The sequence below is a fragment of the Glycine max genome, chromosome 10 (genome assembly GCF_000004515.6).
Source record: "Glycine max cultivar Williams 82 chromosome 10, Glycine_max_v4.0, whole genome shotgun sequence".
Lineage (NCBI taxonomy): Eukaryota > Viridiplantae > Streptophyta > Magnoliopsida > Fabales > Fabaceae > Glycine > Glycine max.
Window position 1 is genome coordinate 29,258,556 of NC_038246.2, and position 72,089 is coordinate 29,330,644.

Below are 72,089 nucleotides of genomic sequence, written 5' to 3' on the forward strand. Positions count from 1 at the left end.
TCTTAAATTTTGTAGCTTAATGTCAAATTTGGTTATTCAAAAATAAACTTATTATCAAATTGATCATTAAACCTTATAACAAATTTAACGATAGAATTAATTTGTCATAATTTTTATATTCAATGACTAAATTTAAATTTTTCATCTTTTAAAGCAGTCGATTTGTTATTGTCTCACACTTTCAAGAACCAAAATGAATATTTACTCTTAAAAAAAACTTAATATGAATTTTTCTTTTCTTTTATTTTATATAGGATGTGAGTTGTGGTGTGTGTTTTACACCATGAGTGACAAATGAATTATGATGGTAATAAAACATTAATAAAAAATGTGTACACAATTAATAATATTAATTAACAATTCAAACGGGTTGATGCTAACCTCAAAAGGCTAATAGGACCCGACCCGACCCGACCCTGTAGAATAAAAAGCATTTGGTTTTAGAAAAGTAATATTTGAATGGCAACTGTATTTGGCGGGTGAAGAGAAAAGATCCACCATTTTTCTCTTTGCCCGTTATCCCTCACCATATTCTTTTACTCTTGTTCTTCTTGGGAGCAATTTTAGTAATAATAAAAAAAATGTGGAATCTGGAACATGATTGGTACTCTCCCAAGAGTCTCCTCAGCACTCCCACCCATTACGATTTTCCAGTACATACATTATGATTCTTCATTACTCTATCTTATTTCAATTTTGCATTTTTTTTTTTTGTTTTATCTATTTGTTTATTTGTTAATTTTTGTGAAGGGTGATAGGTTCATTCCGAATAGGAGTTTGATGGATCTTGATCAAGCCCATAGTTTGCTCACAAACAGAACCAGGAAAATTCAGAATAAAGAATTCAATGTATTTTCAGTATTCATTCCTTAATGCTTTCACTCATTTTATGTATCTGTATCTTCTTTTCTTTTCTTCTATTTTTTATGTTCAAGAAACATAACTTTTGAACCTTTTGATTTTGATGGTTCTTTGGATTGAAAAGTTCTTCATTGTTTCTAAAGTTGTCAACTTTATTCTCAAGACTCAAGGAAAGCCATTCTTGTTGAAATTCTTGAACGTGTGTATTTTACTTTTTCTATGGTTGGTTGTTTCTTTTTTGCCACTTTTACAAAATAGTACATTTTCGTCTGGCCTCTGGAATATTTGGTGCATCAGATTTTGAATTTTTTTCATTTATTTATATATTTTCATTCTTGAAGTGGTGTTATCAGAGAAGTTATGTGTACTGAGGCTTTAACTTTTGTGTGTGCTTTTCGCTATATTTCGTTAGCAGGATCTGTACAGACAGATAGTGGATGAGAAACTAAATTTGGATTCAGAAGGAAATCCATTTAAGATGTTGGTTTTTAGGGGAAGTCCAAAATCAAGCCGAAAATCCATTCTTCATATCGATGAGATGCGAGAGGAAGAAGCAGCGGCATTGCAAAACACTAGCAATCAACATTACTATCGTAGAAGACTGCCTAAGGTTCTGTTCATATCAATGCGTTTTAGTCCAATTTCTTTCATTTTTTATATAATCATTTTATATTCTGCTTTGTAGATACAGCGATCAATTTTATCCATTTGTTAAAACCTGTTGTGATCTGTCTATACAAAATGCAACTTCAATATTTGTCTTTGGTGTGACTTTGTTCTAAGTGTTATCAGTAGCAACCATTTCAACAGCAGGAGAATTTCAAAATGCTTACATTTGCCATTGTTGGCTAAAAGGTTCTTAAGTTGCTCTTAACAAAGGCAGGACAATAGATAGATATATACAATACTATATACTAATTGGAGCCAACAATAGGTAACCAAGTTTAGTAAATATGAGGTTAAATGTGATGTTTTTTTAATTTATCTGATTGAAGAAGAAGAACTGTATTTAATCAAATTAATTAATATTATAATAAAATGACTGCCAGCCTTTGCAAAACTATTAAATTCATCATCACTATATGAACAATTCATGTTTGGATAGGGGTAGAGAAATCATAACAGTTTAATATGTCACAGTATTACGTCATAAATGAAGATGAAGACATTATAGCATTGGGTAAGGAGTTGATGTTAAAGAAGGCTGAATTTTTGGTGCCTTGTGATTCTAGTTTTCTTGTTTTTTGTTTGAGATAACTTAATGTTTCTGATAGACCCTATTAGTATTATCATGTTACAAGTAAATCTTAATATGACTTAGGTTTTATAAACTTGTAATAAGTGATAACAGGAATAATTGCGGATAGTGATAGTAAACTACATATATAAAAGGGAGAAAAATGGCTAACTAGTGTATTTTCCTCAAATTAGCTACAATATCCGATATACTTATATTCAAATCCATGATCTCATGCTGTACTCTGATTAACAAAGTGAATAACTACACTTGCAGAAAGAATCAAGGATATTGGATGCACCAAATATTAGAAATGATTTCTACTCAAACATCATGGATTGGGGGAACAACAACATTCTCGCTATTGCTTTGGACTCAGACATGTACCTTTGGAACTCAGAGAATAAGAATGTATTTAAGTTGTTTAAGGCCACTAACAACGATTTTCCTACTAGTGTTTCCTGGTCAGAGGATACCAAATACTTGGCAATAGGATTTATGAACTCAAAACTTCAACTCTGGGATGCAGAAACTTCCAAACCAGTATGCATCTTTCTATTTATCTGGCTTCTCTTACGATCAGCAAGTAGTTCGTTATACACCATAACCAGGTGCACTTAATTCATTGTTTTTAACTTTCAGATAAGGATCCTGCAAGGTCATGGTCATAGGATAGCAACCATTGCATGGAATGGTCAAATTTTAACTTCTGGAAGCCATGACAAATATATAATCAATCATGATGGTACTTGTTCCTTTTAACCCTTTAGATGTATTGAGAGTAAAGAAAGATACTGATGTTGAAATGTAATAGTATAACATCTTGATGTTTCGTGTTCTTGTAAGCAGTTAGAGCGAGAAATAATGTGATTTCTCAGGTAAAAGCACACAAAGCAGAAGTTTGTGGTTTGAAATGGACAAGAAGGAGCAACATGTTGGCAAGTGGTGGAAATGAAAATCATATTTATGTATGGGACTTGGTTAAAATGAGTTCATCCAATTTCTTGCACTGTTTTAAGGACCATTGTGCCGCAGTCAAGGCCCTTGCCTGGTGCCCTTATGATTCAAGTGTACTTGCTTCTGGAGGTGGCACTGAAGATAGTTGTATCAAGTTATGGAATGTAAAAAAGGGATCCAGCATTTGCAGCATAGATACAAAAGCTCAGGCAAGATAGATATTTTGTTTCAGTAACTCTCTTATCTGTTACATTAGTTTGTTAAGAACTAAGCATTGTCATTATCCAAAATGAATTAATCATCATTTTCATTATTGCTTAATATTTAGTCCTTTCTTAAGATATGAAATGTTAAAAAGGGAACTTGCATTTGCAGCATAGACACCAAAGCTCAGGCAAGATATATATTTTGTTTCAGTAACTCTCTTATCTGTTACATTAGTTTGTTAAGAATTAATCATTTTCATTATCCAAAATATAATCATTTTCATTATTGCTTAATGTTTAGTCCTTTATTAAGATATGAAATGTAAAAAAGGGAACTTGCATTTGCAGCATAGACACCAAACCTCAGGCAAGATAGTTATTTTCTTTCCTTGTTTCAGTAACTCTCTTATCTGTTACATTAGTTTGTTAAGAATTAAGCATTGTCATTATCCAAAAGAATTCATCACCATTTTCTTAATTGCATAGTCTTTATTATTTAGTCCTTCGGACTGATGCATCATTTTTTTTCCTAGCTGAATGATAAATCCACCTAATTATCTGCAGTAAGTAATCTGGTATTCTATGCAGGTTTGTGGATTAGAATGGAATAGACATCACAAGGAGCTTTTAAGTGGTCATGGATTTAGTACAAGTGCACATCACAACCAACTTTGTATGTGGAAGTATCCATCCATGACTAAAGTGGGAGGTTTGGACCGTCACGCTTCCAGAGTCCTCCATCTATGCCAGGTATGCTGCAAGTCATAATTTGAAATCTAGCACTAATAATGTATCATGGTCCAATGTGAACTTCTTTAGCTTGTAATGTAAGGCATGCAATTAGCAGCAGCATTTGATGCTAGTGTTTGGATTTTGTTTCTACACAATTAGCAATAGCAATGTAAGGCATGAAATTAGCAATATCAATAACATTATGTTGATGGCTCCTCCAACTTTGGTCAACATATAAACATGGATGAAACAATTTAAACTTTTTTCTGGTAATTATTTCTTCAAAATTACACAATTTTTCTTATGTTTTGCAGAGTCCAGATGGGTTAACAGTGGTGTCAGCTGGGGCAGATGAAAGTCTTCGCTTTTGGGATGTGTTTGGGCCACCTGTCAATAATACTTCTGAGATCTCAGACCTTGATAACCTTTTGTCTCTCAAGGTGTCCCCAATAAGATGATGGAAACAAGACAATTTTGTTCACTCATGATTATATTCTTTTGTGTGAATAGTGTAATTTTGACATAGCCACATTGATCTTAATATAGCAGTGGTTATTTAACATTGTATGAGATTTACTAAGAGAAAGAAAAGTACATACTATGTTGGTGAAGAAAGATTTCTGAATTTGTCACTTGACAAAAGAATAGTGAAATGGTGAAATTGAAACAGTTCACTCCAACTAGCTCACAATATTGTTTGATGGATGAGAGAGGAATATTGTGGTTGAATATCTAGGTAGGTGTTGATTAATTAGGACAAAATTTGACATGAAAATTAGATGTTACAACCTGAAGTCAAACTCGTGTGTGTGTGTAATGGTTGCATGAGGCAATGATTCTTCTTTTTCGACTTTCCAAAATGTTTCAGAGTATAAAAATATTTATATTGATGATATATCCATGTTAAACTTTATTTATAAATGCCTCAAACTTACATTGGGCATTATGGGCCAAAAAAATTCATAAAAAGTTAAATTTATATTTTTTAGTAATATGAAATTACGTATTTTTAAAATTTATTTAAAAACTTTTTTATTTAAAATTAACTCATTTGAATAATTATGCTTAAAAATAATTTATTAATTGAAAAATATTGAAATCCTTAAAACAAAAATTACTTAAAGAAACGCTAATAGCCTAAAACACTATTTTAAACACAAATTAACCGTTACTATTTTAAACACAAATTAGCAGTTACATGTGCATACGCATGGGTTGTTCCGCTTCGTTCCATTAAAATTAAAAAGTAAAATACTTTAAAAAAATATAAAAATTATAACAAAAACTATAAAAAGTCATTTCTATTTTTTTTTTGTCAAACATGAACAAAAGGAATTGGATCCTCTCCATTACTAAAATAAAAAATAGACATCCCATTTGTATTCTCTTTCCCATAACACATGACACTACAAATGAAAGACTAAGATCCTTCCATCACCTCCTGGTTGCTATGCGTCCATTTCGATATATAAAAAATAATCGATTTGAAAATGTCGTAAACAATGAAATTTCAAAAAAAAAAATTCATACATGTCAAAGTGATGGAAAAAAAAGAATATATTTTATTTATCCACCAAATTTATCAATTTTTCATAAAATGGTGGAAACCCAATTTTATCTCTTTACAAAAGATAAAATTTTCTATAATGAATTGTCTGATTATTGGAGTTATACTAATGAAGAAAAAAGAAATAAATTGAGCAATGAATTTGTAAATAGGACAAAAGTAATAGATAAAGAATTAATTTCTCTGGATATATTAAAAAATCAAATTCGATTGTCTAATGATAAAACTAAAACAAAACATGCCGTATGCCCAATCTCATGTATTTCTTTTTTTTTTTCTTTCCAGTTTTTATATTTAATAGTAATTTTTTTCAAAATTCCCATTTTGCCCCTATGTAAATGATGTGTCAAAAATATAAAATGTCTATTTAAGACTTTTCACCAGCCTCTCTCTCTCTCTCTCTCTCTCTGTATATATATATATATATATATATATATTCTCTCTTCACCTAGTAGATTGCGGGACACGTGATCTTTGGTCTTGTAAAAAAAGATAGTGTTGGATTTGGACATTGGTACAAGCCAGCCAATAGGCCTCTTACACCCATGAAGGTTGCTCCTCTGTTTACTGTGCCTTTATTGATAATTCAATTAATAAAATAAAAATTATTTTTGTTTTAAATATTTTTTGAAAAATAAATCTTTTCTATTTTATTAATTGAAAAAATATATTTTAAACACAATCATTCAAAACTCTTACTTTATGGATATACTAGATTTTTTATCCCATGCTGGGATATCTTTATTTAGATTTTTTAATTTAAATATGAAAATAGATATAAACGTCTGTGAAAAAATATGACAATTTTAATTTGATTATTTAATATTTAACTGAGGTCAAAATTTTATTTTAATGTATTTACTTTTTTATAATAAAATTGAACAATTAAATAATATTTACTAAAAAAATATTTAAAATATGAAAAATCATAATAAAATCAATACATTAAATATAATATTTAACCTGTATATAAATATACACAGACAATAAAATTGAACTGCATATTTAACTTGTGTTGTTTTCTCACGGTGATTAGCTCACGTGTGAAAACAAGCAACACTCAAATTCAATCCTTGACCAACACTTAATAATAATTAAGAGATTCTATTATACTATTTTGAGAGTGTGGGGTCGGACACATCTATTATTAGTAATTGGTTATTTGGCATAATTACTATTGACTATTGTCATCTTCATCTTTTCTCACTTTCAAACGTTAACTCTTAATAATTATGATATCATTTTAAATTACTCAGTTTCCTGGTTATGAATATTTTTGTTCAATCATTAATTATGAAAATCATGATAATTATAATAAATTAATAATAATTTATAGTAATTATGATATCATTAATAATAATTTTTCAAATCAATCATTAATCTTGAAAATAATTATGATAATAATTGATTCCTATATTCTGATTATCTCTAAAATTATTATTAATTAAAACTTTTTTTTATTTAATTATAAATAGGAAATATAAAATATAAAATTTTACACATAATTTTTATTTAGTTAATATTTATAAGATAATGTTACCTATCGTAATACGATATTATAGGATTAATAAAATTATAAGATAATCTATACAATATCATGTGAGTAATTTTTTATTTTTACAATTAAACGTTAAAATTTAGTTAAAAAAATATTTGTTAAATATAAAATTATTATTTATTTAACTATACAACAGAAATTTAAAATATAAAAATATAACGTTTTATATAATATATTTAATTAATTAATTATAAATTGGAAATGCAAAATATAAAAGTATAACATTTTCTATAAATAATTTTGGTATCAAAAGAGACTTTTGCAATTAATCATCTATCCTAAAAAATAGCACGAAAGTTAAAAGTATTTTTAGCCCTAAAAGTACTTTTACTTTTATATATGTAATGATCAAGATTGTAAATAAAGTTATACTAGAGTTTTGTGCGTGCGGACGTCCGGGTTGATACTCCTATTTAAATATCACCAACATGTGTTTATTATCAGATTTGAGGTTTCTTAATTGTTAAATATTAATAATCTATAAAAAAAATGTATAAAAAAATAATTTAAATATTCAAACAGATAATACAGGCTAAAAATGCTGCTAATGTAACAAGATGTAACATTGTCTGAAAAGACTGCTAATGTAATTACAATTCAAAGTACAATGTCAAACACACATAACATATGAGGTTCCATCTTCAATTAGCGTCTCTGATTCCAAATAATAAGTCTCGACAACTTTAATCAGTAGAGAGGAAAGCACTACGGAGTGTTAGTGTTGAATCAATGGTCTGCAACAGTAAATATATACAATAAGTAAATAAAAATCAATCACAAAGTAGACAAAGAAAGATAACTTACATGTACTTCAAGCATATGAAGCTCTACATTTCATTGTCCCTTGGTTCTGCAAAGGAAAACAACCACCTTCACTAAAGTGCAGGCTTTTTTCGAAAGCCCAAGTGATATTATTTGGAAACAACCAACATTGAATATAACAGAATAATATTTGTAGTGTTGCTAGCAATGTTTAAACAGAAACAAAAGTAAAAAAAAAAATTGTTCGTTACCTGAGGGTAATTAAGTTACAGACAAAATATATCAAAATAAAACAAAGATAAGTAATTAAATAGTTCTTCAAGGGGATTCAGCTTCATCCTCTTCGTCATCCCATTTAACTTGCTTCCTATAGAGGACCTCCCATAAATGTTGATCAACGTTGTAGAAGAAGATGACATCATCTCCAGGCTTCAAATGACAGTCACCTAAATAATGGATCCACGCGTCAGCAACACATGATAGACCATTATTCATGGTAATCATCCATTTGTGATGCCTACCACTACCACGATCTACAATCATATATTTTTTTGATGCAGTTAAATAAATTGAAGCCTCTAGTGGCAGAACCTAGGTTAGAAGGAACACGGTGATTAAAGATAAGAAGTCAACAATAAATAATATAAAGGATTATGATTATATTAACAAAGACCTACCAATTGATAATTGTGTTGTATCATATCTTCAGAGACATCAATGGTAAAAACACGGTGCCTTATGGTTGTGGCTGCCCTTTGGTGTAGAGGTCCCACAACGTCCACATTGAAAGTAGTATTTTTGTCCCTTCCAACAAAAGGCATGAGAACACTTTCGTGAATGTCATGGGTTCTCCTAAGTTCCTTCAGTCCATCGCCAAAAAAAAATCGGTTACCATATTTATGAAGCTTTATAAAGTGTTTGTCTCCTTCGTAGTCGAATAACACATAACTTGGATAATTTGGGGACCATTGTCTATGATAAGCAAAAGGAACCTCAATGACATTCTGCACATTAACATTTGAAGCATATTATTTATTTGATATTAACATAAATAAGCAAATGTTTAGGGGTGAAAATCGTGACCTGCTCAAGATGGAATGACTCGTTAAATCGGTGCACAATTCTCGGTACATGTAAATTTGATGGGCCCTAGATGAGAAACGTTTATGTAATGAGTAAGTGAACAAAAATGTACCCATTGAAAGGAGAAGATAAATATGCGCAATATCAAACATGTACTATGAACAAAAAGAGCAAGCATAGAAGGATAAAGGATGCATGATGAAGCAAACTCGAACATATACTTATAAGAAGGTAAACATAAAGGATGGAAAAGTTAAACTTACAACATCAGACACATTCGATGATGATGTATTCATATTGTTTTGTGTTTGGAGAATTTCTTCGACAAATGGGTGAAGATTTGGTGATACTGGGTGGTTATAAATATATATAATACTGTGTTTTAATTATGGGAGGAGGAGGGTGAACAGTTATCAAGAACAGTTAACAATGTACAAAGTAACCGATAACCTTTTACACTTCCTGTGCTAGTTTATTATGGTTATTGTTGTTGTGTTTTTATTGTGAGGCTATTACACTTCCCGTGTTAGTTTATCATGACTACTGGTGTATAATTAAATAGTAATAAATAATTACATACAAAGGTTCAATTTTAAAAAATAATAACAGTAACTCTTTATCAAAAACAATAATTATGTGTATATGGAAAAGATGATGTTTTTTACTTCCCGGTGTATGAATAGACACGTAGTGTTTTGGCATTGGGAAATTGCACCTCAACAAACATCTAGTAGTGTATTAATTGCACGGGAAATTACACGTCAGGAAACATCTGGTAGTGTACTCTAATAATTATGATGGATGTGACATTCCATTTCAAAGATTGAAATCAGAATATTGACTGTCACTACACAAAGACTCTTAATATGATACATGCTGATATTCATAGGATAAAGTGTTAGTAGTCATTAGTACCTGTATAAACACAAATTCCAAAAAATCTACTGACGGGATTTTGTAGGCGTCTATATGTTACCTTGATAAGACAAAAGAAAGAAACACAAAAAGTCAATATTCAACAAACATGTACTTGAAATGTCAAACATTATTATTCGTGTAGTTTGTTGGTCTCGGTCAAAATTAAAAACCAATGTCAGTTAGGATATACCAAACTATAAACAAAATTAACTAAACAATAGAATACAAATGGTGCAACTTAATTTTTCAAATACGAAAGTTGCAATTTAATTTTTCAAAATGAATACAAATTCAAGCCAGTGGCATCAATCATTATAAAGTGTTGATGAACATAAATAGAACTCATGGAATGACATAGAAAGGTTAGGTAAAATCAAACGAATAAGGGGGAAAACTACAATAGAAACAACCTAATATAATACACAGGATCACAAATCACAACAACAAACCAATTCATAACACTACAGCTATGACAACAACATTAACAAATTCACAAAGGCATACAATAGAATGAAAGAAAGAAGGTACCAGTAAAGGCTATGCAGAGGATGCAAGAACACAGGTTTGGATGACAGTGTTGTCTTGCCTTGTGAAGGGTTGCCTCAACATGTTAGATTTCTCCAAATATTGCAACATGTGAGATTTCTCCAAATACCCTCCCAAATATAACACACAGGAAAGGTAAAGTCTAAAGAAAAAAGAATCATAGACATGCACCAAAGAATGTATAAATTAATTTTGCAAATACAAAAGGTGCAACTTAATTTTTCAACTACAAAAGGTGGAATTTTATTTTCCAATATTAATACAAATTGAACCCAATGCCATGAATCATTTTAAAGTAGTGTTGAACATTGGGAAACATCTACAGGAAAAAATCATAACCAACATATGCTAAAGATAACAAAGTAACCAAAGATTAGAGTTGACATAGACAACTTAGGTAAAAAACCAGAATAATATTGTTAAGGCTAAGTTAATATATACTTTAAGTTGCGAAGGCCAACATGTTTCAGAGCATAACCCACCAATCAATTAATAATCATAGACATGCACGAAAAAAGTCATTCACAGCCGAGGCAGAACACAAATAAGTAATCTACTCAGCATTAATGGATACAAAAGGTGCAATTTAATATTTGAAACAACATAATACACACACAAATAATAAGTAGGTGTTTCAAAATGTACCACTACTACAAAAGCAAACAAATTATTATCTACAAATGACATTGGTAAACACTCATAGAAAAAAATCATAACCAACAAATGCTAAAGACACTAAAGCAACCAAATATTAGGGCTGACACTGTAAATTGCAAACAAAGACCAAACTCAATTCATGACAATAAAGATTGCAAACAATATTAAAATTTCAACAAACTTGTACTTGAAATGCCAGACACTATTATTCGTGTAGTTTGTTGGTCTCGGTCAAAATTAAAAACCAATGTCAATTAAGATATACGAAAATATAAACAAAATTAACTAAACAACAGAATACAAATGGTGCAAATGGTTGCAATTTAATTTTTCAAAATGAATACAAATTCAAGCCAGTGGCATCAATCATTATAAAGTGTTGATGAACATAGAAAGCTTAGGTAAAATCAAACGAATAAGGGGAAAAACAGCAATGGAAACAACCTAATATAATACACAGGAAAGGTAGAAGCAAAAAATGGAAAAAAGTGAATCATAGACATGCAAGAAAAAAAGTCATTAACAACTGAGGTAGAACACAAATAAGCAATTTACACAACAACATTGGATACAAAAGGTCCAACCAAATATAATACACACGAACTATCACATTGTAGAATCTGAAACAGAACAAAAAAAAAAGGATGACAAATCACAAAAACTAACCAATTCATAACACTACAGCTATGACAACAACATTAACAAATTCACAAAGGCATACAATAGAATGAAAGAAAGAAGGTACCGCTAAAGGCTATGCAGAGGATGCAAGAAGACAGGTTTGAATGAAAGGGTTCTCTTGCCTTGTGAAGGGTTGCGTCAACATGTTAGATTTCTCCAAATACCCTCCCAATATTTTAAGGTAACCATCCTGATAAAAGAATCACATGCCAAAGCACAGGAAAAACAAAAGACCAAAATACAAAAGAATGACAATACCCTCACAGCTTTAGAAGAAACATGAAAATGCAGTGAAAAATAAAAAACCGAAATAAAAGAATCACATGCCAAAGCACAGGAACCACAAAAAACCGAAATACAAAAGAATCACAATACCCTCACAGCTTTAGAAGAAACATGAACATGCAGTGAAAAACAAAAAACTGAAATAAAAGAACCACATGCCAAAGCATAGGAAAAACAAAAAACCGAAATACAAAAGAATCACAATACCCTCACAGCTTTAGAAGAAACATGAACATGCAGTGAAAAACAATAAATCGAAATTTCAAAATCATATGCCAAAGCACAGGAAAAACAAAAAACCCAAATACAAAAGAATTACAGTACCCTCACACATTTAGAAGAAACAATGAAGATGTAGTGAAAAACAAAAAAAACCGAAATAAAAAAATGCATACAAATGAAAAAAGAGGTAAAAAGAAAACGCAGATCTGAACCCAACATGCAAGAAAACCAAGAGAAAGCAAGGGCGGAGAAGGCTGAGGAACACAAAAAAATTGAAACTTTGAGAGAGAAAGCAACAAAATGAACCTGTGTTGAGGCAAAAATCGAAGCTTTTTTCAGAAAACGAAGCACATGAAAACCACATCAACAGGGATAGAGGCAAAAATCAAAGCTTTTTTTAGAAAAAAAAAATGAAAATGGGGGGGGGGGGGGGAACCCCCACAAAGAAAGCCCCGGAACCCCAAAAAATTTTAGCTTTGATAAAAAAAGCAAAAAAACGAACCCGTGTACCTGGGGTTTGGAGATAAAAATCCAAAATGGGGGGGGAAGCCCCTCGGAAAAGGCTCCGGAACCCCAAAAAATTGAAGCTTGGACAGACAAAGCAAGAAAACCAACCTGTGTACATAGAGTTTGGAGATAAAAATCAAAGCTTTCTGACATAAAAATCAGAGCTTTAGAAGAAACAATGAACATCCAGTGAAAAAACAAAAAACCGAAATAAAAAAACGCATGCAAATGCAAATAGAGGTAAAAAAAGAAAAAAATAGAAGACGGGGAGGGAAAACGAAGCAAGAAAACAAACCTGTATTCACTTTGACAGACAAAGCAAGAAAATGAACCTGTGTACATGGAGTTTGGAGATAAAAATCGAAGCTTTCTGAGATAAAAAATCACAACTTTAGAAGAAATAACAAATGTGCATTGAAAAAACAAAAAACCGAAATAGAAAAACGTATGCAAATGCAAATAGAGGTAAAAAAAGAAAACATAGAAGAATCGGATGAGGGAAAACGAACCTGTATCCATGGAGTTTGGAGATAAAAATAAAAAATGGCGAGGGAAGCACGTCGGAGAAGGTTCGGGAACACAACGGGGAGAGAGAACAGGGGAGAGGAATGCGAAAAAGGGACAAAAATAAAAGCGTAAAATTAAAAAACGTAAAAAAAGAGGAGAGAGAAAAGCATTTTTTATTCACGGGGCCACTGTAGTAAGATGTGACGTTTTTAGGCGAAAAACAGGGCCACGAACGCTTGACACGTGGCCACTCAGGGTCTTGTTTGTATAATGATAGATGGTATAATGATAGATGATGAATATGGAAAGTTGTGATGAATGGCAAATGTAGTGTTGCATTAATAGTTAACAGATTTTAAAAATAATGTATATGGGTGTGTATAAAGAATTTTATAGTTTGGTATACAACAATGGCAATTAAGATCGAACCTACTTAATTAATATTTGAGAGACTACTTATAAGGTTTTTCTTCTCTTTCAGTAATGCCAACAATAAAAATCAAATCTAAATCTCCATGCATATATCTCAACTCCCACTACTATATCGACCCTTATTTTTATTTTCATCTTTATTAGTTTGAGACTCACTTAAGAAAGATGCTCCTTGAAACTTAAAAAGACGAAAGTGATAGTTTATTCTCAAAATTCATTTCTGTTAAATGTCTAGTTTGTCCTTAGAGAATATAAATGACATAACATAGTATGAAGTTTTTCGTAAAAGACTAATTACTTCTACAATAAGAGTCTGTCAACAAATGATCATATCATTTTACTACAAGGAAAGAGGGGCAATGAAATACAATAGGCATGAGAGATACCGCTATCAATGCCCAACTAAGATTTTCTTTTTCAGACATCAAAATCGAACTGTTTTTTGCAAAACAATCCATAAAATCAGACTTTATGCAATCAATATGAACTTTTTTTTTTTTGAATAACCCATCAATATGAACTATGAAGCACTAAATTACAACATTTATCATAGAACAAAATTTGCAGCTTGAAGTGATTAAGCCTCTATACCACACCTAGCTAGTGCAAAGGATACATAATTCTAATTACATCTTATGAATATATTTTTACTCATTCGACATCCAAGTCAGCGTCACTATCAGAAAATATCTCAGGAGTGGCTTCACTGCTTGTCGGTTTCTCTTCATCTCTTCTTTTCCTCTCAGCCTCTCTCTCCCTCTCCTCGATTAGAGCCTTGGCTTGCTCAAGTCTTGAGCTGACTGCATCCCAAGACACAAGCTTATCCATGAACACCGATATATAATCACGGCGCTGATTCTACAAAGATAACAAAACAGTCATAGATATATTTATCTATTGAACAGAACTGTCAAAAATACTAGTCACTATATAATGATCTGAACTACATCTCACCTGAAAGTCAATGAAGTAAGCATGCTGTATAAAAGTGAAACATAATTACAAAGTCAGCGAATTTATTATCAATGAAATGAAATAATAGTTTTAACAGTCTCAAATCCACTATAACACAAAGTAAACTTGATTAGTACCTCCCAGACATCAATGGTAAGGAGTGGCTGCAAGAGATAAAAATGAAATCTCGTCAGACATTTTAACCATGATGCTTCAGCCTTATCCTAGCATTCATGTTTCAAAACATAAAATGAATTATGGATATTATGTAATCCTTACTACTTACATAATAGTAGTTCCAAACAAGGGGGTTCACAGCATTGGGAGTCTTCACCACAACTAGCTTCTTGTCCTCATCAGATTGAAGAGGATTCAGAACATTTCCCACGTCAAGTCTGCTTTCTTTATCTATAAATGAAAAAGGAAAAACAAGGGTAAAGGCCACTTGTTAGGTTAGGTATACCAAGAAAAATAAAAAATGAATGCAAGAAAATTAGAGTATGGTCAAAAGGGTATTTACTCACATGCAAGCCATGCCCATCCTGAACCAAATTGTGCTGAAGCAGCAGTCTTAAACTCATCAAGGAATTTTTTTAATGAACCAAAGTCTCTTTCAATCAGCTTTAGAAGCTCCCCAGATGGCCTTCCACCACCACCAGGTTTCATGGACTCCCAGAAGAAGTCATGGTTCCATGCCTGCAATAAGTTGAACAAGATTGCTAAGCATTGGTTTAGAAACCTCAATAAGACTTTATGATTACAAGCATGCATGCCTGCGCTGCATTGTTGAAGGCTGGAAGAATGTCACCCTTATTGTACAAAATAACCATAGTGTCCTCAAGTGAATTCCCATCTAGATCTGTTCCATCAATTTGCCTGTTCAGATTATCTACATAAGTCCTGTGATGCTTCCCCCAATGGTATTCGATTGTCTCCTCACTCATAATTGGCTCCAAAGAATTCTGAGAATTTTCATTATGGCAGTATTGATAAAATATATATTATTAGTCCAGCATAAACATAAAATCTCCACAAGTACAAGACAGATAGCAGGTCATTACAAAAACTACATGAAACTTGGTAGCATTGTTTAATCAGTTCGATGTAATTGATATGCTGCACGGAAAGAAATTAAATGGCCAGTTGTAATAAACTGAAATCTGCCCAAGAAATTAAGGTAAACCAGGGAAAGCTTAATTAGCTAGTCATCTGGCTCAAGCAATGGAAATCCAAGTCTTCCTAATCCTGTCATACAGTTCACTGATTCAATGCAATATTAACTTAAAGAAAGAACCAAAGTACATAAGAAGAAATGGCAGCAGCAGCATACGAAAAAAGTTAAAAAAAATGAAAAATAAAAAAGAAAGAAAAAACACTAATCACTATTGAACAACACCAGTAAACATTCTAGCAGGGAATTATACTGAAAAAATATTAGAGAAAGAAAAGAAATGGAAATAAATAACTAACATATCATAGTGGCAAAAGCAAAACCTCCAATGAGGCATTTAAGTTCGTAATAATTATAAACCTCTGCATAGCTACTCAGACCAAGATGTACGGTACTAGTGTAAAATAAAAAATGGGGAAGCAATTACATTTAACACGGGATCAGAAAAATCCTAGAGGTGGTCACTGCTCAATACTAACCTCACCAAGGATACTAATACACAGTGATGAGAGAGAGAGAGAGAGGTGAGAGTGGTGAGAGAGAGAGAGAGAGAGGGTGAGAGAGAGAAACGTCTATCCGAGAGTGAGGGAGATAGACAGTGTGAGAGAGAGAGTGGGTAGACCGAGAGAGAGAGTTGACTCGAAGAGAGTAGCTGATGGTGACAGGAATGACTACCACCGAAGGGGACTTCGGAGCAAAACACGGAGCTGCTGGCGGTCCGATGACGACTACATGCGACGACAACGAGGATCATCCTCCTGGATTGCCTATGAAGACACGTATCAGTCCGATCGCAAGACAAATCACGGAGATTGGGTTCAAGTGACACGCAAGAAGAAATCGAACATGGTGACTAATAGAGGCAGACCGGAATATAATAGCCATCATAGAACAGAAAGGAAGGTGACCTGGAGAGATAAGGCCGGCGTCACGACGTTCTATTTCTCTAGATTCCCTGAAGGAATGATGGAGAAAGACATGTGGCGGATTTTTCAAATTGGGGTAAGGTGTGGAAAGTCTTCATTCCCAGAACCAAAAACAAGCTAGGCCATCGTTTTGGCTTCGTTAGGTTCAAAGAAGTGATGGATGTGCAGAGGCTAGAGAGGCAACTTGATAACAATATCTTCCTTGGTGGGGTGAAACTGTTTGTTAACAGACCCAAGTTTGATAGGGGGAAGGTGGTTGGATTACGGGTGAAAGGGTTATCTAGTTATGGTAAGGGGGATAACCAACAGGAGTTCAAAGCTGGCCATGTGGTTAATGGAGCCCAAAAGGAAAACAAAGCCAGTGACGAACCTCGATCCTATGCTGAGGTGGTGAAGAAACCCGTTCATGGTCATTCGAACTCTACGTATTTGCGGGTATCTAGGCCGGGGGTTGGAAAGGTGAACCACAGCCCGGTCATCCTGCACTCAAGCGAGGCGACCTCTGAATGGCTTTCTAAGGCATGGGTAGCAAGACTGAAGAATAGAGGAATGTTTGAGAGGGTGGAGGAGGAACTGAAATGGGTGGTTGAAGATGATAACAGTCCATGTTATTGGGTCGATGACTGGGTTATTTTTCCTTACATGGATGAATCCAAAGTTGCTCGACTTATACATCAAGAGAAGGTGAATGGGGCTACTCCTATATCGGAGCTCCAGAAATGGTCTCCGGAGTTAAGGCCGACATATAGGCTCACTTGGGTTCTCATATGGGGTCTTCCCCCGTCAGTATGGGAAGAGGAGTCCATGGTGAAGGTGTTGGCGGAAGTTGGTGAGGTGGTGGAAGTAGACGCGTACGTGGAGGCCAAGCAGCGGTTGGACGTGGCGCGAGTTCTAGTTCGGACGCAGATGCCACCTCCATTTCAGGCGACGATTCCGGCCACCATTGACGGAGCTGATTATGTCCTTCATGTTGCAGAGGATACGATGAGTCTGGGTGTATCAAAGAAGACTCAATGCAACCCGGCGTGGTTCCCCCCGTCACCTTTTTCGACTCAGCCAAACACCCCTGTAACAGGGGGTGTACTCCACCCAGGGGCGTTTTCCGGCGACGACGTCTCTAATGGAGCTTCCGACGACCCCATCGGCGGTTATCTTGAAGACTGGACATCGTCCCTGCATCTACCTCTCGCAGGGACCAGTGGGTAAGGACCCTTTCCCGAAGATGTAGTGACCGGTTCGACTCTCTCACTGACGTGGACCCAGTTCAGAGAGACAACGGTCAATTTTCTCAGGCCAGGGAGGAAGAGGTGGTGCTGACACTCCCCAATGACAAACTTCCCCGAAATGGGGAAAGTTTAAATGAGGTTGAAGAAAGTGATGTGCAGGATATCACGCATTTTGGAAAGCTCTCTGTCAAGGGCAGGCCTATAGACCAGGCCCCTTTGACTTACACTATGGAGGATTTTCAAACTAGGCCAGATAAAAGCTGCGTAGGGGATAAAGGGGTTGTTCTGCCTCACGATTTAAAGGTCATGGATAAGGACAATGCTGCAAGTAGTCAACAGCATTCAAAGGTGGTAAATGACGAAATGGGCCTTATACCTGGCCCAATCTCCTCAGTAACTAAGGTGTATGTGAGAAGAAAAGAGGTGTTGACAAGTAAATCTACGGCTCAGCAGGTGAAGGACCCAATGGTGGATTGCTATACAGATCCTAATGTTTCTTCCTTACCTCGGTTACAAGAGAAGTCAGAAATAAGACCAGCCTCTACAGATGATTTTTTGACTCCTACATCAAAGGACTCCATACAGAGGCAATATGTCCTTTTAAAGGAAATGGGCTTATCCGGTGGGGAAGATGATAATAAGATTAAAGGGAGGTTAGTTTGCATGGAGAACAGGGATGCTATGATGGCAGCAGCAGAGAAGGGAGCTAAAAAACCACAATCATGAACATTCTTTCCTATAATTCTAGAGGTCTGGGGAGGGGGGTTAAGTGGACTGCTATAAGAAGACTTATTTCAAAACACAAGGTGGACATAGTGTGCATTCAAGAGACTAAAAGGGAGAATGTTAGTAAGATCGTTTGTCATGCCATATGGGGGGATTCAACTGTTCAGTGGGATTTTATCCCTTCTGTGCAAGCTGCAGGTGGCCTTTTATGTATGTGGAATAATTCCACTTTTGAAGTTAGTAGGAGGGAAAAAGGTAGGAGCTTTCTAATGCTTGAAGAGAGATGCAACATTAAAAATCAGAGGTTGATGATTGTAAATGTGTATGCTCCTTGTGACCTTGCTGGGAAGAAAGTGTTATGGGATGATCTAAGGCAGTTGAAGGCCTCTAATCCAGGGGATATGTGGTGTGTTCTTGGGGACTTTAACAGCATTAGAAGTGCAGAGGAAAGAATTAGCTTGTCCCATAGCAGGGTAGATCCTCATGACATCTCAGCCTTTAATCAATGGATTTCTGATATGGAGCTCCAAGAAATTAAGGCTGTGGGATCAAGACATACCTGGATAAGACCTAATGGGTATGTGAAGACCAGACTTGACAGATTTTTGGTCTCGGACCAATGGTTGTCTGTGTGGCCGGAGAGCTGTCAACATGTTTTGCAGAGGGATATATCTGACCATTGTCCAACCATTCTTCAAACTAACATGGTGGATTGGGGTCCTAAGCCCTTTAGGGTTTTTGATTGGTGGCTGCAGCAGAAAGAGTTCCAGAAATTGGTGAGGGAGACCTGGGCTAATGACCAGCAGGGAGGTTGGGGGAGTATTGCCCTTAAAAATAAATTGAAAAATTTGAAAGCTGCTATAAAACAGTGGAGTAAGGGAGAGGGGAACATTGATGTTAACAGGATATCCAGCATTCAGAAGAAATTAAATGAGGTGGAGGACTTAGCTTCTAATCGTATTTTGTCTGATCAAGAGCTCAAAATCAGAAACTCCCTTCAGCAGGAGTTATGGAATGTATCAAATGCAGTGGAATCCCTTTTGAGACAAAAATCTAGGATATCTTGGCTGAAGGAGGGGGACTGCAATTCTGGGTATTTCCATAGAATTATAAATTTTAGGAGAGCTTTCAATGCTATTCCAGGCATCTCTATTGATGGGGTGTGGGTCCAGCAACCCAATACAGTCAAGAATGCAGCTGTTAATTATTTCCAGACCAGATTTTCTGAACAGGATTATTCTAGGCCTTATTTGGATGGGGTTCCTTTTAGAGCTATTTCTCAAAGGCAAAGAGAGCAGATGATTGCCCCCTTCTCTGACCTTGAGATCAAAGAAGCTGTGTGGAATTGTGGAGGTGACAAATGCCCTGGACCAGATGGCCTTAACTTCAACTTCATCAAAAAAATTTGGGATATCATGAGCCCAGAGTTTAGAAGATTTGTAGATGAGTTCTATGCCCATGGCAGCTTTCCTAGAGGAAGTAATGCTTCCTTTGTGGCATTGATTCCTAAGCTGAACCATCCTCAGTCCTTCAATGATTATAGGCCTATATCCTTGATAGGTTGTATGTATAAAATTATTGCCAAGTTGCTGTCTAATAGATTGAGGTCTGTTATGGATGGGTTAATTGATGAAAGGCAGTCAACCTTCATTAAAGGTAGACATATGCTCCATGGTATTGTGATTCTCAATGAGGTGGTTGAGGAAGCAAGGAGAAACAAGAAACCAGTGATGATCTTCAAGGTAGATTTTGAAAAGGCCCACGATTCAGTGTCTTGGTCTTTTCTGGACTATATGCTGTTTAGATTGGGGTTCTGTCCAAAATGGAGATCTTGGATATCGGCTTGTCTCCATTCAGCTTCTATTTCTGTTTTGATTAATGGTAGCCCCTCTAAGGAATTTACACCTACAAGGGGTTTGAGACAAGGGGATCCCCTAGCTCCCTTGCTTTTCAATATTGTAGGAGAAGGCATTACTGGTATGATGAGACAAGCAGTCCACAAAAATCTCTATAGAAGCTTATTGGTTGGTAAGAATAGGGAGCCTATTAACATTTTACAGTATGCTGATGATACTGTTTTTGTTGGAGAGGCTGTGTGGGACAACATTCATGTTATAAAGGCCATTTTAAGAGGTTTTGAATTAGCTTCTGGTTTAAAGATTAATTTTGCCAAAAGCCAATTTGGGGTTATTGGTGGTGGTGTCAATTGGGCTAGGGAAGCAGCTAATACCCTGCACTGCCGACAGCTGGAGTATCCTTTCCTTTACTTAGGCATACCTATTGGGGCTAATCCCTCTAGCTAGCTGGTGTGGGAGCCTATCATCACTAAATTCAAGTCAAAATTAGCCAAATGGGCTCAGAAAAATATATCCATGGCTGGGAAGATTACTCTAATAAATTCTGTTCTCAATGCCCTCCCAATTTACCTCCTCTCCTTCTTTAAGATACCTCAAAAGGTTGTCAAAAAGCTGATATCCCTTCAAAGGAATTTTCTGTGGGGTGGAGATAGTGATAAAAAAAAAATCCCTTGGGTGAAATGGACTGATATTTGTTTGCCTAAGGCTGATGGGGGGCTGGGGATAAAAGATATCTCCAAATTCAACTCAGCTTTGATGGGAAGATGGCTATGGGCTTTTGCATCTGCTCAGCAACAGCTATGGGCTAGAATTTTAACCTCTAAATATGGTGGTTGGTCAGAACTTCAAAATGCTAGAGACAAAAGGGGCTATTCCCATTGGTGGAGAGACATTAGAAACCTGTACCATCAGCTAGACTGCAGTATTTTTAAAGATAACTTGTCTTGGAAGGTTGGGTGTGGGGAAAATATCAAGTTCTGGACTGATAATTGGCTAGGGGAACAATATTCCCTGCAGCAGAAGTACAACCAGCTATTCCTCATAAGTAGACAGCAAAGGGCTCTCATCTCACAAATGGGACATTTTATCAATAATAGCTGGTGCTGGGATTTGAGGTGGAGGAGGAACCTGTTTGATCATGAAAGCCAGATGGCTGTTCAGTTTTTGGAGGAAATCAGCTCTGTGCCTATTCAAAGTCAGGTTAAGGACAATATGCTGTGGTTGGCTGAACCTAATGGTCAATACTCTACCAGGTCAGCTTATAGTTTATGTATGAATACCAGTTCAGTAAATTCTGAAGACAAGATTTTTAAGACAATCTGGCAGCTGCACATTCCACCTCGGGCACTCATTTTTTGTTGGAGACTTCTTAAGAATAGACTCCCTACCAAGGTCAACCTCTTAAGAAGAAATGTCATTACTCAGGAAGCCTCTTGCCCCTTATGTAATTGTCTGCAGGAAGATGTGGGCCATGTGTTCTTTAATTGTAAAAAGACAAATGGCTTGTGGTGGGAATCTTTGAGCTGGGTCCGGGTAGTAGGTCCACTTTCCTTTAATCCTGTTCAACACTTCTATCAATTCTGTGATGGGTTTGGGACAAATGTGAACTATAGTACAAGGTGGGGGTGGTGGATTGCCTTAACCAGTTCTATATGGCAGCATAGGAATCAACTGGTTTTCCAAGGAAAACCTTTTGATCCTTGTAAAGTCATGGACCATGCTATCTTTCTAGCTTGGTCTTGGTTAAAGGCTAAGGATAAAGATTTTAGTACTAGTTTCAATCATTGGTCCTCTAATATATCCAGTTTCGTTGCTTAGTGGGGCTGGATCTGGTTGTTCTTTGGCTGTTTTGCTGTTTTTTGGAGGGTAGCACCTTGGTGCTTTGTATTCTCTTTTTCTGGTACCACTGGTACTCGTACTCTTATTAATAATATATATATTTTCAGCCTTCCAAAAAAAAAAAAGAAAAATCCTAGAGGTATAAACATATAAAAATAATATAGATGTATAAAACTCATATTTGCCTAATTTACATTCAAACAATGACACATGTTTGTTGAGTTATAAACTTATAGGGCCTTGTGCACTCCAATAAATCAAACAGATATGCTTGAGTTCTTCAATTGAAGAGTTCTTAATTTTTTCATTCTTGATGAAAGAATACATAACAATAGTATGCTAAAATATAAATTTGAAAATGATAAAGCCAAGCCAAATCTAATTCTATGGCAATTGGCATGTTTCATTGAAGCAGAGGTCCCATTAAAAATTAGAAGGACAATTTGGTAAGAAGAATGGGAGAACCACACCACCAAAGGTAGCCATTATAGTTGGAGAGCCCAAAGCCTTATAAACCCCACACCAAAATCTCATTATCAATATGGACCTCAAATCCTATATCTTGCAATTGGATCCTTACACAATTAATTCTAATAGGTAATAAAAGGAGTAATGGACAAACTTTAGATCTTACCAGTGGATATGGTGGTGGCTTCAACTCGAACTTTGCAGTGATACTTCCAGCTTTCCTTATACATCTACTCTGCAGTTTTTTTTTTTTTTTTATCAGCAAAAATACTAGTATATAATAACATGAAAGCTGGAAGATTTTGAACATATTTTCTTATAATACCAGTATTGAACATATTTTCTTATAATAATAACATGAAAGGGTAGGAGAGGAGTGATTTAAATATGAAAATTTTGAAACAGGACATGCTTTTCTAGCCAGTAAAATAAAGACAGAGGTCCAATATTATCTTACAAATACCATAAACAACAGACATTGTTAGTATCTTATAATCAGAAAATGTAGTAGTAATCCATAAAAAGGTTATATTGACAGTAAGACTTGAGCAGAATTCTGCCATATATTGTTGAATCATGGAAGGTTATTTTTGTTTACCTTCTGAGGTTTATGTTGTACTATTGAGAAATAAACCATCATTCTGAACCATTCATTCAAATATCAATTTTTTAACATCTCTTCCAAAACTCATTTTTCTAATAGGTCAGTTTCCACATTATGAAAGAAACTGGATCAGAATTATAGAGACAGTGCAGAGCTTCAAGATCACCCAATACCCAAAGGTCCTAACTCTTCTCAATTAACAAGATACCCCCTCTCTCGATCCTTCAAGATATGTCTTATTATCCAGCCCCCTAATTACAATAAACTACTGAATCTAACAATTAACTAACCGAGGTTCTCAACTAACATGTACCTATCACATTACTGCCGATTTTGCATCCATAGGTTTGGAAGTTTTCCTTTCAGTTAAAGACTCCTTCTGGTTTCTAGATTTGAAATGTTTTTCTTGCTATACATAATAACTATATGACACAAAAGGATACTAGTCCAACAAGTTCTAACAGATTTGAGTTTCACATGAATAGATGTAAGCAAGTAATTGAAAACCACCTCAGTGGGATAGATACAAACATCTAGCATCACATATTTCACATTTGCCTATGTCAGGAGACAGAAATGAGTATGTATTTTGAAGAGTGTTTGAAAGCCCTCAAAATTTAAAATACATTCTGGAAGACAACAATTGACCAATGGTAATACCAGTAGGAAAAAAAGATCAATATCCTCTTTCAAATGCACTTCCCACATTATTATATTTAAAATATCATTATCAAACCAATTGGAAATCTTTTAAGCATTTTGTTCATGACTAAAAAGCCCAAAACAATAACAAATATCCTATTCCTAAGCCTTCTCTTGTGCACAGAAATAAAGGGTTCAAGTTTCTACTTATTTGCAAGAGCTCAACCAAAAAGGGCACACTATATGAAAAAGTGTGTTTGTTATTAGATTTTAATTTCAACATGGGTTCTGATTCTTACAAACACACCATTGGTAAAAACAGCAACAGCAAACGGAACATCAGCACATGACATGATACAATAAAAATCAATTAACTTTAATCTTTTTCTATTTAATAAAAAAAAGGAAAAATTTTCTTAAAATGCTATAGAATTGTGTGTTGGGAGTGGAAATGGGGGTGAGGGTGAGGTATAATAGTTGAAAAGCAAACCTCTTTCTTGGAGAATTTGAAGGTACCAGAAGAGAACCCTGCTAACCAAACCAGAAACCCATGTCAGAGAGAGAGAGAGAGAGAGAGAGAGAGAGAGAGAAGTGAAACCATGATGAGGGTAGCAAGGAAGAAAACAGGAAGGTGATAGAGAAGTAGAAGCGGCACTGGAAGGCGATGATAACAAATTCATCTCTTCTGCCTCTGCTTTCCACTCTGCTCTTTCAAAAACTTTTGGCTCTCCTAATGTACTGGGGTGTAACACTGGTAATGTTTATTTTATCCGTAGAAATGGGTTTTACATGTTACAACTCTCATACATTAGTTTTAGTTGCAGAATTACTTTTGGAACAAAAATTTTACCAAAAAATATCTCTGTTTTTGCGTTAATTTTACTTTTATTAGTTAAATTTGCATTCCAACGTGTTTTGCAACATTTGTAGCCGTAAACCAAACCTGCCCCAAGTACTCTCATGGAATACCTTGTACAATGGTGATTTTCGTTTCTACTTGTCCTCTTACTTCATTTTTATCTTTGTTTCTCATTTCTACTTATCTATCGCATTTTAGGAATAAAAAAGAGAAGAGAAACAATAAAGCTAAAAAAAATAATGAAAAAAATATATTGTTTAGATTGATAGGGAAAAAAAAGTTTTCTTTACTTATTTGGGCAAGTGAAAAGAGAAATAAATAAATCATATAATTTTTTATACTTATTTATTATTTGTTTTAAAATATTAAAAAATATTTATTTTTAAATTAAAACAAAAAAAAAGAAAAAGAAAATATGATTCTCTTCTCATTTCATACCAATTTTTGGAAAATAAATTTTTAGTTAGCAAAAAATTATTCATTTTCTATTTCTCTAAACAATTGAAAAAAAATGAGATTTGTATCCTATCTTTTTTCTTCTTATTTCTTTCCACTCTATTTCTATTCAAATAAATATGAGATAATTATCTAAGAAAAAGATACATAGAAAAATAAATAAAATAAAATAAGAGATAAAACTAATGCACAAAAATATAGATATCATTCTAATATATATATATATACACTACATTGGACCGAATAGGTGTGGGCCATTTAAAGATTTAATGATCTCAATAAAGATTAAGGAATCCATCTTATCTTAATTTCACCATTATATGATCTCAGATTAACATTCTCCTAATTTAAGATAAGGTTCATGGATCTGTTGACTTATGTATATGTATATAAAGGGATAGATTTTTGAAGTAATTAGTGCATGTATATAAAGGGGTTCTTGTCGGAATGTTTTTACATGAATTCATTTCCGTCAATCACTCTACTACATCAAAAGCACAGAGATAGACATATTAAGCATACCAGAAGAAAATTACCTTAATATCCTCGTACATTTTTTTAGGAGAATACCCTCATACATGATACTATGGAAAGTAACTATCTTGTTTAATGACTCGTATTTTTTAACTTCTACGACTGATCTCGGATGAGTTAATTGGTATTGGCTTAAAATAATAATTATTTTAGTGCAAATATTGTTTTGGTCCAATATTTACGTGATTATTCTCTTCACTATGGGGATGATTGTGAAGTCCTGAATATTTTGGCATTGTCATGTTAGATTGTCATTTACTACTTAATTTTAGTTTTTGTTATTTCCCAACCGAATAATATGATTAAATTTTTGAATTAGTTGAATAATGTTTTTCTAGTGCTTTGAATTTATTTATGTATTCTGATCTGATGTTGCTTGCATTTTTTGGACATCAGTAGTAATTTCTTCTTAGAGTTGATTATTTGATAGTTTACATTTGATAAAGAAAATAGAACCGCACAATTAATATTATTTGCTATACTTCATTAATAGATCATTTGTAATTATAAAAAGTAATATAACTTTAAATAGAGCTTAAACTAATAGCAAACTGTGTTACAAAGTAATAATATATTAAAGATTTACAAAATTCATAAATTGTGCCTATAATTCTTTAATTAGAGATTATATTAATAGCAAATTTTATCGTTAATTACAAATGAGTGTAATAATAATTCTTAGAATTACCTTAAAAAAAGCTTAGAATTTGTAAATTTTAAAACACCATAATTATAAAATTATTTCATAAAATTTTAAAAATCTTGTGCTAATAAGAGATATTTAGAATTGGGTAAAATACTATCTATTAATTATTTGTTAAAAAGAAAGTATAATTATAATTCTTAGAATTGGGTCTAAATATTATATATATATATATATATATATATATATATATATATATATATATATATATATATATTCAATTACAAAATTCATAAATTGTGTCTATAATCATTTAAATAGAGATTATATTAATAGAAAATTTAATTACTAATTATAAGTATAAGTTTAACAATAATTTTTAGAATTTGTAAATTTTCGAATTAATAACTAATTATAATGCACATTAAATTTACATTTGAAAATATATATTGTCATTGATTTACAACCGAATCATGTATACATTTAGTTGATAAAATAATTAAATTTATGATTGATTATATATTTAACTATTGTAATTGGTTTACCAGAATCATTTGTACAATAAAAAGTATCTATTATATCTATTTTTATAAATTTAACGAATCAATTATATATTTTTAAAAGATAATTAAATATATAATTGAATTTCATTTAATATTTTTTAGAGAAAATTGAGACTGTCACGTGACATAAGTATAAATACTTCCACAAGAAATTGTAGGTCTTTTTCACACAAATGAGTCATAGATCAGAATGTTCAATTCTTAGTAGAACCCTCTAAGTTTATGCATGCATGTGAGGTATAAATATGGGTGGTTTAGACTTTTTTTTTTTTTTTTGTGGGGGGTGGTTTAGACTTAAGAATATAGTTTTTGGATGCTGAAAGTTGAATACACTAACCAAACAAGAATAGACATGACACATGTACCCAGGCTTGTGGAGTGAACACTAAAAAAGAAAGTAAAGAATAATAGATTTAATCAAATAGCACAAATTAGTGGTAATTCAATATTGAAGAAAATCAAGTGGCAAAATGTTTTATGAAGTTCATTAAGGCATTACGCCCAAACCCTTTTCCTTGGGACAAGATCTGATGTCTTTATCTGATCTATCTTTGCAGCAACAATAAAATCATTCATACTTAAACCTCCTGCAAAATTTTGAACCATTTCAAATGAAATGTTAATAAGATGAGAATATATATACACGGGGCACATATAATAAAAACAGTTCTCATCTTAAGAATCTTAGTACAACTCTTGATAATATTTATTTGTCATTTTTCACAACAAATGTTCTCATTCAACTCCTATATATGATGTATATATAATGAATAACTCTTATACACACACATTGGTACTAGAACCTACTATGGCCTAGGTGATGTTTCATTAGGGGATGTTGAAACCCTACCAGGAGCTTGTAACCAATAACTGAAATAAATGCTAAACAAAATAAAATCAAAGAAATTGAGTATATTGATATCTTTATGGGATGCAACTAAAATGAAAATATTCTATGAAATTGAATGCGGAAACACAAGAAGGGTGCAAATTTATTGCTTACCAATGGAAGCTGTCCATAGTTCTGCTCTCACTTGATTTGGTTGCTCCAAGTAGATATTTGGGAAATGGCCCTCAGCCTCTACAACCTTAGAGATCCTGTTAATGAGTTCAACCCCACATTTAAAATCTCTCAATTTCCACAAGCATTGAATTTTAAGTCCATTTTCCTCATTCACAAGTCTCCAACCCACAACCTGCAGAAATGAAGAGAAATTTAAGAAGGTGGAAAAAGTAAAATGGACAATCAGGTAGTTATTCCAAACTTCCTTTTTCTTTAAATAAATATAATAAAAGGACATGTAAATTAGTATTGACCACTGAAAATGCTAATTTTAACTGAAAGCTATCCAGAACAATTATACATCAACTCACTTTCCAAATAAAAAATTGCATGTTCAACCATTGTAAACAACTCGAAAGAAATATCTTGGTAATTTGTGTTTCTAGTAAATAAACATAACCACATGTGCTGCAAAAACAGGATCAGATTTTAAAACTTGAAGAGGCAAAAATTAACATACACTGTGACTATAAAAGCCCAACTAAATACTTGTTCAATATTATCCATAATTTTTTTCAGAACAGAGCACCATAAAATTGGTTGGCTTGTCGATTTTGATCACAAATATTATATTCATCATATATGGAGTAGCATTGCATTCAAACACCGTATTCACAAATTAAGAGCCCGTATTTCTTCATATAACCTTTCACATGCAGTCTGTATAATGTATATATACTCTAATGAATGGCAAAAAATGACTTGTACTTTTTCATGGTATCAAAATCTTTTGATCAATTGGTTAAGTGTTCAATCCTCATCAACTCAAGTTTAGGAGATATGCTTTGTATAAAATTTTAAGCTAACCTTCATTTTAATTTATTATATATATATATATATATATATGTTTATATATTTGATCAAATAAAGTTTAGAAGGAAAGGGGGCTACTCCATTACAACTCCAAGTTCATGGTTTCAACAAGGGCTCACAACGGTACTTCTAAATCACTTACCAAAGGGGATTGCTGGCAGCAAGAACTGAATAGAAGCATTATAAGCTATATAAGACAAGTGCTTTGGTCCTTACAAGAAAGAATCACCTGCTGCATATTTATTTATGTATGCACAGTGCTATGAGTAAATCAAAACCTGATTTACACATCATCCCAAAATACACGACATTATACCAGATTTACACTTCTGAGTTTAATATTATCGACTTATATGGATAAGTAGTGTGCCAAGAATAATCCATGTTTGGTTTATCAACGAGTTTTAAGTTGGCTGCCAAAGACCTAACACAACCTTCATAACACAGGCTTGGGACTGTTTCGGTAGCATCCTAGTGGGATAAGACTGGTGTTGTCATTGTACGGATAAGTAGTATCCGGAACTATCAATTATATAATAATTTTTCTGAAGAAAAATGTTAATAGCATACTGTTTAACACATGTTTGCTAACATAAGCATTGATGTTTTTTTTTTCGGGAATCCTTTTCTGCACAAGATCAATCTAGTGGGTTGATGTATCATGGGAGGAGAGCATATCAAATTTTAAATATCAGTGCGGTTAAATGTTCTCTCTGGGGATAACACATAGGGTGCTTCAAATCAGGGTACTCTGAACTCATTTTCTGAATTTTATTTACTCTTTGTTTTATTGTTTGTTATTCGGTGCATGTATTTATTTTCATAAATAATATTATTGTTGCTGTGTTCTAATTATCTCTTTTTTGCCACTATTAAATTTATTTTATTTCTCACAGTACGATGATTGTAAAAAATTAAAAGAAAAAGCAGGTGGTAAACAGGACGAGGCTTCGTACAAATAAGCAGCCTCTTTGCATATGTAAGGCTAAGGCTGCGTACAACATCCCTCCCCCATACCTTGAGCTTGAGGGCGAGCCCTGATGCAGCGGTAAAGTTGTGCCTTGGTGACTTGTTGGTCATGGGTTCGAATCCGGAAACAGCCTCTTTGCATATGCAAGGGTAAGGCTGCGTACAACATCCCTCTCCCATAGCTTCGCATAGGGAAGAGGCAATGGGTTAGGAAGTTTTTTTACCCTTATTAAAAAAATTGATTAATTTAGTTAATTATATCAAATTCAATTTTATTTTTCAAAATTTTTGGAGCAAAATAAAAGAAAAAATAGGATTAAATTAAACTAATTTTAGAAAATAGAAGATCTACTCGAATCTTTTTAAAAGTAAGAGATAAAATAGAATATTTTTAAAAATTTAAGGACTTAATTAAACTTTTTAATAATAATAAACTAAATTCAACTTAAAAAATTAAATTAGGGAAATAAAATAAACCTTAAATTTATGCAGGTATGCTACTCTTGCTATGAAGAATATGGGTAAGGAAATGTTGTCTGACCTTTCTAATGAGAGTCTGGGCGTCATCCAGCGAGATGGGGGGCTGCGCAGAAGAAACGGGAGCACACTCCTGCTGCGAGAGACCGAGAGCAGTAATGGTGGGAATAAGAATCTTGTGCTCAGTGTTGCCGTATCCCAGCACTTTTTCCCCGAACGAGCTTTCAAGCTCGGCGGGGAAAGGGTCCCGCGCCCCGAAATCCCCCAGAAACTCGTTAGCGTCGATGGCGCGCGTGACCAGAAGCGAGGGGGACCACGCGCCTCGACCGCGAGTGAAGAGAAACGACGGGACGCGTGGAGGGCACGCCATATGGCGTGCCACAGGAAGTACTAGGTTGAGGTTGAAGTTAAGGTTGCCTGTGATGGCCATTTTTACAAACACACAGTGTGTTGTGGTTGGAAAGTTGGAATGGATGAAATGGAACTGGTTTGTGGCTAGCGAGTGGAATGGAACGAAGGGTGTTTGTGTTGTGTTGTGTGGTGTGGTGGTCAACAACAATATATTATTATTATTATTATTATTATTATTATTATTATTATTATGTTATCTAGTGGTGGAGGGAACTCTAGTATAATGCAATTCTTTCTCTGTTTGTTGAATTTCTTGTTGGCTTGAATCAGTGGTTGGGATGAATTTCCATTTCATCCTTTATTATACTTAAAAAAAAAAACACTATTGTATTTCCTCTGCCACAACTATATTTTTCAGTTTTTAAACCTTTGATTAGATGCTGTAAATTAGAAAGGAAAAAATTGGGAACAAATAGAATGTTTTTATTGTTTTTATTTTTGTGCATAGCATAAAAATGTCTTTTTTTTTTGTTTGAATGGGTTGATAAAAGAGAGAAAAAGTAGAAATGTATTAATTCTTTTATAATATTAAAAATGTTTTTTAAAATAAATTAAAAGGGATAAAAACTTTTAATTCTTTTGGGGGATAAATCTATTTTTTATTTATATAAATATTTGTATTGTTACTTTTTTTAATTACCTCAAAAAGAAATATTTGTGACAAAATAAGAATAATTTTATAAAATGTTGTTATTTTTTAATTCTAAAATATACTAAAACAATAAATACACCGTATTTTAAAGATATATTGTTAATGTAAAATATCACGGTAAGATTTACGGGTAAGTACAATTTTATTATCAAATTCAAATTGGGTTAGAGGTTGATTCTAATTGGATCAACAAAGTCTGAATATTTAAAAACTATTTTTTACTTTGGTAAGAATTAAAATCTTTCAGAACAGCAATTTGCTTTGTAATAGAGCTTCCCAAATTATTTTTTCATTTTTCTAAAAGTTAAAATATTTTTAGTTTCGCTTTTAAATTTTAATAATTCACTTAACCCTAGCTTAACCACTAAAGAGTCCAATTTAAAAAAAAAAAAAAAAAAAGTGGGTTAGATCGAAACAAAGAAGCCACGCAAGGCAAGGGTTTTCATCTTTTCAACAACAGTCGAACGGCGAACGTTCGCAAGAGACGCAACACAAAGTTGAACGAGGAATAGGCGTGTAGGGAAACCGTTTCATTTTCAAGCGCGTGACTTTCAAATCCAATCTTCCATACCAATGGCCTTCAGCAACGCTCTCAGATCTGCCGCGAAGCTTGTCGCTTCTTCCGAATCCTCCCTCTCTAACTCAGGTCAAATCCCCCCTTTCCTTCATTTTTTTTTATCGTGATGTGTAACAATTCGCGAAATTTGATGCAATCTTTTGTCTGTACGATGGTGTTCCTTTTGGTTGTTTTAAGATGAATCTGGTTAAGGATGTAGCAGATTTTGCTTTTTTTATTGGGTGAGGTTTTTCTTACTTTTATTTTTTTAGTTTTTAGGGTGTGCTGGTTTCAGAAACAAAATCAAATTAGTTTGTTGCTGTTTGTACTGTATTGAATGTTATTGTTGGTGCCAAGGTTTTAAATATCGGTCACGGTTGCGTCGCATTTGTTAATATCGCAGCAAATCGCGGACAAATGCGGCCGATACCGTCCCAATTGTCATCGCGTTGCAGTCGCAGACAGTTAAAAAACCTTGATGCTGTGACCCAAATCACGGTCACGGACCGATATTTAAAACCTTGGTTGGTGCTTTTTTTTAATTGGATTCAATTCAATAATTTCAATAAATTTTATATACCTACGCTGGAAATGAAATGCAATCAGTGAGAGACATAAACTGTGTGGTTTGATTAGATGTGTGATTCGTGCTGATTTCAATTTTGGAGATTGTAGAGTTTGGTGTGGGAGAGGTGTTGGGGGTGACTTGAGTTGAGGGATGTTTTCTAGTTGAATGTAGAAAACTGGACCAAAAGGGGGGCAAGGTCTTGGTTTGAGAGTGCCACTTTGTGGGTCACGGGTTGTGTGTTTCTGTAGATTAGAGGAGGTTGAGCTTGGTGAATTTCAAGAGGAAATGTAGTGGGGTTGGGGTTGGGGTTGGTCATGACTCGTGAGCGATGGCGAAGGTAGTTCAAACAAGGGAGCTGGAGAGTTGAGACCATGTAACCTTTAACTTTGGGGAATTTCTTGTGTTTGATTATGTGTCCCTTTTACAGCATGAAAGTGGTATAATTGTTGGGGTAGAAGGAGTCTTATTTCCTGTTGCGTGTTTGCTGATTTTTTGCTCTCCTGAATGTGGGGGTTATAACTGCATAGTTAGTGCATACATCTACCCTTCAATCCGTATAACTGCATAGTTGGTGCATACATCTACCCTTCAATATATAGACCCCTCTAAGTGGGAGCTTCGTGCACTGAATTGCCCTTTTTATAGCTGCAAAATGTAGAATATTGGAAAAGTTCAGCTATGGGTTTAATTTATATATTAGTTGGTGGTAATGTTGATGGTACAGAGGTGTTGGCTTTTGGAAGAGCTTTGTTTTATTAAATGGAGGCATAGTTAAATTAAATCTTTGTTTGTGGAGTTTTCTATGCAAGAAAGAGTGTTGGGAGGGCTTTAATTTGTTTCTTGTGAATTACTTAGTTTTCTTTACGTATCTGAGATTTTAGTATAAATGCTTTTATGTTGTTAAACTCACATTTTTATAATGAGGTTTCAAGTTCCAAATCCAGTATCCACTACCAAATTTATAGGGCATTTAGTTTATTTTATGTTTGAGAGTTGGTATGAGAAGGAATCAAAAGAAAATAAAAGGGAAGAGAAGAGAAGGGGATGGGGAATTAACAGTAACTTTCCTTTGCTGTGTTAAATTGTTTGTGATTACTTTCAATCTTCCAAGTTGATGTTCAAAAAGTATCCATGAAAATGCATAAGGCAGAAGTCTTGGATAATTACATGATAATCCTTCACTTTCTACCCCTTTTCTCTAAGCACTCCCAAACAAGGGCCCTTCTCTATCAAAATATACCCTTAAAATATATCTTGGGTCTTTAATGCCTATCATTTCTTGGTCCAGTTGCTGCCTAAATATTTACTATATTTATAAGGTTGCGATTTGAATTCTGTCTAGAGCTTTCATTTTTTACATGATTGAAAATCTGGCTGTATTTCTCACATTTGTTATAGAAAATTGTTATAAATGTAGAGATAAATTAAGCCTGTCAACCCACCTAGGGTGATAAGACATAGTTATTGTGGACATAGACTAAGCTTGGACTTTGGGCTTAATTAGCAGTATCTGATATTATACAGGAGCAAAATATTGAATAATTAGTTATCATGCCAGTGCAGTTAATGCATATAACATTTTAATATTATAGTATTAGTCATTAGGTTATACTATATATCAATAAGGGATTTGTTGTAAGCGCATCTTGCAGCTATAATGGTTTGCTCAACTTCATTCCAGTGCAGTTAATGCAGGTTTTGCGACAGTACTCCTTCTAAACCCCTAGAAATATTTTTAAAAGATTTATGGCATGGAGTAGCTGGCCCCATAAAAGCTATACCAGGGATGGCTGCTATATCAAAATGATATATATATATATATATATATATATATATATATATATATATATATATTCTTCAACCTCAACTATGTAATTTATACTAATCTAAATGCTCAAAATTTTAAAAAATACCCAACTAAAGTAATGGTCTAGATACATAATTACCATCAATCTAAAGCATAATTTGACTAGTCAATAATAATGAGAGGCTGAAGCTGAGGTTGAGTGCTCTGTTGGCTGCACCAAAGAGGAGCCACACCAGAAAATGTATGGCCTGCCAGAGATGGGTGATGCAAAGGGACTGAGCAGTATTGGGTCAATCTTTGAAGTGAAAGGTTGTGAAATGTGAACATGGGTGAAAGGTATAAAATCTAAAAGTCACCGTAAACTTCTGTGGGGTAGTCAAAGTTGAACAAAAGGGCAAAAATGGTGATGAGTTTGTCTGCTTTCTCCCAGTGATTCAGACTGTTATTGCCGAATCACAAAATTGGCGTCTTTTAAATTTACATATACTTGGAGACATTTGATTTAGTAAAAATATTATTAATTTTTATATAATCATCAACATTTATTGATATCTGAGTGTGTATGTGTTTGCATATCAATACCCATTTTAGATCCTTGGAAATTCACTGTTTTCATCAGAATTCACCTTCTTACTAGAAAACACTATTATGTTGACAGTGAGCAGAGGTTTTCATTCAACTGGCATGAAGAGGATGGGAGGTGGACATGGCCATGATGAGCCCTATTATCTTCATGCAAAGCACATGTACAACTTGGACAGGATGAAGCACCAGGGGTTGAAAATGTCCCTTGCTGTATTCACTGCTTTCAGCATTGGGGTTGCAGTTCCAGTGTATGCTGTCATTTTCCAGCAAAAGAAGACAGCTTCTAGCTAGGCTCGTCTTTTTACTTCCATTTGCAACAATAAGGTGGATTTGGGGATCCTAGACTAGCCTATGGATTTTGCTGTTCATTATTGCTTTGGACTTTATGTTCAACCTTCTATATGGATTTTCCAAATATATCTGATAATAATCAATTTCTCTGCACGATCAAATACTCGTGCTTGGACACTCTCTTGTTTTGCATTTTTGCAATCGGTTCTCATTTGTAGCTTTCTAAGTTTCTATATTAAGGTAGACCACGGCTAATATTCGTGAGTGGAATAGGTCTTGCATGGTGGGGAAAATTAATTTGTGCCGTATGATTAAAATAAAGGGTCTATGATGTGAGGGTGCACCATAGTGAAAAAGTAGCATATAACTATTTTTTTCTTGCAAACAAAATTGCAAATAAAAACTTCAAAATACAGTCACTACCTTCTCATCCTAGACACCACCTTCTACCTCAGCAACTACCTTCTATCCCAGCCACCACGCGTCATCCACACATTTTCACATGCGTCATCCACACAGTTTTAAGTCATGACTTTCAATATTTGCTTCAAAATTCATCTCCAAATGGCCCAAATAATATCTTGGCGAAAGGAATCAAATAATATATTCAGATTGCCAATTGCAACATCAAATTTCATCACAGAAATAATTAAATCCCTTGAAACAATCATTAATTTTTAAAAAGGCAGTTTCACTGAAGTGTTGTATTTGTTTTCTTATTTTTCTTTTGAAATAAATTACTTAAATTATACTTTTTTTTGTGTGTGAATAAAGTTGTTGAAGGAAATGATAATTGCAGAGAAATTGTTTGATTTAAGGCTTGTTTATTGTTAATTTACATAGTAATTTTCCTCATCCTTTTATTTATAATAAATGAGAAAAAAATTAATGTATTTTATCATGTTATCATCCAATTTCTAGCCTTTCATTTTTCGTAGAAAATGAGCTTTTGACACCCCCCTAATAGGATGTTTACAAAACAGAACAAGTAATAATACCCAACCGGCAGTAGTCTTAATATTGTAATATTTGTTAAGATAAATTAAGATTTTAGTTCTTCAACTTTTTTAAATTTTGGATTTTAGTTTCTAAATAAAATTTTGACTGATCAAAATATCTAAACTTTTTTCAATATGATTTTAGTTTCCATCATTTATTTATATCGTTAAATGATGGTATGCCAATATTTTTATTATTATTTTATTGTGATTTATGGTAATTTGCTTTGTTGTGGTTAAAAAAGAAACGCCTTTAAATGTTTGTTGAAACTTTTAAAAGATATTAGACTAAATGATTAAGATTGTCCTTTTTTTTTCTTTTTCACTTTCTCCCTCCCTTTACCAATTTGCCTTTTCCAATTCCAACAAACTTCTGATTTGGTGTTGTTGCCAATCTTTCTTCTTCCTCCTAGACCCTTGACTCCAAACTCAACCCCAACCCCTTATGAGACCCCAATTCCGACGACAAAATCAGTTTGCTTATTTTTTTTTTCTTTTTTCTGCAGATCTGATAAAAGTGATTGTGTTTTTTTTTTTTTTTCTGATTTGAGAAAGGGACCCAACTGTGGTTTCTAGATCATTTTATTGTTACTTTTGTCCAATAATGATACATTAAATTTGTATCTACCAAGTTTTATTTTTCATGTGTATAATTAAGAATTGAATCCTAATTAAGATGATTAAAATAAATGACTTAATTATTTTAGGGGAAAATATGCTTTTAGTTTATGCACTTTGTAAAATTTTTTGTTTTAGTGCATGTACTTCTCCATTAAATATTTTGGTATATGAACTTTAAAAAGATAAGTGTTTTTACTCCCTCATAACAAGCATTATTAACACTACTTTAGATTTAATTACAAATTTTATCACATAACTTTTATCATTTCACAAATTTTACCACTAAAGATTCTTTCACAAATTTTATCATTAACTTTCAATATTTCACAAATATTGTCACCCAAAATTTTTCATTTCTATGCATTTTATCATCACATTAGTAACAAATAAATTAACATCATTTTACTTTTCTTTAACATTTTTTGTGTCCCATAATGATGGTAAAATGCGTAAAAGTTTAAAAATTTAGTGGCAAAAGAATGAAACTTAAGTAATAAATTTATAATCCTATTTTATATACATAAAATCACAATGTTACATGAAAGACTAAACCACAGAAATCACAAAAAAAAAAACTTATGATTGTCTCAGTTATTAGCCAAAATAAATAAGATCATCAATATTATTATACAGGTACTATCTTTTTTTTTTCTTTTTTTATAATTAATGGTAATCATTTTTTCTTTTATGATGAAAAACATATTTTTTTTTTAAATTATAAATAAAAAATGTAATGTAATATTTATTAATAATAATAATAGGATTTTTAATCGGATTTTTAGAAAATGTTTGTTTCTTATTTTTATCATTTAATTAAATTGTATTATTTTTTTTACGAAAATTTAAATTGTATAATTTAATTCATATTTAAGGTTTAATAATGTAAATAATATTTCAGAAAAATTAATCATTTAATTCATATTTAAATATATTATTAGTTGCAAAATTTAATCTAAAAAGAAAATAATTTGGAATCTGATACGTTAGGTTGTATTTGCAAATTCTATTTTATAAATCATTTTACTGATGTTTAATATTATACATGAAGATTGTTATTAGGCAATCATATATTTAATATGTTTTCATTAATATTTATGATTAAGCAATATAATTTTATTTACGTTTAGTAATCAGTAAATTATTTAAATATTTTAAGAAAAGCTATATGAAATGTGGTTTCTAATTATCACTAGTGAAGAAACATACGGTATAACGACATTTGCATTTGGATCAGTTCTGAATGCTAATTCAGGTTGCACCCAGTCTACCAAATAGGAAAAAAAAAAAGTAGTTTGAATTTTATTATGTCCTATCAAATCCAATATTAAAATTCCAGGTATTTACATTTATAAAATATTATAAATATATCTTTTTAGGTGTTAATTTTGTTGTGAAACTCCAAAACCAACACATGCATTTCTAAAAAAGGTCATCTTAGAAAATATTAACACACACAATTGATAATAAAGACAAATAATCTTTAAAAAATGCATAAAAATTATAAAAACCTTATATACCTTGGCGGTAACAATGCGGAAGAAGAATAATAATAAAGAGATAAAGAATAAGTAAATCATCTTCTATCATCTTATTTATGAAAGGAAAAAGTTGTAACTCCAAGAAATTAATTTAATCATGATTAATTAAAATTTTAACAGTTATGAAAACATGATTTAAATAATTAAATTTTCTTGTTTATTATTTAATCATTGTTTATAAAAAATTATACTTTTTGTTCCTCATTGTCCATCACAACCGAAAATCCTCATGCTTGTTATCAACAAATTAATGTCAGTCAAGTAAAAGGGTTCAAAAGTATTACTCATCAAAATACGTAACGCAAGAAAGCATAAGGCTTCAATCCTCTATATCTTTGTAAAAAATAATAGGTGATTTTGTAGGGTGCAATGAGAGGGTATGGTTGCAATTAATTAAAAGATAAATAAAGAAAAAAAGAACAGAAACTAAATAAATAATAATAATAATTTAATAATATTTTCAAATCATAATTAAAATAACCACTGCGTGGGGATTTAAGCAAAATCATTATTTCAATATTAGTTCCAATCTTTTCTTTGGAAATAACTTTGGTGGAAAAGTTACTTTAATAAAGGTGCTCATGGAGTTCAACATATTTCAAAAAATTATTATAAAAAATACTTGCAGAAGATACGCGAGTAAAATTTTGTATAATTTTTTTATTCAAAAGATGATCTTGCATTTCTCGTTATATCGTAACATATTCCAAATTGATTAGATAAAAAAAGTATAATAACACCGATTACATGAATTGATTTTTTATTTGTAATGATAACTTTGGAGACACATTTATTTTTACTTTCATATTTTGGTGAAGGATCCAACACAATTTTTTTTAAACCCATTCATTTACCTCATTATGATCCAAAAGCAAAATTTTTAATTATTTAATGTAAAATAACGTTTAATATTTATTAAGATTAATTTGTTAATTTTATTCTATTTGTTTATTTTCTGAATTTGTATAATCTTTAACATTAATTTGTGGTGTTAAATTGACACAGAAATAACATGAGATTGAAACCTACGGTTTATAAAATAATGTTATTGAATTATTTTTATGTTTATTTTCTTTTATGAGATGCTTGGAATATGTAAAAAATAATTGAAGAATTACATATCTATTTTAACAATTTAAATACATTTTGCAACTAAATTATTATTTTACTAACAGTAACACATGCTATATTACTTCTATTAATTTGAATAAGTACAGATACCAATATAGGAGTTAATTTTATTGTAAAACTTTTAAATCAATCAGTGAATTTTTGTCTGAAGAAAATGTCATCCTAGAAATATTAGAGCACACAGTTGATGGTAAATACAAAGAAATTCTAAAAATAAATATTATAAAATCTACATATCAGGTTAATAAGGCGTCATCCTAATCGATATTCAATCTATTTGTATTGTCTTCCTTCAAATGATTTACAACACACAATCCATTGCTTAGTGAGTGTCGCCTCTCCGCTCGCCCTTTCCCAAAAAAACCACTAAAAAAAAAACTTGATAATTTGATCTTACCATTACCATTCTATCACAGGGTTCAAAACCAGGTAAATAAAAAAAAAATTGTTGAATGGCAACGGATTAAAAAAGAAACGTAAAGCTTAATTTTTTTTATTGCCGATAAACGTTTTTTTAATTTTTAGCCAGCACACGTTAATTAGCAGTTGCCATTAATTGCAAATTAATTTTTTAGATTCCAGCCCACACACAATTCGCAATTGCCATTGCTATATTCCAAATGAATATAACGTCCACACCTTCTGGCTTTTCATCCATCACATTTTTTTTAACATCATTAATGAAAAATTATTTTTTCAAGACTATCCCACGTTAATTTTCAAAGGAATATACATGTTTTGCCTTTTCATCCCCCGCACACATTTTTTAAAAAACAGCGTAAAATTATTTTTTTTTCAAAACTATCTCCACTCTTTTCATTTTATATATAAAAAGATTAATGTAGCAAGTATAATCTTTTATTAACCTAATGGAAAAAAAGTTAATAAATAAATAAATTTATCACACTTTTTCATTTTTGGGAAATAAAATTTGAATTTTTATTTTTTGGAGATAAACTTATCAACACCTTACACTTTAAAAGTAAAAATGACTATTTACCTTAATTTTAATTGATTCACTCCCCCTATGCCAAATTTTATTTCAATTTTCAATTTAGTGCTTTTAGTAAAGACAATGTTGTGAATAATGAAGACATTAATTTTAAAGAAATTATATTTTAGAACATTTGTTAACTGATGACTAATGCAAAACTTGGGTCTAGTAGTTGCTAAAATAGTTAATTCAATTATATAATTTTTAAAAATGTAATTACCATTGTCCCAAAAAAAATATATGGCCATAACTAAAATATTTATTGGTAATAATAATGTTAATTAATCCAAGTCATAATATACGTACATACAAACATATTATGTAATCTAAATTAAATCATTTAATTATTATAACAGTTAATTGTGAATTAATAACTAATAAAATATTTTAACAGTTAATTTAATAAAAAGATTGGATTTAATCTAAAATAAATTATAAGAGTTATAATATACGTTATATTATAACAGGGAATTTAATTTAAATTAAATTATAAAATCAAATTATTTAATAAATATTAAGGATATACATTATATTATAATCTAAAATCAAACAAATTATATACATTATATTATAATCTAAATCAGATTATTTAATTATTATAACAATGAATTTAATAATTTTTTGATTTTATAATTTAATTTAGATTAAATTCACTGTTATAATATACGTTATTACAAACACATTATATAATTTTTTTAACAAAAATGCACAAAATATTATACGTAAATTAATACCAACACAGGATTGCGAGCTTATTGCAATTATTTAAGCAATCAACATAATTTATAATGAAATCAATTTAAATGGAAGAATAATTATTTTTTAATGCAGATTTTGATGCACGTCGCAGGTGTAGTTTTTATAACCGGTCCTTTGTTGTGAATATAATTATTTTTAATGCTGATTGAGAATAATTATTTGACAGAATAATTATTTAAATTTAAACAGTTTAATGTAGTTAATGTTAATATAATAATTGAAATGATAATTAATTTTTGTATTAGTGACATATATTTAAATAATATATATGATTCGTAATTCAACGTAATGTATATGAAGCATAATACAACAACATGAACCATGTTTAGTCGACACTTGTTGTCTAAATCGTGAGAGTTGCTCTTTGATCGCACCCATGGTCATTTATTGGTCACATTCTTCATATGTAATTATTATTTCTGAAACAGTTATTGAAAGTTTGAAACTTGGTCTTTCAAGATTTTCAGTACATATGATAAAATATATAATGTCAGTTTGTGTACTGAATTTATGTTCAGATTACATCATTGTTTGTCAATCCCACAATGTAGTGTTTGTAGGAGAAGGAATGAGACAGTATGGATCTTACAGATAAATTCAGAGGTGTTCTATTGTGCAGATTTTTTTGTTTTTCAGGATTGGGCCAGTGCCAAGGAGGTATGGGGAGAATATAGAGAGGAAATGGAGGGAACACATACAGTTGATAGATGGAAGCCTCCTTTATTGGGCAATCTTAAGTAAATCGTCAATGCTAGTTTTCACACGAATCTGAACCTGAACTAACAGGAGCTGATCTGTGTATCCGAGATCACCAAGACAAAGTTGTTGCTATAACAAGATAAAGAACAATGTATTTGATAAATGTGAGTTAGGCCATCTTACAATTGTAGGAGGGTCTTAGTTGATAATCCATCTTTATGCCATTGGATCTGATAGGAAACAAGTCAATGGTACTCTCATGAGCTAAATAGGCTGACATCATATTTTTCATGTCTCCATGTAGCAGTAAAAAAAAAAAAAGCTTTTCCGTACATCTTGATATGTTTTTTGTGTACCAAAAATACATCTTAATATATCAATTACGACCTCCTGTTTCTTAGCTTGAGATCTGAATTTCAAGAGGATTCATGATGCTCATTTGGAGCTAACACGCTGAAATTGTGCAGGAGCATATATACCAATAAAATGACTAATAAGAAGAGTACTAAACATTTTTTCGTTACATTAGGATTTCCTCCATGACCTATGTAAACCAAGGTATCACTAGATTTCCTAGCATTATCACAGCGATTGGTTACAACAATGCTCGAGGCCAATCAGTTCCCACCCGTTTGCATATAATCAACGTCACTAAAAAATTGTCGATGAAGGCCAATAACATTGAGTTCAGCCCTGTATTGAAAACGATCACCAACTCCAATTCGTAACACATGTCCAACGCACTTTTGAGTGTTCTCCCATTGATGGTTTCTATTCATCACCATTGCTGCTTCTGTTAGAACTCTTGTTTTTCTTATCATCATCTCAGCTAGGTCTTCTTTATATTGATACATTAGTTTGCAAAATAAGTGTTGGTTAATTTGAAAATCGAGATGATACTGGATAAATCTGAAGTCGTGTATAACACTTTCAGATTGAATCAAATTTCGGGATTCAACTAAAATTGTTCAATTAGATAAAATCAGAAGATTATAATTCAAGAGTTTTGTTTTGGTCTTGTATGTTTTGTCACCCGTTATGCTTTCTGAACCAGAATGATTATTTATGATCAAAGAAAAGGTGGTTTTTGACGGTTAATGGAAGTTATTTCTTTTTAAAAATTGTCGTTGATGGAAGTTTTAGTACCTTCCATGTAACTTCCAACCGTTGATGGAAGTTTTAGTAACTTCCATGTAACTTCCAAAATTTGCCTAAACCGAGCATCTCGTTATTACATTAAAACAAGCGTGCACTCTTATTTTAACATAATAAAGAGATCAATTACACTAAAATGTCCAACAAACCTCCCCCATTTTAGTGTAATTACCGATCAAATCACCAAAGTCATAACATACCACAAACTACTGCATAGATGAAATATCGTGACGATTGAATTTCATCTTAGCAAATTACACGTTTCAAATATTCGAATATCAGGGTGTCACTAAGGATTGAACCCTTTCTATTCATAATGAATACATGAAGATAATCTGCACAATAGTTTATAACATTACTCTTGCTCGACACTAGTTTACTAGCCTGTGTCCCTATCCTTCATAAGCATATCAAAGCCAAGTCCCAGCTTCTTGAAGCGGCTAAACTTCATGCTTATATAGGTAGTTCTTTTCTTTCTTGTACCTGCAAATGCAATTTTTCAAAAGAACCATTGAGGAGTTATACTCCAACCTCCTTAACTTACAGAACCGAACACATACCTTTTGGGATACTTTCGATGATGTGTTCCAATCTCTACATGTTAAGCTTTCCACATTGAATTCAGCACCTAATGTCATATTAGATGGGAATTGGGTATCTTAACATAAGAGATTTCAGATGGACTTTAATCCTAATCCCATAGCCGACCTTTTCACGAGATCTCTACTTAACCCTTTGGTTAAATGATCGGTCAAATTATTCTGAGTTCTCACAAACTCCACTGATATCACACCATGCATGATTAACTCCCGAACCATGTTGTGTCTAACACCCAAGTGTCTAGACTTCCCATTATACACTTGACTATATGCCTTAGCCAAAGTTGCCTGACTATCACACCTGATAGACATGGGAGGTATAGGTTTGGGCCACAATGGAATCTCATAGATCAGATTTCTTAGCCACTCAGCTTCTTTACCAGCTGCTGCTAAAGCTACAAATTCAGATTCCATTGTTGAATTTGTAATGCAGGTCTGTTTCTTGGATGCCCAAGAGATAGCACCTCCTCCAAGGAGGAATACCCAACCACTTGTGGATGAATAATCATCCATATTGGTTATCCAACTTGCATCAGAGTAACCTTCAATAACCGAAGGAAATCCAGTATATGTCAAACCATAGTCAATGGTTCCCTTTAAGTACTTGAATACTCTATTCATAGCTTGCCAATGATGAGAACTAGGATTACTTGTAAACCTACTGAGTTTAGCAACAGCATAAGCTATATCAGGCCTAGTACTAATCATTGCATACATGAGTGATCCTATCGCCCTTGAGTATTCAAGTTGAGACACTGCTACACCTTTATTAGGTAATAGCTTCAGGTTAGGATCAATGGGAGTACTTATCGGATAACAATCTTTAAAATTAAATTTCTCCAATATCTTCTCAATATAATGTGATTGAGAGATGGAAATACCATTGTTTCCACGTTTGATCTTTATTCCTAAGATCACATCCGCCTCCCCCATATCTTTCATATCAAACTTAGAAGACAAAAATGCCTTAGTTTCATCAACTTGATCTTGGTCGGTACCAAAGATCAACATGTCGTCTACATACAAACAAATGATAACTCCTTTGCCATGAGTATCAAACTTGCTGTATAGACATTTATCTGCTTGGTTTATAACAAAACCACTAGACAACACAACCTCATCAAATTTTTGATGCCATTGCTTAGGCGCTTGTTTCAAGCCATAAAGAGATTTCATCAGTTTACACACCTTATTTTCATTTCCTGGCATAACAAACCCTTCAGGTTGTTTCATGTATATCTCTTCATCCAATTCACCATTTAAGAATGCAGTTTTCACATCCATTTGGTGAATCATCAGATTGTGGATAGCAACAAGTGCTAACAACAGCCTAATAGTGGATATCCTAGCAACAGGAGCATATGTATCGAAAAAATCAATACCCTCCTTTTGCCTAAAGCCTTGGATAACCAATCTGGCTTTGTACTTGTCAACAGTACCATCCACTTTCATCTTTCTCCTAAAGATCATCTTACATCCTAATGGCTTACATCCAGGAGGTAAGTCAACCAATTTCCAAGTATTATTTTTCATGATGGAATCCATCTCACTTTGGATTGCTTCTTTCCAGAATACAGCATCCCTTGAAGCCATTGCTTCACTAAAAGTCTTTGGGTCTTCCTCAACATTAAGGCAATATTGATATTGAAATTTAATATCATTCCTTGACCCTTCAACCAAATAGAGTTGAAAGTCATCACCAAATGACTTAGCCTTTCTTACTCTCGTACTCTTTCTAGTTTCAGTACTAGTTGAAGGTATATCCTCAATATTAACTGAGACTTTCGACATGGAATTCATGTCCTTTGGCCTAGGTATAGATGTAAACCTTTGTTCATCAAAGATAGCATCCCGTGACTCTATAACCGAGTTCACAGCAACAGAATCATTAGATTCTAGCACATAGAATCTATATGCTTTAGAATGTTAAGCATATCCAATAAATATGCAATCTATACCTCTTTCACCTATGGTTTTCCTTTTAGGTTCTGTAAGCCTGACTACAGCCCTACATCCCCAAATTTTGAGATAACTCAAATTTGGTGTCTTTTTGTGCCAAAGTTCATATGGGGTAACCTTATTCCTTTTGTTAGGAATTCGGTTCAACAAGTAACAGGCTGTCAACATAGCCTCACCCCAAAATCCTTCACTTAAACCCGAATAGGATAACATGGAATTCACCATTTCTTTCAAGGTTCTGTTCTTCCTTTCGGCTACACCATTCTGTTGTGGTGTATAGGGAGCTGTAGTTTGATGTATTATTCCAGTAGATTGAAAATAAACCGGATCATAATACTTACCTCCCCTATCCGTACGAAGAGTTTTGATTAGTCCATTTTGATGAAGTTCTACCTCTTTCTTATAAATTTTAAATTTATCAAGAGCTTCATCTTTTGTATTTAATAAATATACATAACAATACCTTGATGCATCATCAATAAAAGTAACAAGATATTTTTTATGACCTAATGATGGAGTAGCATGCAAATCACACAAATCACTATGAATAAGGTCTAAGACTTTAGTCTCACTTTTAACATCCTTAAAGGTTTCCTAGTGATCTTGGTCAACATGCAAGTTTTACATTTTTCAATGTTCATATCAAAAGGAGGAATCATACTTGTTTTTGACATATCTTTTAATCTTTTGTAATGAACATGTCCTAATCTAGCATGCCAAATTTCTGATTTTGTCATATTAGTTATAGAACTACACGAGGCCATACAAACAGATTCATGAACAAAAGGAACATCAATGTTTAATTTAAACATTCCATTACAACGATAACCAAATCCAACAAACGAACCATATCTTGACAAGATGTACTTGTCACTTTCAAGTACTTGCTTGAAACCACAATTATTTAAAACCATACCAGACAATAAGTTCTTACGAATACCAGGTACAAATAAGACATTATCCAAATACAAACTTTTTCCGGAAGTAAAAACTAAATTCACACAACCTAATCCTAGGATTGGATCAGTTGCAACATTGCCCATCTTCACAATAGAGCCATCATCGATTGGTCTAAATTCCTTGAACCAACGACGATCTTTGCACACATGGCTTGTTGCTCCCGAATCAAACCACCAAGCAACGTCATCATCCTGCACATAGAATGCATCAGATATTAGTGATACATAATTTGAATTCGTATTCGAATTAAAATTATTCACTACAATCTGACCTTGTTGCTTTTCAGGATCATTAGACCCACTTGGACCAGCCTTGTTCTTTCCTTTGAACACCCGGCAATCCCTCTTTAAATGACTAGGTTTCCCACACTTCCAACATTACAATTTTGTCTGTTTGTTTGGACCTTTGTTCTTATTTCCTTGAAATTTTCGTTTGTTACCTTTAGCATTGTAATTTTGCTTAACTGTTCCACTTTCATCTACCATATTAACGGAAGAGGAATCTGCTACGTTTTTATCATTGACTTTGTCAATTTCCTGAGCCCTCAGCGACTCCTCAATCATGAAATGACTACCGAGTTGAACCAGAGTCAACTCTTCCTTCTTATGTTTCAAGGTATGCTTGAAGTCTTTCCAAGAAGAAGGCAGTTTATCAATTATAGATGAAACTGCAATGGATTCATCCATTTTCAAATCATGTTGAGTAAACTGACCCAAAATCCGCAGCAGTTCATTATATTGTTCCATAACAGGCCTCGAATCAATCATTTTGTAATTAAAGAAATTACTAACTAAGAATTTGTTACTTGAGACATCTTCTGCCATATACTTGGATTCAAGAGAGTCCCATAATTCCTTAGCAGACTCAACATTTTGATAAATATCAAAGAGAGAGTCAGACATACCGTTCAGAATGTGTCCACGACAAATGTAATCGTCGTTCTCCCATTTCGAACGCTTCCTTGTTTGATCCAGAGTTTCGTCTTCCATATACACCGGCATCGGTGTACTCAACACATACACCACATTCAATGTTGTCAAGAGAAAGTGCATCTTCTTCTGCCATCTTCTGAAATCCTGCCCTTCAAACTTGTCCAACTTCGCAAACTTGTTTGTCATCTTCGAACTATCGTTCGTCATCTCGAAAGATTTGATTCAATCTTTTGTTGGTTAATTTGAAAATCGAGATGATACTGGATAAATCTGAAGTCGTGTATAACACTTTCATATTGAATCAAATTTCGGGGTTCAACCAAAATTGTTCAATCGGATAAAATCAGAAGATTATAATTCAAGAGTTTTGTTTTGGTCTTGTATGTTTTGTCACCCGTTATGCTTTTTGAACCAGAATGATTATTTATGATCAAAGAAAAGGTGGTTTTTGGCGGTTGATGGAAGTTATTTCTTTTTAAAAATTGTCGTTGATGGAAGTTTTAGTAACTTCCATGTAACTTCCAACCGTTGATGGAAGTTTTAGTAACTTCCATGTAACTTCCAAAATTTGCCTAAACCGAACATCTCGTTATTACATTAAAGCAAACATACACTCTTATTTTAACATAATAAAGAGATCAATTACACTAAAATGTCCAACAATAAATTCCTATATGTCACCAATGTTTGTTTCACCTTCTTGTGTTTCAAAAAAGTTGCTTCCATTTCGTGTTAGACGAAGGGGACGAACTAAAATGCTCGTCATCACTGCAAATAATGGATGATGGGACAGGGGACCATTCTTCATGAAGCATCCATTCCTAAACACCCAATTTACACAAAAATTAGGAGTATGTATCAGCCATATCCATCAATGGTACCACCACTAATGAAACAATAAGAGTTTACAACGTGGAAAGCAAGAGGGGGGCTTTTTTTTACCAAGGGCATTTTTGCGTGCCATTTTCTAATTGGGGATGACTTCAAAAAAAATTATAACTACTTTTAAGTTAAAAGTTCTAACACAATTTTCAATTTTTAATTTTAAAAAATTATAAAAAATATTTAAATGTTAAATAAATAATTTTAATTTTATTTATTAATAATTTTTATTTAATTTAATGTATATCTTTTATGATTATATTTTATATGTTATTAATTTATTTTAATGTTTTATTATTTAAAATATATTATATATATTTTATATTATTTTATTTAAATACTTTTTATTTATTTAAAATTTAAATAATCTATTAATAAAAATAAATAATAAAATTTAGTATCTCCTTTTAATTTTATTATATATTTTTATTAATAGATTATCTAAATTTTAAATAAATAAAAACATTTAAATAAAATAATATTAAAAATATATAATATATTTTAAATAATAAAAAATTAAAATAAATTAATAACATACAAAATATACACCATATTCAGTAAAAATATTAATAAGTAAACTTTTAATAATATTTTTTTACAATTTTAAATAATTTTGACATTTAAATAATTTTTTTACAATTTTAAAAAATTAGAAAAATATAAACTTTTATATTTTTCAAAAAAGCAAAAACTTAAAGAATTAAAAAAAAAATTTTAAAAATTTAAAATCATAAAATAAAAAAAATTATTTACGATTTAAAGTCATAAAAAATTAAAAATAGTAACAAGTATTACTACTTGTAATTCGTGTTAGAAGCTAAGAGATATTATTCCTAAAGAAGAGTACAAAATGTAGAAACTAAGGGTCTAAATAATTGGGGAAAAAAACTGCACAATAGTAACAATAACACGAAGAAGCTAAGTAGTATAACAAAAATAAGAACAAGAACAAAAATGTTGAAGTCATGAAAAACGAAAAATTTCATACCGGGCAAGCCTTTGTGGGGACTGGAAGAGATGTTACTCAGAAAGTGACAAAAAAGTGTCAAAAAAGAAGAAGAATAGAGAAACTTGCATGCCTGGTAAGCTTTCAAGCGATGAAGAACTCTTCGGAAGATGACAAGTAAGGAACTTTGAAAAGAGAGGGAAAAAACAAAAACACTTCACAAAAAAATTATTAATATGGTTATTAAATCTGTAAGGCTAAAAGTAAAAGCTAGTAGCCTGCAACAGTTGAACCTACTACTCAGTAGTCCCATCACACGTGCCCCTACTCTTTTTTGTTGAGGTGGAAAAAAAAATAAATATCGGAAAAAGTAAAATGTAAATAATAATAGAAGAAAAATAAATAAAGATTAAAATATTTTTTTTTCTCCAATAAAAATATTTGAAATTTATTTCTTTAAAATTTTCAGTATATTTTTTGCATTCACAAGATTTAAATGCAGTATATTTTTTGCTCGTATTAAGGTTTAAATAGTCAAATGTACGTATATGATTTCTTACGTCTGTTATATACATAAACAATATAAAAATCATTACATTTTATATATGTTATATGCATAATTGATTTAAAAAAATGTTACATTTACATCAGTTATATGTATAATATATATAATCCATGTAAAAAGTCATCATAGATTCGAATTTATCCAAACTTATATCTAGCAAAAAAATAAATAATATATTTCAATTTTGTAAGAACGGGAAATGTATTGAAAATTTTGTAGGAACGAATTTCAAATATTTTTATATTTATGAGAACAAAAAATATATGTTAGGCATAAATAAAATATATAAATAATTTACACGCATTAATATAGTGAGGGTGAAAAATTGGTGAAAAGATTATTGAGTTATGTGGATGATGAAATTAAAGGTGAAAGTCATGAAAACATAACATCGAGAAAGTATAAAAAAAATATGTTAGTCTTAACACATAAGACAAACATTAATTTAATTTTAAAAACAAAGAAAAAAGTATAAGGAAAGAAATATATTTGAAATTTTTTTTATTTCAAAAGAATATGAGAAATATATTGATAGACACATCTTAAAGAATACGAGAAAAGAGTATGAGTGATGAAAGAAAAAAAAAGATTTGGTAACCAATAAAAAAAAATCTAGTAAAATCTCAAGGATTTAGATGAGATTGTTTAATAAATATTAGATACGTAAAAGTTTGATAAAATCCATTAGAGTCCAAAAAAAATAATTTATTGAAATTTATATATTTTTTAATATCTTAATTAAATATCATCAGATTTTTTTATAAATTATAAAAAATCTTAATTAAATATCATCAGATTTTGTTATCTTCCTTAAAAAAATCTTAAAAGTTTTAATTTAATACATAAGATTTATTTATAAATTTTTTTCGTAAAAAAATCTTTTAAAATTCGTGTCCAATACACCACTTAGTGTGAATTGGTATATCCATTAAAATGCATCGACGAATGATGGAAATAAGAATTTTGAACATTTTTTTATATTTATGATTAATCTTGAGCAAAGTTTCATATATTTTTGGTTCTATAAAGTTTAAATTACAAGCTTTTGTCGTCCGGATTAAGCTATCATTTCGTATTGTGGGGCTACAATGTTATTGAATCATATATCAGCAATAAATATAATTGGCTTGCGCTTCAAACAGGTTGTTGAGGATTAGAGTATTACTACTTCAAATGGTGTTGCGGTGTCATTATTCAAGAGGCGTGTCCTTTATCTCTTTCCTATGACATTTAAGTTCGCATAATAGTTCTGACTACTTAGTTTGTCCATGTCATCTATCATCTATCATGATACAAACAAGGCCCAGACAATGCCTACGTGGCATTGTCAGGGCTTACGTGTCGCGCTGTGAGCCTTCCTCATTCCCGCCCAAAAAGGTCTTATCACACTGCATTTATTGTTTCTGTCGTTTTGTGTGTACGGTGCACTGGCCTCCCTCATTTTTTCGTTTCCACCAACACTACACTTATTGTTTTGTCTTTTCGAGTTGGCCTTGGCTTTGCAGTGTTCATGCCTTTGCATTTTTCCGATTTCTATTTCCATTGTGACCTCTGAATTCTCTCCCGTTTGGATTTCCTCTCCATGGTTTTCATTTTTCATTGTCTTTCTTCCTCATTTTTGTTTTTTGTTTACGGCTTGGCTCGGCCTGTACGATGGTATTTCAAACCAAAAGGTCCGACCTTTTTGTATTTTATCATGAGTTTCTGGTTTTGTGTACGGAGCTTTTCGATTTTTCAAGCCAAAAGGTTCGACCTTTTTGTATTTTATCATGAGTTTGTTGTTTTGTATACGAAACTAATGGATTTTTCTTGGGTGGTTGGTTGTTATATAGCAGCACAAAAAGAAAGCAAAAGCTTCTACCTTTTTGTTCATAAACGTTGTTTGATTTTCGTTTTCGGCTTGGTTCGGCATGTATGATGGTATTTCAAGCCAAAAGGTTCGATTTTTTTTCACCACATTATCATGAGTTTGTTGTGTTGTATACGAAAATTTTCGATTTTCTTGGGTGGTTTGTTGTTATGTACCATTTTGCTCGGGCTTTGTTGGGTTTTGATGTTGCATATGCGTTATTTACTACCTTTTGTGGTTTTTTGATTCATCGCAACAAGAAAGCTTCAACCTTTGTTCATTTTTTATGATTAGTACAAAAGGTTCGACCTTTTTTTGTTCGGTTTTGATGTTGCATGTGCATCATTTACTACCTTTTTGTGGTTTTTTGTTTCATCGCAACAAGAAAGCTTCAACCTTTGTTCATTTTTTATGATTAGTACAAAAGGTTCGACCTTTTTTTGTTCGGTTTTGATGTTGCATGTGCATCATTTACTACCTTTCTGTGGTTTTTTGTTTCATCGCAACAAGAAAGCTTCAACCTTTGTTCATGTTGGTCGAGAATGACAAAGAAGCCGACAAAGATGATTACTGAAGAACGACAGTGAACGGTATGTTTTCGTTTACCCAGCTTTTCTATCTTTCTCTTTGGATTGTTGTCATGATCAATTTTTGTGGGCTTTTGTTGTGTTTTGATCTTGCGTGGTTTGCAATGTTTTTTTTCTGAATGAGTTGCGATTAAAAAAAATGTACATAACTTCTTTTTGATTTCCCTGATGTCCATTGGTTTCATGTGTTTCATTTGGTTATATATGTTTATATATTTATATGTTTATATATTTATATATCATCATCTATCATCTTCATCTATCATGATACAAACAAGGCCCTCACAATTCTATCGTGGTTCGAGCTTTTTGTTCACAAACGTTGTTTGTTGTTCATTTTGCATCTGCATCATTTACTACTTTTTTGTGGTTTTATCAGTTATCTGAACAACAAATGGATTTTTAGGGTTGTTCATTTTTTTTTCCTTTACTAGCCAACCATGTTTTCTTTGTTCAGATCTGTGTCAAAGAAACCATTTTTTGTTATGGTATTTGTCTTTCTGCAAGCCATGAAGAAATGTCTTTTCACTTGCCATTAATTGTTTTCGTCATTTTCTGCGTACCCCTTCAGTTACCAATGCACGTTTTCTAATTTTTCACTCTTTTCAATGTTTCACGCTTTCCATTGCTACACGCCTTTCCAGTTTTCCATTTTCCATTCCGTTGTGCCTTTTGGATTGTGGGGTTTTGAATTGTCTCCTGTTTCGATTTGCTCTCACGCTTTTATTAAGCCTGGAATTCGTTTTTTGGTGGGTTAATTTTCTCTGTCACCCATTGTTGCCGCTGTATGTGCATTTGCATCATGAACAACCTTCTTAGCAACTCATTACATACACGTTTTTATTTGGTTGCATGATGGTCGAGAACAACAAAGAAGGCAAAAACAATAAGTGAAGCACAATAAAGGTCGTTAACACTGTCCCACAAACCTAACTACAGGTTTGTTTTTTAATTCTCTTTTAATTGCTTAAATGTTCATGTTTGTTCTTCACAGATGTCCTAGAAAGAAGGTCTTCACCATGCTTTGTTGATGTCCGTTCTGCAAGTTTCCCAACATGTTTTGTTCATTTTATTGTTATATGGTGTCCACATTATTGTTTTCTTCATGTTTTAGCAAATTGTTACCTTTTTTCATGTTTTGATGTATTTCAAGTCAAACGGTTTCAATTGTATTCCATCTTGTTTTTCTAATGTATTGCAAGACACGAGCTTACATTTTTAAAGACCTTTGATCTCCATGTTTGCAATGTTTGCGTTCTGAGCGACTTGCGAGGCAAACCTTCATAACTTTATTTTCATTTCCATGTTGGCGATTGTACAGATCTGTTTGACTGGATACATCACACAACCTTAGACCTTAGCATATTTTATTCTTATTTTATCTTTTGGTACACCATGTATATCATGTACTTACTTTTTTTGGTCTTCTGCTTTGCCGCACACATAGGCTTACATTTTTATTGTCAATCATGTGTTGTAGATGGATTTGGTTAAATTATTATTTGAAGTCTCAGTTATATTTTTGCTTAAATTTTGCTGTCCATCTTAGTGTTCATGTCAGTTCTTCATCATAATTCACGTGTGCATCAATTTGTACTCATATCTTGCAAAGAAATCCCCATTTGGAGACTGTCATAATTCACTTCTGAATGACTTGCTAAGAGGGTCAACTTTGTTATTTTTATTATTATTACTTTGTCATTTCTTATACCCATATTTCTTGCGTTTTGATTTTCAATTTTGCTCCTATACCTGACGACTTTGCTATCACTTTATTTTGTAATTACTATTAAATTCATTTTCATTTTATTGTATTATCATTCAATTTCGTCACAACATTTATGTGTTTTATTTTCGAAAACAGTCATTAAGTATTATTTTAATAACGAATTTGAATTTTGAATTTTTGAATATGGAAGGTCATACTTTGATGTGGTTGCAGGTTGCGAAGTAGGACAGTCACATCCAATTTAAAGCTTCATATCAATGCTGACTTAGTTTTCAAGGTAGCGTGTAAAATCTTCAATATCCCCACAATAGATCCTATTGGAATTCGTGTTGTACACGTCTAATCATATTTCACATGGCAGAAAGGTAATAATTGTTTTCACCGTTAAAGCCTCCCAATTAATTAATATATTAATATATTAATATTTTCACCATTACCAAAGCTAATAATTATTTTCACCATTATAAAGGAAAACCAGTACGAGAATTGTTAAAGCCTCACAATTAATTAACATTTTTTAGTATTTTCACCGTTATCAAAGCTAATAATTGTTTTTACCATTATGAAGGAAAACCAGTACGGGAATTGTTAAAGCCTCCCAATTAATTAATATTTATTAGTATTTTCACCGTTATCAATGCTAATAATTGTTTTTACCATTATGAAGGAAAACCAGTACGGGAATTGTTAAACCCTCCTAATTATTAATTAGGATTTTCAAAATTAAAAAACGGGTACGAGAATTGTAAAAGACTCCCGAATTAAAAGCGGTTCCCAAATTAAAGTTCATTCAATACAAAATACAAAAACTCAGGCATATCAAATCATAACCAATAGTTCTCCTCATTTGTTCTCCTTATTTCTTTTCTCATTTCTCCAACAACATCACTCAACCCTTAACAATATGAGTACCCAATCATCATTCTTCTCTGATGCGGTAAGTTCTTTAACATTCTATTCCTTCTTCTTTTCTTTCTTATTTATGTTTAACTTCTTTTCTTTCTTTTAACATTCCAATCATCAATCTTTATGTATATTTATGTATTACTTCATTATACATTGTTTGCATTTTGGAATCGATTTTTGTCCTTTCGTATATGTTGCTTTCCTATTTTGTTTTGAAACTAATTACATTCAATGTTGTGCTATAGGGCCCATCAAATATGATGGCAAGAACACGATTTACAGCAGCATTTCGTGTTCAGAAGGTCAACATTAACAAACCCAACCACTTTTCCTTTTCTCTTATTCCAAATAAAAAAATTTGTGATTGCCTAATGTTTTCATGTTTCCGTGTAGAACATCATTGAAGTTCCATTGAGTTACCATAGTCAATGGAGGCCATATTACCCAACTTATGTTTTATTTGACTACAATGGAACCAAGCATTTTATTAGGGTGCGCAAATGTGGCACTCGATGCTTTTTTGCTGATGGGCTGAAAGAGTTTAGAAGAACACACGACATTAATGACAGTGTCATTATCTGATTTTTTGCAACCTCTAAAGATACTTCTTTGGAAGTCGACATCATGGGACCTATCCTTAGACAGACATGTCGAAGGTCGGTTGTTACAACCAGAAGGCACATCTTTATCGCTGATGTCACCCAAGACATGATCGAACATACCAACCCTTTGGTAGGAGTTTGTTACCCACTCAATGATGTTTTTATTTTTTGGTTCCCATCTTCTCTTACTTCAAATAACATTCACTGTTGATTACTTTGAATGGTTGTATAATCACTATTTTGGTTTCAATGTAGGTTCTTCCAGCAGCAGCTTTAAATTTTTTGTTTGGATAAAAAAAAATTGTTCCTGTTCAGCGTCCAAATGGCCCACGAAACCAATGGCAGATCACCGTGCACAATGGTCTGCCATCTGTTGCAGATCCATGGTTTCAATACCTGTGTGAAAATAATTTAATGGCAGGAGATGAAGTCATGTTCTTCTTTAGGTTTGATAAACATGTCTGGGAGGTCATATTTAGGAAACAAGTTATGTGGGATGAAGACCTCCCGGTTTGAATCACCATGCCTAAAGTTCATGACTTTTTTTTTGTTTTAATTTTATTTTATATATATTTTCATTAATGTTGTTAATCCAATACCTTAGGGTATTAAACAATTTCTTTAATTTTCTGCTTCACAATTAATCACTATCAATTTATTATGTTCAATGTATATATTATTATCTTTGTTTTTTCTTAAGTAATTATCTTTGTTTTTTCTTCAGTAATTATCTTTGTTTTTTCATTTACGTTGTCAATAGAATTATCATTATGTTTGTTGCTCATTCTGACTGGAACTATCACGTTATTTTTACCGATGTATCATGAGGTTTGAATATCGGTGTATGTGTTTTTGTTATGGTATCTGAGTTCTTGCAGCCCAACAAGACAAAAGGTTGCACCTTTCTTCATTTTATCATTAGCTTATCTTTTTCTATCCCTTGCTTTTCGATGGTTGGTGGGTTAATTTTATCTGTTACCCATTTTTGCCACTGTATGTGCATCCTTTATAAATTCCATTTTCCAGTTTGAATGATAAATTTAGTTTTCTGAATCAAAAATTTAGTAATGATCGCCAAAATTAGAGTATGAGCCCGTGCATCGGCACAGGCTTCTCGCTAGTTACTCTTACGTGCAAACTTGTGAATTGAAGCTAGTGAACTATTTCATTAATGATTACTTTTGTGTATGTTATTTCCAGTAATGTCTATAGGTTGAGAATCTGGCTATTTTATTTTGGTGATTAGTGTATATTAATTTTTAGTTTATTTCTTTTTCAAATTCTTTTTTCTATTCATTTGAGCATATATATATATATATATATTTGCGCGCGCAACAATTATAGAGTTGGCAGAAACTGTCCCAACTTATGCAGGAACTCTTGTGAGCTCACTAGCAGGTGGTTTGGTTGTGTACTTTTATTTATTGTTTCCATTAAAAATCTGATACTTACCCTTCTGTCAATGTCAATGCAGATTGAATGTTATAGCCAGGAACTTATATAACTTGCTACCATTTTAGAGAAAGTACTTTTGATACAGCTTGATGACATTGTTTTATTCATGTATCTAACTCTATGTAATGAGGTTGGTTTGATTGTTGTTATAAAAATGTTAATTGGAAGTTATTCTAAATGATTAATACTACTGGAAAAAAACATATTCAATGACGATTTTTTAACACATTTAATAACGATTTTAAATCGTCTTTGAAGTTAATGTCGTGAAAAGTCAAAGTCAAGACTTGTTATGATGATTCTTAAAAAATTGTTTTAAAAAAATTATAATTTTAAGACGGCATGCAGACAAATAATCATCTTTCTAAGATAGTCGTCTTAGAATATCTTTTTTTAAAAAAAATTAAAAATTGAGAATTTTAAAATAATTTTTCCAAAAGTCGTCGTAAGATGTAGACATCTTAAGACGATTTTAAAAAAAAATATTAGAATATATTTTTTTATAAATAAAAAAATTGATGATTTTAAAACATTTGTAGTGTAATGTACCTATTCACCATTCAGTTATGAAGTAACATAACTTTTGGATCCACTTTTGCAGGAAAAGGAAGGAAATAAAGAATTAGAAGAATGAAAATTAATAACACATATCATTAGACACTTCTTATTCTAATTTTAACATTTACATTCATTTTAGTATTCAATAAGACACTATCAAAAGAAAAAATGATCTGAAGTTACTTTTTTTTGGCTAAATGATTGACATCCCAATGAATATATTCATACCAACAAAAGAAAGAAAAACATATCTCCCGGAGGCCATTCCCAAACTCCAAGCATGTTGCAAACTAAATAATGGGAGTGTTAAACTGCACAATGATGGAGATAATACAACAACAATGACATAATTACAAAATGTTGGATTTCAAAGTATTAACAAAGAATGAATAACCGGTCCTATTATTTAGGTGAAACAAGTGAAATTAAAAATAAATAAATTGATCATTCAACTTCATCTAATTTGAACATTTAACCTGCTGATTTAAAATTCATTGACAAAGTACTAACTATACTTAAATTTAAATTCATGTTTTGGCATTTGTCTATACTAAGCTAGGAGAAAAAAGTGTTAACACTGACCTTGCAAGTACCGTTTATGGCTATGTAAGGATAATGTATTAGAATTTTTTAATTGTTAATTAATTAATATGGCTTACATATTATATTATAACATTTATGAGTTATTTACATTTAGATGAGTTCAATATAAAGTGATCTAATTCAATGAGCCCATTAGACTACCAACAGAAAATTGATATGAGCTTAATGAGTGGAAACCAGTTTGGCCCATTAGGGGATAATGAGAACCCTAATAGGTTAAAACCTAAGGCATGATTATGGTCCCCAAGATACTAAATCAAGAAACAGTTTCTCATTTCCCCATCTGAAGGGAAAACGAAGGTCCCATAAGGAAAAAAGTGATTTGGTTGAGGAAGGTCATTAAACCAATTGTTCGTGACCGTGTGAGATTCCGCTGCGTGTTGATCAAACTCTATGGATCCAAATATTCCTTAAAACCTCTTGATAATATGACGTAATGTGTTTTGGTGCTCATTTGATATTTCATAAGGTTTATTAAAAATTCCAACAAGTGGTATCAGAGCCACCATTACAGTTAGATTATTGGGATTTAAAGTTTTTTGTTATGTTACTATATCTGAATCATTTTAGTTATATGAACCCTAATTTTATTTTGCGGACAAACTATTTCGATCAATAAAATTGTAAAATCAGTAAATTTCTGTGTTATGGTTGTAAAGTTTTTCCTTTTTTTCTAATGAATAAAAGGCCTTTGCATTTGATTTAGGGGTTTGTACACATTTTTTGTTAGCGTCATGTGTGCTCACTTATTATTTTATTTGGGATAAAGGTTCTATGTATCCAGGTTGGTTTTCTTGAACAATATATATTTCGTGAGCAAGAAAGTTTTTTTTTTTTGTTTTATACATATAAGGTTTTTGAAAACTCTTCTACGTATCTGGCATTGGTATTTTGTACGTGGCACAATTTCATATATATATATATATATATATATATATATATATATATATATATATATATTATTTGTATGAATCAGTAATAAGACAATGGTTACCGTTATTACGAAGGTTAATTTACGATAGTTAATTTCTAATTAGGAAATTGCAATTTTATTTTATGTTGTTCAATGTTTATTTCATTTTGGGTCAGAATAATGTAATAGGACCTAGTGACTTTGAGTGACCCTTATAAATAGTAGCCTTGGGATTCATGTAAAGGAGGCTATTATTCAGAGCATAGAGTTTTAGGGTTTTACGTTTTGAGCTTTATGTTACTGTTCACGTGAATGCTTTTTTTCCATTTTTCTGCCTTCAATTGCAATTTCGTTTTTGTTCCTTTTTATGCTTTTAGCTTCATTTACGTTTCTGCTTTTAGTTTCATTTACGTTTTCTGCTTTTGTTGAAATTATGGAAGACTAAATTTCTGATGTTGTTTCCTTCTGATGATGAAGCTAAACTCTCTTCGAGGTTCTGTTTATAATGTAGCTTCCTGGCAGTTTTCCCTTCACCAATTAACCCACATTCGTTACTGTTAATCTATGCACGCTTCGTGTTCGATTAATTGCTTCTGTGCTTAACTTACGTTCGTGCTTAATGAACGAAGGGTTAATTGGTGTATGTGTTGCTTACTCACATATTGATAACCCTAAATTGATTTTCACTTAGTAAATTAAAATAGGGTTGGATTAAGTGGTTAACTGTTAGAGATGAATTCTTCATAACCTAGGACAAGAGAATGGCTTCTGAATTAGAGGAAACAACATGTTTTTAATATTATTAATTTCGTATTCCAGTTCGCTTGTTCTTTAATTCACAAAACAAACAACCCCCCCAATTGTTACCGTTATTACGAAGCATATTATGAACATTTGGTTAGTCATTGCTCGTTGGGAAACGACCTAGGATCACTTCCTAGTTACTTTCTAATGTTTATTTGATTCGGGTACGGCCTCGATCAAGTATAAATTTGTGATAGTACCGTGGTATGTTTGTTTCGGATGCGTAATTAGTTTATCATGATGTTGCTTTCACATATTTATTGTTATCATAATTGGGTGCAAATTTAACCATTACGGATCCTTTCCATTTATTTGTGTGTCCTGTAATTTTAATTAAATTGATTGAACCATTATGTTGCTAAAGCAACCTCTATTGTTTAAATTGATTTAATCAAATTGCATGGATGTTAGTATGAAATTATTTATGCGAATTGTGCTCGGCCCAAAGGAAGACACAATTTGGCCAATTAATAACATACCTATGATAATCCTGCCTAGGTTAGCTTTGCTATTCTTAGCCGGTCCCAAGCCCGGATAAAAGGAGAGGGTTGTGTTAGGCTTTCGACAGCCAACGTAAAACTTTGTCGAATCTCTACGACATGGATCAATTACGTAATAATGTGAATGCTAGGTCGTTGCCCGGAAGCAACACGCTGTATGGCCCGAGTACAGTGTCAAAAGAGCAAGGGCCGCTGCATCGCCGCCCGGATGTAGTGAAAAGTAAGCAAGGGTTCCCACATTTTCGTGAACGGGTGTGGGTAAAGAAGCTAGTTCATGACAGAAGGATTCGCTTTGGTACATGGAATATAGGCACACTTACTGGAAAATCTATGGAAATAGTGGATGTTATGGTGAGGAGGAAGATCAATTTTATGTGCCTACAAGAAACTAAGTGGACAGGTGAAAAAGCGAAAGAATTAGACAACTCGGGATTTAAGCTGTGGTATACGGGAAAAATCAGATCAAGAAATGGGGTAGGGATTATTGTGGACAAGGAGTGGAAGAAGGATGTCGTGGATGTAAGAAGAGTAGGAGATCGTATCATAGCCTTAAAATTGGTAGTGGGACAGGACAGCTTTAATGTTATTAGTGGGTACGCACCTCAGGTTGGGTTAGCAGAACACTTTAAGGTAAAATTTTGGGAGGATCTAGAAGGGGTACTTCAGGATATACCCCAAGGAGAGAAAGTTTTCCTAGGAGGGGATCTCAATGGACATGTAGGTAGCGTGGCTAGAGGTTTTGAGGGGGTGCATGGGGGTTTTGGCCTAGGGGAGATGAATGGGGAGGGTAAATCCATCTTGGAGTTTTCGGAGGCTTTGGATCTTTCTATAGCCAATACATGGTTTAAGAAAAGAGAGGAACATCTTATCACTTACAAAAGTGGAGGGACATGTTCTCAGATAGATTTCTTCCTTATCAGGAAGTCTGATAGGAAGTATTGCTTGAACTGTAAAGTTATCCCGGGAGAGAGCTTGACTACCCAACATAGAGTTTTGGTTATGGATGTAAGAATTAGAGATAGGGCAAAGAGAAGAAGTCCTATGGTAGCACCAAGGATCAAATGGTGGCACTTTAAGGGTGAGAAACAAGGAATCTTCCAACAAAAGATATGGGAGGGATGGTGTGGGCAATCACAAGGAAGTGCAAATGATATGTGGAACAAGATGTCCCAAGAGATTATTAAAGTGGCTAAAGAGACGTTGGGTGAATCTAGAGGTTTTGGACCTAGGGGTAAAGAATCGTGGTGGTGGAATGAAAGTGTTCAGAGCAAAGTTAGAGTAAAAAAGGAGTGTTTCAAGGAGTGGTCTAGGTGTAGAAATTTTGAAACTTGGGATAAGTATAAGATAGCTAGAAATGAAACCAAAAAGGCGGTGAGTGAGGCAAGAGCCCAAGCTTTTGACGGACTATACCAAGCTCTAGGCACCAGGGACGGAGAAAGATCTATATATAGGCTTGCTAAGGGTAGAGAGAGGAAGACTAGAGATTTGGATCAAGTAAAGTGTGTTAAGGATGAAGAAGGCAAGGTCTTAGTGCATGAAAAAGATATCAAGGAAAGGTGGAAGACGTATTTCCACAACTTATTTAATGATGGATATGGATATGACTCTAGCAGTCTAGACACAAGAGAAGAGGACCGGAATTCAGAGACTTGTGTTGGATGAAATTCTTGACCCTTTGGATTTATCGAACTTTGAGGTCTGTGTTGAATGCATAAAGGGAAAACGAACAAACATAAGGAAATTAGGTGCCGAAAGAGCTAAATACGTCTTAGAACTAGTGCATATAGACATTTGTGGTCCTTTTCCTACAACTTCTTGGAATGGACAACAATATTTCATTACGTTCATAGATGACTACTGATGTTCCATCATTTTCTTCTATTTTCTAAACCCTTTTTGCACCATTTTAATTATTGATTGGTCTTAATTGTCAATTAATTAGGCAGTTTTATTATTTGGGCTCATTTAGCTAATTTGATGTTTTTAATCTAATTTCAGGAATTAATGAAACATTGGGCTTAATCCGGATTTTAGTTGTGGACTTGAAGAGGGCAAATAAAGCAGCGCTTACCTTAGTTAATTTCTAATTAGGAAATTTCGCAGTTTTATTTTATGTTGTTCAGTGTTTATTTCGTTTTGGTCCAGAGTATTGTAATAGGGCCCAGTGACTTTGAGTGACTCTTTTTAAATAGCTGCCTTGGGATTCGTGCAAGGCATTCTGTTATGCTATTTTCATTATTCAGAGCTTTGGTTTTAGGTTTTCACGTTTTTCTGTTCCCTTGTTACAATTTTCGTTCTTAATGCAAATTTCCGTTTTCTGCTTCTAATTACGAGTTCATTCGTGCTTCTTCTTCTACTTTCATTTACGTTTCTGTTCATTTACGTTTCTGTTTCATGTTTCATTTGCGTTTTCTGTTTGAATCCATGGAAGGCTAGATTTTCTGGTGTTGTTTCCTTTTGAGGACAAAGCCCAACTCTCTTTGAGGTTTCGCTTGTAATGTGGTTTCCTGGCAGTTTTCCCTTCACCAGTTATCCCAATTTCGTGAATATTAATCAGTGCACGCTTCGTGTTCGATTAATTGCCTCTGAGCCTAACTTGCGTTCATGCTTAATGGACGAAGGGCTAACTGGTGTATGTGGTGCCTAATCACGTATTGAAAACCCTAAGTTGATTTTCGCTTAGTAAATTGAAATAGGGTTGGATTAAGTGGTTGACTGTTAGGGACGAATTCTCCATAACCCAGGATAAGAGAATGGCTTCTGAATCAGAGGAAACAACCCGTTTTTAATATTAGTAGTTTCGTATTCCAGTTTACTTGTTCTGCTCTTTAATTACCAAACAACCAAACCCCCCCCCCAATCGTTACTGTTACTGCAAGTATATTATGAACATTTGGTTTGTCACTGCTCGTTGGGAAACGACCTAGGATCACTTCCTAGTTACTGCATTTTCATGTTTATTTGATTTGGGTACGGCCTCGATCAATGTGCCATCATTATCTTCTATTTTCTAAACCCTTTTTGCACCATTTTAATTATTGATTGGTCTTAATTGTCAATTAATTAGGCAGTTTTATTATTTGGCCTCATTTAGCTAATTTGATGTTTTTAATCTAATTTCAGGAATTAATGAAACATTGGGCTTAATCCGGATTTTAGTTGTGGACTTGAAGAGGGCAAATAAAGCAGCGCTTACCTTAGTTAATTTCTAATTAGGAAATTTCGCAGTTTTATTTTATGTTGTTCAGTGTTTATTTCGTTTTGGTCTAGAGTATTGTAATAGGGCCCAGTGACTTTGAGTGACTCTTTTTAAATAGCTGCCTTGGGATTCGTGCAAGGCATTCTGTTATGCTATTTTCATTATTCAGAGCTTTGGTTTTAGGTTTTCACGTTTTTCTGTTCCCTTGTTACAATTTTCGTTCTTAATGCAAATTTCCGTTTTCTGCTTCTAATTACGAGTTCATTCGTGCTTCTTCTTCTACTTTCATTTACGTTTCTGTTCATTTACGTTTCTGTTTCATGTTTCATTTGCGTTTTCTGTTTGAATCCATGGAAGGCTAGATTTTCTGGTGTTGTTTCCTTTTGAGGACAAAGCCCAACTCTCTTTGAGGTTTCGCTTGTAATGTGGTTTCCTGGCAGTTTTCCCTTCACCAGTTATCCCAATTTCGTGAATATTAATCAGTGCACGCTTCGTGTTCGATTAATTGCCTCTGAGCCTAACTTGCGTTCATGCTTAATGGACGAAGGGCTAACTGGTGTATGTGGTGCCTAATCACGTATTGAAAACCCTAAGTTGATTTTCGCTTAGTAAATTGAAATAGGGTTGGATTAAGTGGTTGACTGTTAGGGATGAATTCTCCATAACCCAGGATAAGAGAATGGCTTCTGAATCAGAGGAAACAACCCGCTTTTAATATTAGTAGTTTCGTATTCCAGTTTACTTGTTCTGCTCTTTAATTACCAAACAACCAAACCCCCCCCAATCGTTACTGTTACTGCAAGTATATTATGAACATTTGGTTTGTCACTGCTCGTTGGGAAACGACCTAGGATCACTTCCTAGTTACTGCATTTTCATGTTTATTTGATTTGGGTACGGCCTCGATCAATGTGCCATCATTATCTTCTATTTTCTAAACCCTTTTTGCACCATTTTAATTATTGATTGGTCTTAATTGTCAATTAATTAGGCAGTTTTATTATTTGGCCTCATTTAGCTAATTTGATGTTTTTAATCTAATTTCAGGAATTAATGAAACATTGGGCTTAATCCGGATTTTAGTTGTGGACTTGAAGAGGGCAAATAAAGCAGCGCTTACCTTAGTTAATTTCTAATTAGGAAATTTCGCAGTTTTATTTTATGTTGTTCAGTGTTTATTTCGTTTTGGGCCAGAGTATTGTAATAGGGCCCAGTGACTTTGAGTGACTCTTTTTAAATAGCTGCCTTGGGATTCGTGCAAGGCATTCTGTTATGCTATTTTCATTATTCAGAGCTTTGGTTTTAGGTTTTCACGTTTTTCTGTTCCCTTGTTACAATTTTCGTTCTTAATGCAAATTTCCGTTTTCTGCTTCTAATTACGAGTTCATTCGTGCTTCTTCTTCTACTTTCATTTACATTTCTGTTCATTTACGTTTCTGTTTCATGTTTCATTTGCGTTTTCTGTTTGAATCCATGGAAGGCTAGATTTTCTGGTGTTGTTTCCTTTTGAGGACGAAGCCCAACTCTCTTTGAGGTTTCGCTTGTAATGTGGTTTCCTGGCAGTTTTCCCTTCACCAGTTATCCCAATTTCGTGAATATTAATCAGTGCACGCTTCGTGTTCGATTAATTGCCTCTGAGCCTAACTTGCGTTCATGCTTAATGGACGAAGGGCTAACTGGTGTATGTGGTGCCTAATCACGTATTGAAAACCCTAAGTTGATTTTCGCTTAGTAAATTGAAATAGGGTTGGATTAAGTGGTTGACTGTTAGGGATGAATTCTCCATAACCCAGGATAAGAGAATGGCTTCTGAATCAGAGGAAACAACCCGCTTTTAATATTAGTAGTTTCGTATTCCAGTTTACTTGTTCTGCTCTTTAATTACCAAACAACCAAACCCCCCCCAATCGTTACTGTTACTGCAAGTATATTATGAACATTTGGTTTGTCACTGCTCGTTGGGAAACGACCTAGGATCACTTCCTAGTTACTGCATTTTCATGTTTATTTGATTCGGGTATGGCCTCGATCAACTACTCTAGATACGGTTACCTATATTTGATACATGAGAAGTCCCAATCCCTAGGTGTTTTTAAGACTTTCAAGGCTGAGGTTGAACTTTAACTTGGAAAGAAAATTAAGGCTGTCAAATCTGACCGTGGTGGTGAGTACTATGGTAGATATGATGGATCAGGAGAACAACGTCCAAGAACTTTTGTACTTTTCCTCAAAGAGTGTGGAATTGTTCCCCAATACACTATGCCGGACAAACCTAGCATGAATGGTGTAGCAGGACGAAGAAACCAAACTCTTAGGGATATGGTGAGAAGTATGATTAGTCATTCTTCTTTGCCAGAGTCACTTTGGGGAGAAGCCTTAAAGACCACAGTTTACATCCTTAATAGGGTGCCAAGTAAAGCAGTTAATAAAAACCCTTATGAACTTTGGACTGGTAAAAGGCCAAGCATTAAACATTTGCACATTTGGGGTTGTCCGGTTGAGGCACGACCTTATAGGCCACATGAAAGCAAGCTGGTCTTAAGAACAATTAGTTGTTATTTTGTTGGCTATGCTGAACGCTCTCGGGGCTATAAATTTTACAATCCCACCTTAAGATCCTTTTTCGAGATGGGAAATGCGAGATTTCTTGAGGAAGTGTAGTTTGGGAAGGAAGAGAACATAAGGAATGTTGTTTTTGAGAAAGAACCTGTTATTTACAGTGATCAAGTCCTTGTACCTATTATTGTTCAAGACACAACTCCAGTAATAGAAGACAATGTTCAAACTATTGACATTGTTTCAGAACAAGACAACAATGAGGTTCTCCCTCAAATACCTTTAGAGAAACCTCAACAACCTCAAGAAGTGCCATTAAGGAGATCCATTAGAGAGAGGAGAAGTGCAATCTCAAATGATTATATTATATTTCTCCAAGAACATGAGGATGACGTTGGTTTAACAGAGGATGATCCAATCAACTTCTGTCAAGCTATGCATAGTTCTAACTCTAAAAAATGGATTGATGCCATGAAGGATGAGATGAAGTCTATGAGAGACAATGAAGTTTGGGATCTATTCGAATTTCCTGAAGGTGTGAAACCTATTGGTTATAAATGGATATTTAAAATCAAGAAGGATTCAAAGGGTAATATCGAGAGATATAAGGCTCGTCTAGTTGTTGAAGGCTTTACTCAGAAGGAAGACATTGACTATAAAGAAACCTTTTCTCTAGTATTTTCAAAGGATTCTTTTAGAACTATAATGGCACTGGTAGCTCATTTTGACTTAGAGCTACATCAGATGGATGTCAAGACTGTGTTTCTAAATGGTGACATTGAAGAAACGATTTATATGGTGCAACCAGAAAACTTTGTGTTAGGTGACTCAAAGTCCATGGTATGCAAACTAAAGAAATCCATCTATGGTCTCAAACAGGATTCCCGTCAATGACATTACAAATTTCATCAAGTCATTACCTCATATGGTTTCGAGGCAAATGTAGTTGATGATTGTGTATATCATAAGTTCAGTGGTAGTAAATACATATTCTCGGTATTATATGTCGATGATATACTGCTTGCTAACAAAGATATAGACTTCTTACAGGAGACCAAGAAATTTATAACGAAAATTTTTGAAATGAAAGATCTTGGGGAAACTTCTTTTGTGTTAGGTATTAAGATACTACGAGATCGCTCTCAAGGTATCCTAAGGTTTTCACAAGAGAGCTATATCGATAAAGTACTTGATAGATTCGACATGAAAGATAGTAAACCAGAAGATACCCCAATAGCTAATGGAGACAAATTCACTCTCAAACAATTCCCCAATAATGACCTCGAAAGAACTGAGATGCAGAAGATTCCCTATGCGTCAGCAGTAGGAAGTCTGATGTATGCTTAAGTTTGTACTCGTTCCGACATAGCATTTTTCGTAGGAGTTCTGGGCAGATACTTGAGTAATCCTGGATTGCAACATTGGAAGGCAGTGAAACGCGTAATGTGTTACTCATACTCTGATTTTGGGGCAGTAATACGCATAATGCATTACCTGAAGAGAACAAAAGGCTACATGCTCACTGATCATAAGTCTGACAATTTGTAGATCAACGAGTACTCAGACTCTGATTTTGCTGGATGTCAAGACAATAAACGCTCCACTTCTGGATACATATATATGTTGGCTGGAGGAGCTATCTCTTGGAAGTTTTCTAAATAGACTCTTATAGCTTCTTCAACCATGGCTGCATAGTTTATTGCTTGTTTTGAGGCATCTAATCACGAGATATGGCTGCAAAACTTTGTCACTAGTTTGCGTGTGGTCGATGATATTGAAAGACCATTGAAAATTTATTGTGACAATAACTCTGCAGTTCTTTACTCCAACAACAATAGGAGTACAACCAAGTCAAAATTCATTGACATCAAGTTTCTGGTTGTAAAGGAAAGAGTTCAAAATAGGCAGATTTCCATAGAACATATAGGGACTGATTCCATGCTAGCTAACCCACTTACTAAAGGTTTGGTATCTAGAGTTTTTCATGAGCACATTGCTCATATGGGTGTAGTTCCTAACAGTACCTTAGTTTAGTAGGAGTCCCATTTATGTTTTATATCTTATGTTTTCCAGATATTTGTATTGTTTGAATTTTCTGCAGAAATAAAGTTGATGTATATTATTCTATTACGAGCTTGTTTTGTGTGGAATATTTGTATTGCACTTTGAATTGATCTCTATAAAGAATAAAGTTTGGACTAGTTGGAAATAAACATGATTAAGATCACATTGTATGTAATTTTCATGTCGCTTATCCATATTTGATCTATGTCATTGAGTATGAGTAATAGTGGTGATCATTGTGGCTTAGTCACGCTGAATTGTGATGAAAACTGCAATGGTTTCCTGTTGCTATACGAGATGGACCAGATTGTATAAAAGGAGTCTAAAAGTAAATAACATATGGTTGCGCACCTAAAGAATTTTGTGATATAAATGTCTAAGGTTAATATGAAGCCCAAGTAGGAGATTGTTAGGAATTTTATAATTCCTAATTAATTAATATGGGCTACATATTATATTATAACATTTATATTAGTTATTTACATTTAGATGGGTTCAATATAAAGTGATTTAATTCAATGAACCCATTAGATTGCCAATAGAAAATTGAGATGAGCTTAATGAGCGAAAACCAGTTTGTTCGTAACCGAGAATCCTAATAGGTTAAAATCTAAGGCATGGTTATGGTCCCCAAGACACCTAATCAAGAAACAATTTCTCCTCTCCCCATCTGAAGAGAAAACGAAGGTCCCATAAGGAAGAAGGTGATTTGGTTGAGGAAGGTTATTAAACCAATTGTTCGTAACCGCTGTGAGATTCCGCTACGTGTTGATCAAACTCTATGGATCCAGGTATTCCTTAAAACCTCTTGATAATCTCACGTAATGTGTTTTGATGCTCATTTGATATTTCATAAGGTTTATTAAAAATTCCAACATAATGAACTTCTGTGTCAATGCTACCATTGTCTATAACGCAACCAAATGCATTGAAGTAAAAGCCTCCAGCACAACCATTGCCAGCGGGGTCACAATTCACGACTTATTGTATAGATAGGGAAACAAGATTCCTAGTAACTATTTTGTTTATTCCTTCAATGGCCCCGATGACACTAATATTTAATAGAATTATATTGTTAATGTCATAATGTTAATTATGGCAATCACTACTAGAAAAATGGCTTTTTACGACGGTTGTTAAGTGCTTTTAACGACGGTTGTAAACCGTCGTTGTATATAACGTCGTTGAAACGAAAGTACTTTTTACAACGGTTATTATAATAACCTTCTTTGAAAGGTAAAAAAACTCAAAGACGGTTATTACCAAAAAACCGTCTTTGAGTGGTATGTCTGCTTGGACATTCAAAGACGGTTATTACCGAAAAACCGCCTTTGAATGGTATGTCTGCTTGGACATTCAAAGACGGTTATTACCAAAAAACCGCCTTTGAATGTAATGTCTGCTTGGACATTCAAAGACGGTCATTACATAATAACCGTCTTTGAATGTTGTGTATACTTTGACATTCAAAGACCGTTATTATCTAATAACCGTCTTTGAATGCTGCATCTGCTTGGACATTCAAAGACGGTTATTACATAATAACCGCCTTTGAATGGTATGTCTGCTTGGACATTCAAAGACGGTTATTACCAAAAAACCGCCTTTGAATGTAATGTCTGCTTGGACATTCAAAGACGGTCATTACATAATAACCGTCTTTGAATGTTGTGTATACTTTGACATTCAAAGACCGTTATTATCTAATAACCGTCTTTGAATGCTGCATCTTCTTGGACATTCAAAGACGGTTATTACATAATAACCGTCTTTGAATGTTATGTATACTTTGACATTCAAAGACGGTTATTATTTAATAACCGTCTTTGAATGCTGCATCTGCTTGGACATTCAAAGATGGTCATTAGATAATAACCGTCTTTGAATGCTGCGTCTGCATCGACATTCAAAGACGGTCATTACATAATAACCGTCTTTGAATGTTGTGTGAGACAACATTCAAAGACGGTCGCTAGATAATAACCGTCTTTAAATTCTTTGTCTGCTTCAACATTCAAAGACGGTTGTTATATAATAACCGACTTTGAATGCAGTGTCTTCAATGATATAATTGCGATTTTTAGATAATTCGGTATCTGAATTCCCCACGGAATCACTCCATGACTTGGAAAACAATAAAATAAATGACACCTAACTAACACTATTAAAGCCATGGCACGAAATTGAAGTCAATTTTGGGTGAAATTGATTTAATATGTTCTTGAATGATATAATTTAATTTTGATGTCAACTAAAGAATAAAAAATCATAAGTCATCCAAACTAAATAAATAATTTAGATCATCAATGATTAATAAACTTAGGAAAGAATCCCAAACAAATACATGAAACAATGCTTACAATTAGTCATAACGACCAAACAACAATGTTTCCAAATGAAAAACAAGGTGATAAATAGCACTCAAAACAGAGCCATTGTTGGGAGCAATTAATTTATCTTGCATTGCAGAACAATAATTAATTAAACACCAACTCAATCATTGGAAACCAAGAATCATGAGTGTTAAACATGCAAACCAAAAACCAACACGATCAAATGGTGAACAAATCTCCATAAGCACTTATGCGGGAAATAAATAAGAAGAAAAACCGAGTTTATGCACAAGTTAAAAATCAGCTTCTGGAGAAACTAAAATGAGAAAAGTTTTACAAATTCACTTATGCATATTCTTCTTATGATAACACATGATCATATGATTCATACCCCAAAAGAGCAAGAAAGGAAACAAAAAAAAGTATATATTAAGTCGTAAAATTATAATTTAGGAAAACGTACAATAATGGCATTTAGAATTATGTAAGTTACTAGTCAAATTCAAATCTTATAAAATGTAACCAAACATAACTGAAGAAAATACAAGATTGAAAATGTCTTCCGCCCTCAGAGACTACTTTTAATTTTTTATCGAAAAGAAGTTTTTTTTAGGACAAAGTATCTTTTTTATACTGTCTTTAAATTATACTAGATCCGGATAAGAGAAACTTAATTGAATATTTCTAAGGAGATATGATTTGTCAAGTTATTGGTATTCAATATAATCATGTGCATTCATATTCCTAATAAATGTAGCAAAGACCAAGAAACATGCCAAAACTTTGCATCCTCACCACAACAGCCAATAGGACAGCAACAAAAGTAAAATACCTCCCGCAGCTGACTCTCAGTCATGTTGAAGTGAAGATTCCCCACATACAATTTTCGGTCCACAGCTCCATAGGGGCCAGTTACACCGGCTGCTCCACCAGAAGCATTAGATTGAACAAGGTTCTTTTCAGCTTCAGAAGGTTTCACCATTACAAGTTGTCCAAGAAGAAGTTGGCAACATAAGTCAATAAATTTCCAATGGAGAAAAAATAGTTCAATAGGCAAGTCATCACAGTTCCAATGGCAAAAGTATATCAAATTTAAAAGCAACTGACCTTGCCAGCTTTTGAAAAAAACTCATACACATCTGTCTCTGTTGCTTTTAGCGGCATCTGAGATCATCACCGAACAAATAGCCAATCATCAGAACAAGACACCAAATATCCAAATATGTAGAACTTATGAATTCATATAATTTAAAACAAACAAAAATAGGAACTTCCAATAAACCTGGTAGGCAAAAACAGTTCTCTGGTCCCTTTCT

The 72,089-nt window shown here is 33.0% G+C and overlaps 4 protein-coding genes, 2 long non-coding RNA genes and 1 pseudogene across 7 annotated transcripts; 3 read left to right on the forward strand and 4 right to left on the reverse strand.

Annotated features, from left to right (window-relative positions):
* The first annotated feature begins 467 nt into the window (after nucleotides 1-467).
* Nucleotides 468-4,451, forward strand: LOC100787876 (cell division cycle 20.2, cofactor of APC complex). The gene is made up of 8 exons (XM_006588959.4): nucleotides 468-653; nucleotides 751-849; nucleotides 1,277-1,471; nucleotides 2,375-2,641; nucleotides 2,741-2,843; nucleotides 2,948-3,264; nucleotides 3,850-4,011; nucleotides 4,308-4,451. The coding sequence occupies exons 1-8, from the start codon at nucleotides 582-584 to the stop codon at nucleotides 4,449-4,451; spliced, it is 1,359 nt and encodes a 452-aa protein (XP_006589022.1). The 5' UTR covers nucleotides 468-581.
* A 3,223-nt stretch (nucleotides 4,452-7,674) lies between these two features.
* LOC102666126 (uncharacterized) lies at nucleotides 7,675-12,699 on the reverse strand. The gene is made up of 5 exons (XR_416376.3): nucleotides 10,410-12,699; nucleotides 9,879-9,939; nucleotides 8,964-9,029; nucleotides 8,558-8,884; nucleotides 7,675-8,326 (listed from the first exon to the last, which is right to left on the reverse strand). It is a non-coding gene; the product is annotated as an uncharacterized lncRNA (long non-coding RNA).
* A 1,219-nt stretch (nucleotides 12,700-13,918) lies between these two features.
* LOC100813221 (superoxide dismutase [Fe], chloroplastic) lies at nucleotides 13,919-24,919 on the reverse strand. Of its 2 annotated transcripts, none has more exons than XM_006588960.4 (9): nucleotides 24,729-24,919; nucleotides 24,621-24,661; nucleotides 23,051-23,119; nucleotides 15,446-15,634; nucleotides 15,197-15,368; nucleotides 14,959-15,080; nucleotides 14,810-14,836; nucleotides 14,673-14,696; nucleotides 13,919-14,576 (listed from the first exon to the last, which is right to left on the reverse strand). In XM_006588960.4, the coding sequence occupies exons 1-9, from the start codon at nucleotides 24,808-24,810 to the stop codon at nucleotides 14,370-14,372; spliced, it is 933 nt and encodes a 310-aa protein (XP_006589023.1). In that variant the 5' UTR covers nucleotides 24,811-24,919; the 3' UTR covers nucleotides 13,919-14,369. The 2 variants fall into 2 exon arrangements, with proteins under 2 accessions (XP_006589023.1, XP_003535933.1); XM_003535885.5 differs by having other exon boundaries at nucleotides 24,621-24,658; nucleotides 24,729-24,913.
* Nucleotides 24,920-27,578: 2,659 nt separating this feature from the next.
* On the reverse strand, nucleotides 27,579-31,091 carry LOC100813755 (probable pterin-4-alpha-carbinolamine dehydratase, chloroplastic). The gene is made up of 3 exons (XM_003535886.5): nucleotides 30,572-31,091; nucleotides 28,189-28,381; nucleotides 27,579-27,772 (listed from the first exon to the last, which is right to left on the reverse strand). Exons 1-3 carry the CDS (start codon nucleotides 30,935-30,937, stop codon nucleotides 27,681-27,683), a joined length of 651 nt encoding a protein of 216 aa, XP_003535934.1. The 5' UTR covers nucleotides 30,938-31,091; the 3' UTR covers nucleotides 27,579-27,680.
* A 913-nt stretch (nucleotides 31,092-32,004) lies between these two features.
* On the forward strand, nucleotides 32,005-35,558 carry LOC100499985 (uncharacterized). Its single transcript, NM_001248278.2, is given in 2 exon segments — nucleotides 32,005-32,216; nucleotides 35,160-35,558. Coding segments are annotated over 2 exon segments (291 nt in total). The 5' UTR covers nucleotides 32,005-32,143; the 3' UTR covers nucleotides 35,378-35,558.
* A 16,298-nt stretch (nucleotides 35,559-51,856) lies between these two features.
* Nucleotides 51,857-56,658, forward strand: LOC102666698 (uncharacterized). Its single transcript, XR_416378.4, has 5 exons — nucleotides 51,857-53,490; nucleotides 54,494-54,557; nucleotides 55,432-55,488; nucleotides 55,580-55,918; nucleotides 56,044-56,658. It is a non-coding gene; the product is annotated as an uncharacterized lncRNA (long non-coding RNA).
* A 14,841-nt stretch (nucleotides 56,659-71,499) lies between these two features.
* LOC102660437 (probable RNA-binding protein 23) overlaps nucleotides 71,500-72,089 on the reverse strand; it is a 747-nt pseudogene continuing 157 nt past the window's right edge.

Bases quoted from the DNA above. Each gene is read 5' to 3' on its own strand.
- LOC100787876 (XM_006588959.4), top strand. From the start codon at position 582: ATGTGGAATCTGGAACATGATTGGTACTCTCCCAAGAGTCTCCTCAGC. The intron at 2,844-2,947 runs GTACTTGTTCCT...TCTTGTAAGCAG, and splicing joins ATATATAATCAATCATGATG to TTAGAGCGAGAAATAATGTG. The intron at 3,265-3,849 runs GCAAGATAGATA...TATTCTATGCAG, and splicing joins GCATAGATACAAAAGCTCAG to GTTTGTGGATTAGAATGGAA.
- LOC100813221 (XM_006588960.4), bottom strand. From the start codon at position 24,810: ATGAATTTGTTATCATCGCCTTCCAGTGCCGCTTCTACTTCTCTATCA. The intron at 24,662-24,728 runs GTTTCACTTCTC...TGGTTTGGTTAG, and splicing joins TCCTTGCTACCCTCATCATG to CAGGGTTCTCTTCTGGTACC. The intron at 14,577-14,672 runs GTGAGATGTAGT...TTATCTTTGTAG, and splicing joins CTTACTTCATTGACTTTCAG to AATCAGCGCCGTGATTATAT.
- LOC100813755 (XM_003535886.5), bottom strand. From the start codon at position 30,937: ATGGCCATCACAGGCAACCTTAACTTCAACCTCAACCTAGTACTTCCT. The intron at 28,382-30,571 runs GTCAGACAACAT...TCATTTCTGCAG, and splicing joins CCCAGACTCTCATTAGAAAG to GTTGTGGGTTGGAGACTTGT. The intron at 27,773-28,188 runs GTAAGCAATAAA...AAAATTTTGCAG, and splicing joins ACTATGGACAGCTTCCATTG to GAGGTTTAAGTATGAATGAT.